This window comes from Pantherophis guttatus, chromosome 14 (genome assembly GCF_059756535.1).
Source record: "Pantherophis guttatus breed Tessera chromosome 14, ASM5975653v1, whole genome shotgun sequence".
Classification (NCBI taxonomy): domain Eukaryota; kingdom Metazoa; phylum Chordata; class Lepidosauria; order Squamata; family Colubridae; genus Pantherophis; species Pantherophis guttatus.
In genome coordinates, this window is record NC_142076.1 from 11,709,651 (window position 1) to 11,780,923 (window position 71,273).

General features: G+C 44.2%; 2 protein-coding genes across 4 annotated transcripts in view; both read right to left on the reverse strand.

Moving 5' to 3' along the window:
* Nucleotides 1–12,878, reverse strand: part of VRK3 (VRK serine/threonine kinase 3) — a 25,106-nt gene extending 12,228 nt beyond the window's left edge. For 2 of the 3 annotated variants that reach the window (XR_015729829.1, XM_034430308.3), the window contains exons 1-9: nt 12,534–12,878; nt 9,854–9,984; nt 7,506–7,652; nt 6,603–6,749; nt 6,258–6,307; nt 4,358–4,424; nt 4,045–4,129; nt 2,155–2,257; nt 246–338 (exon numbers count right to left, since the gene is read on the reverse strand). Coding sequence is in view for 2 of the 3 variants with exons in the window: in XM_034430308.3 (XP_034286199.2) it covers nt 246–338; nt 2,155–2,257; nt 4,045–4,129; nt 4,358–4,424; nt 6,258–6,307; nt 6,603–6,749; nt 7,506–7,652; nt 9,854–9,984; nt 12,534–12,622 (912 nt within the window). In the remaining variant the exon portion in view is untranslated. The remainder of the gene's footprint in view (nt 1–245; nt 339–2,154; nt 2,258–4,044; nt 4,130–4,357; nt 4,425–6,257; nt 6,308–6,602; nt 6,750–7,505; nt 7,653–9,853; nt 9,985–12,533) is intronic. The other variant, XM_087878365.1, reaches the window with a different exon arrangement.
* Nucleotides 12,879–14,382: 1,504 nt separating this feature from the next.
* On the reverse strand, nt 14,383–43,571 carry CCNF (cyclin F). The gene is made up of 17 exons (XM_034430307.3): nt 43,414–43,571; nt 38,579–38,733; nt 36,702–36,808; nt 35,710–35,777; nt 34,525–34,718; nt 33,144–33,197; nt 31,473–31,577; nt 31,279–31,356; nt 28,478–28,629; nt 25,899–26,063; nt 25,051–25,174; nt 23,130–23,310; nt 22,363–22,450; nt 19,973–20,072; nt 19,197–19,321; nt 17,817–17,986; nt 14,383–16,873 (listed from the first exon to the last, which is right to left on the reverse strand). Exons 1-17 carry the CDS (start codon nt 43,424–43,426, stop codon nt 16,425–16,427), a joined length of 2,328 nt encoding a protein of 775 aa, XP_034286198.2. The 5' UTR covers nt 43,427–43,571; the 3' UTR covers nt 14,383–16,424.
* Nucleotides 43,572–71,273: the final 27,702 nt, after the last annotated feature.

Below are 71,273 nucleotides of genomic sequence, written 5' to 3' on the forward strand. Positions count from 1 at the left end.
TTCCGAGGTGGGTAAAATGAGGACCCAGATTATTGTGGGCAAGACGCTGACTCTGTAAAACGCTTACAGATGGCTGTAAAGCACTGTGAAGCGATATATAAGTCTAAGTGCTATTGCTCTTTCGTCCCTTCTTTTAAAGTCCTTTACTTATTCTATTTCACCGTTTCTTCGATATTATGTAACTTTTGTCCCGCGGCAAGTTGGCCATGACGAGTTGTCCTAGAGACCCCTGCTCCCTGCCTTACCACAGTAAGATCAGCCGGATTCACATAGATGTTTTCAGCAGCCAGATCCCCGTGAGTATATTCGTTTTCATGAAGGTACTCCAGGACATCAAGCTAGAGGCAAAGAGAAAGGCAGACGGGAAGTGTCAGCAATGCAAATTCCCATTTTCCAGGACTGCTGCTGGTGCGAACAGTCTTCATCGGTGGGAAGTAACGGGGTGGCGGAAGGAGGTAGCTTTGCCTTATTAATTAATGAAGTTTATATGCCGCCCATCTCACTAGCCACAGTGACTCTGGGTGGGTTAAGGTGCCATTAAAAACATAAATATAAAATCAAAATTAAGAATTAAATAAAGGCTAAAAGCCAAGATGACAAGAGGTGTGGGAGTAGGCTTTTATCTTTCATATAACCAACCATCTCCAGCACGTCAGCAGCCATTCTCAATCCTCCAGGTCGTGGTTGTCCCAAAGAGCCTTGGTGGCGCAGCAGACTAAAGCACTGTTAAGTAACACCAGCTGCCTGCAATTACTGCAAGTTCAAATCTCACCAGGCTCAAGGTTGACTCAGCCTTCCATCCTTTCGAAGGTAGGTAAAATGAGGACCCGGTTTGTGGGGGCAATAAGCTGACTTCGTATAAAAAAGAACACCTCGGGGGGTGGGGGGCGAAAGCCCTACTAAGCAGGTATATACAAAAGTATGAAGGCTATTGCTTAACGCATTGTTAAAAGGCGGCATATAAATCGAACAAATAAATAAATAAATAAATAAATAAATAAATAAATAAATAAATAAATAAATAAACAAACAAACAAACAAACAAACAAATAAATAAATGTGCTTTTTCAAGAGGCAACTGGACTTCCTTTATTTTTTTCTTGAGGACATTACTCTTCTCAGCCAAGAAACTTCTTATCCAAGAATTGAAGAAGCTTCTTGGATGAGAAGCGAAATGTCTTCAAGGAAAAAACAAAGGAAGTCCAATTCATCTTCTAACGACCACATAATCCAGGAGTGGGCTGCTGGGGGTTCGCAAGGGTTCGGGAGAACCTCCAGCTAAGATTCTGTGCAGTTTGGAGAACCCCCAAATCCCACTCCTGGCTGGCCATGCCCACCCCTGGAGTCCCCACACAGCCTGTTTTGGATGCGGGTAAGTACAGGGCTTGCATGGAGGCTCAGGGAGGGCGAAAAATGGGCCTACCGGAAATTCAGGAAGGCTGGAAACGGGCCCATTTCCAGCCTCTGGAGGGTCTCCAGAGCCTGGGGAGGCTGTTTTTGCCTTCCTGGAGGCTCGGGGAAAGCCTCTGGAGCCCGGGGAAGGCAAAAACACTCCCCCCCCCCGTGGTTCAGGAGGCCAACTAGGCCACGCCCACCATGGCCACGCCCACTCAGCAACCAGGCAGAGAACCCCTTGCTAAAATTTTTCAAGCCCACCCCTGCCATAATCCCTTGTCGGGTGGAGTCTGGGCAACTGAATGGAGCTGACTGTTTACTGGCCGGATGCCCTTCCTGTCACCAATGCGGAGTTTTGTTCAGCAGATATATTCTCATCGTGCCCAGAAAGAGAAATATCTGCCTCTACTTAGGATCGAACCACAGCCTCCTGATTGTGAGGCAAGAGCCCCACTTCTAGGCCATGGCACCATTCAAAGGAAGTCCAATTGCCTCTTGAAAAAGCACCTTTGGGACAGTAGAGTCAGTTTTTAACAGTATCTTGGGAATCTCAATTCGCCTCCCCACCGCTTTATACTTATTGGAATTAGGTAGGATCCTGTTTTGAGATGCTTTCTCAGATTACCATTCTGCCCTGGACTCGGGTTTCTTTTATCTGATCGTTGCCTTAGTAAAAGCTCTTCCACTCCTTTAAGGCCATCCCTTCTGCCCATCAAGAGAAATCCCTTCCCCACCCTGTGCCTTCCTGGCATCCCATACCAGCCTGACTGCAAGCTGCAAAACAGCTTTCTCCGTCATCTTGTTTTTATTGTCGTCCAGGATTGACTGAAGAGATCGACCCAATTCGGGAAAGACCAGGAACCTGCCAATCAAAGGAGATGGCGTTGAATGTGTGAATCGGGCTGCCCATCACAGTGTGCATCTATCCTTGGCCATCTGCTGGTTAAAAACCACCAGGAATTAGGGAGGCTAGTGTGGTGGAATGTAGCCTGGATTCCCAGGTGGGAGGGGCTGCCTTTCTGAGGTCAAAGAGCATGAAGCTAAGATAATTTGGTGGGAGAAAGATAGTTAAGAAGGCTCCTCCCTAGCGATTCTCAGAAAATGTGCTTTTTAATATTATTATTATTGTTGTTGTTGTTGTTGTTGTTGTTGTTGTTGTTGTTGTTTTATTACACACAACATTGGACACGGTGTAACCGTCCTGGTATTCTTTTTGCCATACATACTAAAATGAAAGATAAGTATCCGATATACCTTACTACTTATATATAATTAGTCTGTTCAGTATTTACATATCTAAAGACATCCTTCTTCTGTCTATATTACTTATACATTTGTTTTATCCATTATCATTCTATTGTAGTTACATACGTAACTTTAATTCTCCATTTTATGAATTCTAGCCAGTTCTTGTTTTTTGACCCTCTTTTCTGTTCCAACCATTGATACAATTTGTTCCATATCTCGCCTTTATTTTTCAGTTCCAAGGTTAATCTATCCATTTCTGCACATGTCAAAAAATTTTTGATCACTTCATCTTCTAGAGGAGTTTCCTTATTTTTCCAATTTTGGGCAAAACTCATTCTTGCTGCTGTTCTAATATATATTATTAAGTAAGTTACCCCTTTACTGTATTTTCCATTTATTATTCCCAATAGGAATAGTTCTGGTTTATATTCTATTTCTTCTCCAATTATTTCCACTAACCTAAATCAGCGGAACATAAATCTTCCGCCAATACTCCTGTGCTTTTTTACGTAACCACCACATATGTATGTGCCTAATTCATGGTTGCATTTCCAACACTTTGGTGATAAATTTCTAAACATTTTTGCCAATCTCGCTGGCGGAAGGTGCCACCTGTAGAACATCTTATATAAATTTTCTTTGAATTAAAAGAACAGGGTACAGACATTGATTGGTGGCCTTACATGCAAATACAATCTAGATATAAGACAGATTTAATACAATATGGATTTCAAAAAGAAATACACGAATTAGATAAAATTCTTCAAGGCACAGAAGATAAATTGATAAAAAAAATTATAATTATTTATTAAGATATAAAATGGAAGAGGAGGTAGTTAAAGAAAACATGGATGATTTGGGCAAAAAAATTTGGACATAACATTGAATTGGATAAATGGGAGAAATTATGGAACAAAAGTTACAAACTGACAATGTCTGTAACCTATAAAGAAAATATGTACAAAATGTTCTATAGGTAGCCATCAGCCACCAGCAAGGCTGGCTAAGATGTTTCCCAATATCCCATCAATGTGCTGGAAATGCAAACAGACTGGCTCAAGGTTGACTCAGCCTTCCATCCTTCTGAGGTGGGTAAAATGAGGAGCCAGATTGTTGGGGGGCAAATATGCTGACTCTGTGAACCGCTTAGCGAGGGCTGTAAAAGCTCTATGAAACGCTATATAAGTGCTATTGCTATTGCTAAAAAGCAAAATACAAACTTTTGCTAAATACAAAATGAGAATGGTTGAAGAACCACCTGGATCTATTCAAATCACAGGCCGCGCAAGGGATGGCAACAGAAGAATGGCTTCAGTCGTGCGTCACAAAGTGGAAGATGCCCAGGATTGGTGTGAAACGGGAGGAGGACAGAGATCAAACTCTCTTATCGCTGGGACTCACCTGTAGCTATTCCCATGGACGCCAAAACCAACACATTCAGGTATCCCCAGGAACGGCATTAAATATTGCTTCTTCCATTTCTCCACTGCAGGGAGAGATCAAACGGGACAGTGGAACCAAAGAGAGAGGTAGCACAGCTTGTGCTGACAAGACACCCCTCCCCCCTCCCAAACTGCCCCACATTGGAAGCAGAACAAGAAGAGATTAGAGATTTCACAGTGGGCCAGGAGAAGTTTGAGGATGGTGTCCTGTGTTTGTGTCCCCAAGGCCCACTTATAAAGGGGTGCGGGACTCCTCCAACGTTTGCTTTTACCTGTGACTTTCTTGGCGGCTCGCTGTAGAAAGTTCTGTTCGTTAAACAGCTTTCCCTCTTTGGCAGCCTGAGAAAAGAAAGATAACAGGTAGCACTGAAGTTCTTGGATGAAGACAGACAGACAAATAGATAGACAGGCAGACAGACAGATCAGATAGAGATAGATAGAGATAGATAGATTAGATAGAGATAGACTGTAGATATAGATATATAGATAGATAGATCTATCTATCTAATCTCTTATCTACCTATATATCTATTAGATATAGATAAGATACACACACACATAATGTACATATATATACACACACACACATATACATACATATACATATACATACATGTATGTATGTATGTAAGTATCCCAACTTTATTATTTTTACAAATAACTCAAGGAGGCAAACATACCTAACATACTTTTCTCTTCCTATTTTCCCCACAATAACGACCCTGTGGGGTGTGTTGGGATAAGACAGGAGGACTGGGCCAAAGTCACCCAGCTAGCTTTCATGCCTAAAACAGGACTAGAACTCCCAATCTCCCCATGAGTGGCCTCAAGTTACCCAGCTAGTTTTCATGCCTAAAACAGGACTAGAACTCCCAGTCTCCCTGTGATTGGCCTAAAGTTACCCAGCTAGCTTTCATGCCTAAAACAGAACTAGAACTCCCAATCTCCCCATGAGTGGCCTAAAGTTACCCAGCTGGCTTTCATGCCTAAGACAGGACTAGAACTCCCAGTCTCCCTGTGATTGGCCTAAAGTTACCCAGCTAACTTTCATGCCTAAGACAGGACTAGAACTCCCAGTCTCCCTGTGATTGGCCTAAAGTTACCCAGCTAGCTTTCATACCTAAGACAGGACTAGAACTCTACTGCTTTCTAGCCTGGTGCCTTAACCACCGGACAATACAGCTTCTCAAACGTCTTAGAGGCAAATGAAGATGCTAATCATTGGAAGGTAGGAAAGGGATATTTGTTTATAGACTCCCAAAGCAGATCCAGAAGACATTAGATCAACTGCATTAGATCACTCAACCAGCCATAAGGAAGACTCAGCATATCAGGTCTAGAATTCCTCCCTACAGCAAGAAGGGCAACGTTCTATAAAGTAAAGGTTCCCCTCGCGCATACGTGCTAGTCGTTCCCGACTCTAGGGGGCGGTGCTCATCTCCGTTTCAAAGCTGAAGAGCCAGCACTATCCCTAGTTTTAACGTGTAACGGGGTGAGCTCCCGTTACTTGTCCCAGCTTCTGCCAACCTAGCAGTTCGAAAGCACGTCAAAAATGCAAGTAGAAAAATAGGGGCCACCTTTGGTGGGAAGGTAACAGCGTTCCGTGCACCTTTGGCATTGAGTCATGCCGGCCACATGACCACAGAGACGTCTTCGGACAGCGCTGGCTCTTCGGCTTTGAAACGGAGATGAACACCGCCCCCTAGAGTCGGGAACGACTAGCACATATGTGCGAGGGGAACCTTTACCTTTACCTACTGAAATAGCACCATGCCAGGGGCAAGATTATTGAATGGGGTGGCATCCCTGGCATAATTCCTATCAGAGTCAGGACCAATAATTTGAGATTGGCAGAATTCCTTGCAATTATTTTGTACCTTTCTCTTGGATAAGTCTGGCTAACTCTCCTGGGCTATATACAGTTCAACTCCTCATATCTGGAATTTAACAAATTAAATTACAGGGCCATCTCTCCTGTTTTAATACATTTTGTGTGTCTCCGTCTTATCCTTTCCTGTGGTACTCAATTTTCTTGTCTCGTTTTAAATTTTAGATGTGTATAAAAGATTGGTCGATGACAGTAATAAAACACAAATGCGAGCAACCCTATCTTTTGTAAGCTGAAAATCCAGTTACGGTACCTTATATCTAACCCCAGAGATTTGAACTCACCAGTTTGAGGGTGTATTTGTGCTTTGGTGAGCGTTCAGATGTTAATCTTGCTGTGAAAAAAATAAAATGACAAATTGGTAGGGAATGCAAGAGAAGTACATTTATAGGCCCTTAAATGTGCGGGATCTGACAGAGCTTAACAGTTTGAGAAAAATGGAAATATTGACAATATTTCAGCCTACTACTCCTTCAATTTATTTTAAGGTTTTTCTTGATTAAATAAGACTCCAAACTCAGGGAGGGAAATCCTATCATTTTCACAACAGGTTCACCTTCAGAAAAATATAGAGCACCAAGCTGCAGGTTTTCTCCCCCGCCCCACAAATGGGTGATCCTCCTGAATACCTTCATAGATCAGCCCACGATCCGACTGGCTCAGAAGCTTCATTAGCATCCACTGTTTATTGTTCAGGTCTGTCAAGATTTCACCATCTGGCAGAGGTTTTACGCAAGGACATCTTTCCTTCTTTGGTGATCGGAAAGCCGTCTTTCCTTCACAAGGAGAGATGATGATTTTGACTGGGCATCAAGAGCAGAAGTGCTTCTATTCACCAAAACCCACCTGAAAGGTCTTGAGGAGATCCAGGATTTCCCCACCCGTCATGTTCTCCAGCGGAAGGGAGGAGGACAGGTAGCCCTCCAGTTATGACCACAATTTTGTCTTTTAATGACCCCGTAATCCCTTACTGGGGTGGAGTGCGGGCAACTGAATGGAGCTGAGTATTTACTGGCCGGATGCCCTTCCTGTTGCCAATACAGAGTTCGCAGCAGATATATTCTCATCGTGCCCAGAGAGAGAAATATCTGCCGCTACCTAGGATCGAACTCACAGCCTCCTGATTGTGACACGAGAGCTCCAGCTCTAGGCCGCTGCATCACTCGAGTTATGACCACAATGGAGCCCAACATTTATGTTGCTACGTGAAACATTGGTTAAGTGAGTTCCCCCTCACTTGGGAACCCCTGTAATAAGTGCAGGCTACAAAAGTCAAGGGATAAGATTAGTGTCCCTCCATTTTAGAAGCTTGAAGAGGTGTGAACTTCAACTCCCAGAATTCCCCAGCCATGCTGGCTGGGGAATTCTGGGAGTTGAAGTCCACACCTCTTCAAGTTACCAAGATTGAGCAGCACTGCATAACATCAATAAATAAGCTTAACATTGGCATTTGTGATCCAGCCGTCGCTATTAGCTTGAACACAGATGTCTAATTAGCATCGCTAATCCTGACCACATCCATAAATCCTTACCTTTTGCCTTTGGAGAAAAAAATGCCGTTGAGCTCTGGGGAGAAGCTTTAACAGAGGTTGAAGACATTTCCTTTTTCGGAAAAACTATCTGCACCTTTTTCTTGTCAGGCAGTGGCGGCAGCTCAACCTGGATGTCCTGGTTTAATTCTGAGCAAGAATAGGAGAAGACACTGTTGGAGCAGCCAAAATGTTCACCGCTAAGTTCACCCAAACCAGAAAAATGCAGTATGCTTGAGCAACTATGGGTACAGAATGGGACCGATTAACAGAGTTGGAAGGGACCTTGTAGGTCATCTAGTCCAACCCCCCACCCAAGCAAGAGACCCTACACCAGTTCTGACAGATGGCAGTCCAGTCTCTTCTTGAAAGCCTCCAGTGATGAAGCTCCCACAACTTCTGAAGGCAACTTCTGTTCCATGGGTTGATTGCTCTCACTGTCAGAAAATTTCTCATTTCCAGGTTGAATCTCTCCTTGATCAGTTTCCATCCATTATTCCTTGTCTGGCCTTTGGGTGCTTTGAAAAATAGGTTGACCCCTCTCCTCTCTGTGGCAGCCCCTCAAATAAAAGAGCAACAAAGATGATTAGAGGGCTGGAGGCTAAAATACATGAAGAACGGTTGCAGGAATTGGGTATGTCTAGTCTAGTGAAAAGAAGAACTGAGGTGACATGATAGCAGTGTTTCAATATCTCAGGGGCTGCCACAAAGAAGAGGGAGTCAAGCTATTCTCCAAAGCACCTGAGGGTAGGACAAGAAGCAATGGGTGGAAACTAATCAAGGAGAGAAGAAAGCTGGAACTAAGGAGAAATGTTCTGACAGTGAGAACAATTAATCAGTGGAGCGGCTTGCCTTCAGAAGTTGTGGGTGCTCCAATACTGGAGGTTTTTAAGAAGAGACTGGACAACCATTTGTCAGACATGGTATATGGTCCGCTGCTTGACCAGGGGTTGTACTAGAAGAATAGAATAGAATAGAATAGAATAGAATAGAATAGAATAGAATAGAATAGAATAGAATAGAATAGAATAGAACAGAACAGAATAGAACAGAACAGAATTTTTTTATTGGCCAAATGTGATTGGACACACAAGGAATTTGTCTTTGGTGCATACGCTCTCAGGGTACATAAAAGAGAAGATACATTCGTCAAGAATCATAAGGTACAACACTTAATGATAGTCATAGGGAAACAGTCATTATAAATCTTAAGGATACAAGCAACAAGAAGGGTCCCTTCCAACTCTGTTATTCTGATAAGAAAAGCAGACCCTACAGAGAAACTATGATTAGATGCACAGCGGTTAAAACAGTACCTAGAAGAATGCTGCAGCTTGGGTTAATGGGCAAGCAGGGGCCTAGGTGCTATAGATCATGCTAAGGACACCTGAACACCATTACTTGTACACTTGCTATTTTAACGATCCATCCATCCATCCATCCAGTATTGCAGGCTGACTCTACCCACTGCCAACAGTTCAATCCTGACCGGCTCAAGGTTGACTCAGCCTTCCATCCTTCCGAGGTTGGTAAAATGAGGACCCAGATTGTTGGGGGGCCAGAGGCTGACTCTGTAAACCACTTAGAGAAGGCTGTAAAGCACTGTGAAACGGTATATAAGTCTAAGTGCTATTGCTACTGCTTTGCTCAAGCAATAGTTATTGATTGGCCCTTCGCCGAGTAAACGAACCACAGATGGGCTCTTTGGCCATCAATTGAACCAGCATTCCTTACAAGCCACAAGGACACTGCTTATATCATGATTTTATCCCGCAAAGAAAGGTACAGGTAATCCTCAGCTTACAAGCATTCATTTAGTGACCGTCTGAAGTTACAATTCGATTTACAACCATTCGTTGAGTGACCGTTACTAGTCACAATTACAAGAAAAGAGTGACTTATGATCGGTTTTCACACAACAGTTGCTGTATCCTCAGAGTTACATGATCATAATTTGCAGGCATGGCAACTGGCATGTATTTATGACAGTTGCACTGTCCCAGGGTCATGTGATCACAATTTGTGACTTTTCCAACAAGCAAAGTCAATGTCAGATTTGCTTAACAACTGCCATGATTCCCTTAACTACAATGGTTCACTTAACAAGTGTGGCAAAAAACGTCATAAAATGGGGCATGACTGATTTAACAACTGCCTTGTTTAGCAATGGAAATTCTGGGCTCAATGGTGGTTGTAAATTGAGGACTACTTGTATTAAGTAATTTGCGCCACGATGTCCACGATGAGCATCTCCAGAGGAAGGGGGAATGACCTCCTCTTAGCCGATTTCTAGGCCAGCAAGATTTCTCAGCCTTCAACGAACCATATGTTTGTTGATGAATTTCACACACCTTTCAGAGAAGGAGACGGGGTGATCTGCATTGGCTCGTCTTCTTGAACCGGAAGCCGTCCTCCGCAAGCCGGACAGAAGTGAAACATTTCCTCGACTTTCTGTCCACACTGTGGACAAAAATTGACCATCCTGGAAAAAGTCATCGAGAAAGAAAAAGGAAGGTCAAATCACGATGCATACCAAAAAGCTGTACGTGCCCAGAAAAAAAGTAAATTTTAATATATATACAGGCTGAGTACCTCAGTGAACTCCCTAGTAGTCTTTAACTACCAAACTTTATTAGGGTGGAGAAAAGAGAAGTCCATATAACAGAAAAAAAAGGGGAAGGGTATAATGACACCCACTTTTTAAAAAAATGTCCCAAGGTTCTTTACAAATTTGAAATAACCACAAATTACATGTTTGGCTCTCGGTGTTCTCTAAGTCTATTTCTCTTTGGGGGATGAAGGTTCATTATCTGAGCTTGTGAGTTGATTTCCGAATGTTTCATTACCAGGCTAGGTAACATCTTCAGTGGAGTTTAGGGCAGTGGTGAATTCCACATTTTTTTTACTAAGGTTCTGTGGGCGTGGCTTGGTGGGCATGGTGTGGCTTGGTGGGCGTGGCTTGGTGGGCATGGTGTGGCTTGGTGGGTGTGGCTTGGTGGGCATGGCAGGGGAAGGATACTGCAAAATCTCCATTCCCTCCCCACTCCTGGGGGAAGGATATTGCAAAATCTCCATTCCCACCCCACTCTGAGGACAGCCAAAGGTGGCATTTGCCAGTTCTCCGAACTACTCAAAATTTCTGCTCCGGTTCTCTGAACTACTCAAAATTTCCACTACCGGTTCTCCAGAACCTGCTGGATTTCACCCCTGGTTTAGGGGATGTCATTGTATATTCTTCTGTTTATAAACTCCCCTAAACTCCGCTGAAGATATTACTGAGCCTGGTAATGAAATGTTCGGAAACCAACCCACAAGCTCGGAAAACGAACCGTCACCCTCATCCCACGCCGGAGCTACAAATATTTGCCACCATGGCTACTTCTCTTTCTCATGATCAGGCCTGAAACCCCTGCAGAAGACAAGCAAACTTTGGCACACCAAGGAAACAACCCTACCTTGACCTACAAATATTTTCCACCTTGGCAAATTGTATTTGCTACTTTACGCACAATCCATAGTGGTCAAAAATATCCTTTCGGGGGAAACCTTCATGTTCATGAGGCAATTGGAGTTTCTGGTTTTTCTTTGAAGACGTTTTTCGCTCCTCATCCAAGAAGTTTCTTCAGCTCTGGCTGGATGGTGGGGAATGGAAGGATTTATATTATTTGCAGAAAGCTGGTCATTTGCATCCTTTCAGAGGTTCTTTTGAAGACAACAAAGTCCATATTTTGGACAAAGAGGATCACTGGTTTGAAAGAGGGGTCTAAGAGGCCATCTATGTCAAAATTGAACAGCCCTCTCTCAACAAAGGGATGGGGGATACAACATCATCTATCTCCTATCTACATCTTTCAACAGTTCCAAGAAGGCTCCACACCCATTTGCAACACTCAGGTGACCCTGACGACACAGGTAAACCTCCAGGTGACCCGCTAAAAGAATGCCAATGACCAGCTGTCTGCAAGGAGCATAAATCCTTCTATTCCCCACCACCCAGTCAGAGCTTAAGAAGCTTCTTGGATGAGAAGCGAAACATCTTCAAAGAAAAACCAGAAAGTCCAGTTGCCTCTTGAAAAAGCACCTTTGGACAACCCATGACCTGGATGATGGAGAATCTCCATAGTCCTTCATGTTCATGGGCTTTCTATGAAAAGGTAAGACCAAACAGGGTTTTTGTAGGCCTTAACACCTAGAAAAGTACCTATTGTTTACAAAATAACATTCGAGCTCGCTTAATTTTTGCTTAATATCTTTTGCACAGTCAAACAATTGCACTTCCTTTAAGAATAGAATAGAATAGAATAGGGAACAGAATAGAATAGAATAGGGAATAGAATAGAGAAGAGAAGAGAAGAGAAGAGAAGAGAAGAGAAGAGAAGAGAAGAGAAGAGAAGAATAGAATAGAATTCTTTATTGGCCAAGTGTGATTGGACACACAAGGAATTTGTCTTTGGTATGCATGCTCTCATACATTCATCAAGAATCATAAGATACAACACTTAGTAATAGTCATAGGTTACTAATAAGCAATCAAATCATACTAGGAAACAAACAGAACAATATTTATACATATTTATAATTTTAAATAAATATATTATATTTATAATATAAATTGTAAACATGCAACATGGTTATAGTCATAAGTGGGAGGAGATAGGTAATAGGAAGGATGAGAAGAATAATAGTAATAGAGTTCTTAATAAATGGTTTGAAAGTGTTGTAGGAATTAGTTATAATCTATGATTATATTACAATCTATGATTATTAATCATAATCTATGATTATGCAAAGTAAGGGGGTTGATTAGATCTGGAGATCTGCAGGTTGTCATTGTCCAGCTACTCTGAAGTTTCTTTCTTCTACTTAATATTTCCAACCCTGGCAACGTGAAGATGCGTGGACTTCAACTCCCAGAATTCCCCAGTCAGCTCCCTGTATCCCCTAGCAACGCCAAGACACGCGGGCAAGGGTACTGGGTCGGAGGCTCAGGCCTATCCAGAGACCTAAGAACCGGGCAAAGGGGCTACCCACCCAACGCCGGGCCCGGAGATCCTCTTGACGGCCGCGTCGCCCTCTTCGGCCCGCGACCGCCGTTTCCGAGCCGCCCCGCCGGATTTCATAGCGGCGTCGGGGAGGCTAAGGAAGCTTTCACTTTCGTTTTCGCTGCGTCAGCCCGTCCGGGCTTCCGGTGCATGGCCACGCCCCCGGCAGTTTAAAAACCTACTTAGAACTCGGGGAGGGGCGGGGAGGAAGTCTTGGATCATAGAGAGCAGCTGGTCCTCCAAGATAGATGGGCGGACCAAGCAGTACCTAATGATGCTGTATGGATGTCATGACTTTGCCCTATAGGCCTCGTTGGGCCTCTGCAGTACCTCTGTCAGCCACCAGGGGCAGAACGTACCAAATGCATTTTTTCTCCCCTATTTTCCTCACTAAAAAAAACCAAACTGGGCACCGAGCTCTGAGGCGGCCAATGACTTTTGATTTTTATCTCAATTTTTCCCAATAAATAACTCAAGTCGATGAACGTCCATATTCTTTCATCCTATTTTGCCCACAAATAATAGATTCCCCATTGAACCTGCAGTTACACCCAGGAGCCACTAGGGGGTGGATGTGTCATAAACACAATCTTTCATTTTTGTAAGATAAAACACAATATATGGGGCCTATATTTTCCTCTTTGGAGCCTGGAATGTGTGAATGAAACCATCAGGGGGTCAAGTGTATTCTGTACTTTTAACTTATTGCCCTATTTTCCCCATCTAGGATCTGGAATACGCAAAGGAGACACCTCATGTCTGGCATCCTTCATTGGCCTCGGCACCAGACTCAGACCTGAATTGGGGACAACATAAGTGCAAATCCATTCATTTCAATGGGTGATTTGCTGATAACTGGCAAAATCAGTCATGTGATTGCAGAGCGCTGCAGTCTCAATGACCAATTACCAAGCACCCAACATGCAGTAATGTGATCATGGGAATGTGTTTGTGTGTGACCATTTACAGTGGCTGAAGGTTGTGTGTCTGCTTTATAGGGAGGTAAAGCATCCATTCTGTGGCTGCCATAAATGCAGGTGGCCATGTTGTGGTCCACCAACAGCCTGCGGAGCTGGCAGTGGAGTCAGACAGTGAGGAAGCTGGAGAGGAACATGGGCCAGTCCTGGAGTCTGGGGAAGGCCCAGACAAGGGCTCTGCGTCGGAGGCAAAGATGGGGCCAGGGCCATCTGGGAGTGATGCGCGGACTCCGGAACCCCAAGTCGGAAAGTAGGGAGGCAGAGGAACAGGAAGAGCCTATTCCTAGTGCATGCATGTGCAGAGCTGCCAGAAGGCAAGAGCAGCTAAAGCAAAAGGGACAACTTGGGAGTAAGGCCAGGAGATGATTGGCCCCACCCATAAGGCTTAAAAGAGAAACAAAGGCACTTGGGCCTTTTTGCAGGAAAGCAACGTTGCTAACTCTATTTCCAGTCGGCATCTCGTTTGTTTCTGAACTTCATGGGGCTTTGCCAAGTAAGGCCTGTGTCAAAGAAGGTAAAGGCTGGTGATTATCCCGAAGGACTTCTTTGGAAGGACTTGTTTTGTAACTAATTGGGACTCAGCTGGGAATGAATGTAATTCTCAGCTGTTACAATAAAATAGGTTTATTTGGGACCAATTGTGTCTTATAATGACTCAGTAAGCCTAGGTCACAACAGGCCATAAGTGGAGCACTGTACAAAGCAAACCCATTGAACCACCGAGCATGGTTAAGCATGCCAGTTTAACCTGACTTTTCAGGCTCGTTGTGTCAAGGCTAAAACAACTTTTGTGATTATAATTCACCCACCCCATTAAGATATTGAAACACTTCAAAGTGATGCATCATAAAGACTCAGGAGTTTGTATACAAAGTTCATTTTTATATATAAAAAAATCACTAGCCAACATGAACGTTCATTAACATTAATCTCTTTTTTTAAAAAAAGAAAACATTGACCAGGTCCAATATTCCTCAAATTCACGCAGTCTTCAAACACAAGCCTTTTTTAAAATCTTGGTAGACAGTTTATGGAGGCATAATTCATTGAAAAAAATACATTTTTTTTTCTCCAGGCCCCAATTGGACAATACAACAAATAACTAAAAAACAAAAAACATTATTTCAGGGTCTCCTGGTCACGTAAAGATGGAAAGGTGGTTGTTTTACAGTGATCATTCAACTCGAAAAGAAAGTGGTTTGTTTCTTCAAGTTCATTCAAGCCCATTTAAAATGCCATATTACATATTCGACAACTTGTGGGCTCTGCTTATTGACCTCAACCTATTCTTTTTTTTAGGGTTTTTCAAAATTTCTACCCTATTAAATTGATCAACGCGGGCGTCATTTCCATCAACGGGCTCACAATCGCAAAGATTGTGCTCTTTGCGATTGTGGTGACATGCAGAAAAACACTACATATTGTATACCTGTCCTTTGTGCCCCGAACAGTGTATACTTTAGGACCTCATGGCAACATGATAGAACACAATTAATGTTGCTAATTCCAAGACAAGAACTGTTTAATTTGTACGTTTTAATCTTGGTTTTTTTTATATTTTAAATTTCATGTCATATGCCTTGTTTTAACTGTGATGTTTCCAACACAAACAAACAAACTAAGGTCACAAAACCTGGGTCCCCCTTGCTCCACAGAACACTGTTGTCGTCACAGTTGTGTGGCCATGGGCGTGCATTTTTAGGAGGAAAGGAACAAGTAAAATCAAAGAAAGTAAGGAGCAAGCAAAGAAGGACATAACACAATAGTAAGGAGCAAGCAAAGAAGGAAATAACACAATGGCAAAGGAACACTTGGGAAAGAACGTTGTTAAGAAACAGTAAAGGATAGGATGCATTTGCTAAATAACTTTATGACACTCGTCCACAAGTCACGTTGATCATTTTGAACAGAAAGGCAGGAAACATCAACTATACGGGGAAAAAAATTGGTAAACAATCACGGCCTATTCTTCATTGAATGGCAGAATCTGGTTACAGGGCAGTATTTCTCAACCTCATCCATTTTAAAACGTGCGGACTTCAACTGGCTGGGGAATTCTGGGAGTTGGAAGTCCGTGCGTTTTAAAATGGATGAGGTTGAGAAATGTTGCTCCAGACCATCCTTCTCCTAACCTGGTGCCCTCGAGTAGCTTCACCGACTTGGAAAAAAAGGGGTCACATTAGAAAAAACAATTTGAGATAACCAAGAGTTTGAACGAGGTAGTATCCCCCCTTCATCAAAATAAGACTGGACAGTTCCAAGCTGCCAAGAAAACAGTGCTCCACACCCTCTCAAGATGAGGTCCAGACTACAATATCCAGCCCACCTTTTATCAAGATCTACAGAGAAGATCCATCAATGAGATATTTCTATTTCAGAAGATGGCCAAGGGTCTATTTGTATGTGCATACTAATCTGGTCTTCTTCATTTCATGGAGAAGTTGCTCTAATAGCAAGGGAAAGAGATAAATTTATAGAGAATTTCTTCCGAATTTGTAAGAAGATCGGGGTGAAGCGCTGAGCTGTACGATGTGGAACGTGAACCAAGATTGACTTGGTTAACCTTATCTGGCACACAAGCAAGCCCAACATCTCCTGGGAAAGACTATGATTTGGTCTTGGAGGAGAGGTATGTCTTCCATGTCTTGGGTTGCATGTCTTAGCACCTTCACTTTTGATTTGGCTATCGTGGTGGGATGTAGCGAGGGCAACAACCTCAAGAAAAGTTGACCGTTGTGTTAGGGGAGTCAGGAACTACCATGGGAAGTGGCGTAGAGAGTGATGCCCCACAACATCCAAGATACTTGGTACAACAACTTCTCATGCTTTGAAGGATTCTGACGTTCTGAGAAACAGCCTCTAAAGGTTCAAGCTTCAACGAACTTCCGGCTTTCACACCGCCTTCAAAGGCTTAAGAAACCTAAGTGGCTCTTCTCTTCTTCACTGTATGGCGTCACGTTCTTCCGCTTGGCTTGTCTCCTGCTCGGCCGGCCGTTGGCAGAATGTAAACATGATTCTGAGCGCGAAGGCAGCGGTAGGATTTTATCCTTCGCCAGCCTCAGTGGTTGCCCCAAACCATTGGCTTTGAGAAATGTGCTGAAGTTGCCGTTGGTAGCAGAAGGAGGGCTGGTACTATTGACCGAGGCGTAGCCCGAACTGGCTTCCCCGGGAGAGGCTTGCACGATGGCGAACTTGCTCTCCTCCTTGTTGGGATGATGGTCATAATCCTTGAAGATGTACTGACATCCTTCTTGGGGAAGGCTCTCATCATCGCTGGATTCTTGGCAACAGCAAGGCTTCCTGAGGTCCTGAGGCGGTAGAGTTCCATCTAGAATTCCAGTAGGAGCTGTAACTATACCGCGGGGGAAACAGAAGAAGAAAAACTCTTAAAATAAGATGGTCAGTGTTCTGACACAGTCTGTGCATACCATACACACATCTGGGACAGGCCCCAGCTGTTCCTCCCCCTCCCTCAGCTCAGGCCCTGAAAACAGTTCTCTCTCTCTCTCTCTCCGCAGGCCCCCATCTCCATCTCCTCTGACTCATCTGATTCGACTGCCAGTGAACCACAACAGTCCAAATCAGACCCAGAAGACCAGGTCTACATGTGAAGGTCCAATTAAACTGATTTATTATTCTTCATTCCTATGCAAAGGAATCTTCTCAATGAACGGTTAGCATCTAACTGTAGTTAAGATGGCACTCAAGGAGATTTGTGGCTACATAGAGATTCTAGGCTGAACCCTCTTTTGACTCCACCCCCAGGTTCTGCCACTTCTGCTCCAGTCAAACACACGTGAGGAATTCAAAATTAGGCCAGGGCAATTTGCTTTTGTGTTTTAGAGCCAGCCAAGTGGATTTCCCTAAAATAAATCAACAACAAAATTCAGCAAAAGGTTTACTTCCCTTTTATGTTACAGGTAGTCCTTGACTTACAAGCATTCGTTTAGTGACCGTTCGAAGTTACAACAGCACTGGTCTGCAATGATTGTTAAGTGCACGGACTAGTTGTCACTTTTTAAAAATGCTGTTATAATTACGAATGATGGCTAGACCAATGATTAAGTCAAAAATATTCTGCAATAGGCAGCCTGCAAGTGCGAGTTCTGACTTAAGCACAAATTTGAATTAAAGATGGAGTTAGAAACAGAACTGTTAACTCAAGAGACCACCTGTATCCAAAGCTGCATTAATGAAATTATGATCCAGGCACAAAAGAACAAGAACAAAGGACATCCTGAAACTTGCATTTTTACAATGGAGATAACATTAGAGGAGAGAAACGGGCTCCTTACCTTCTCCCTCCTTCTCGCCTTCGCTTTCTTGATCTCCTTCATAGCCTGAACAAGCATCCAAGCTCCAATCCAGAAAATTATCCAGAAGACTTTCTTCCTGAGTGGACAATTCCGCCGTGGGGGTAGTAACAAAGCTACCCCGGTCCTCCTGGATGCTGTCTTCCCTCCTCCTGTGAAGGGAACACACCATGAATGACCCTCTTGGTCAGAAGACCTGAGGGAAGGATGAGATTCTACATCTGGAGATGTAGAAAGGCGGTCCAAATCCAAGGCCTGGTGCTTGTAGGCACATGTGAGAAGATTCAAGATGGCCACTGCAACCAGATCATGCAAATGCATGTAAAAAGGAGGTGGGGCTTTGCAATAGCATGACTGTAGATTCATCTGCAGATCCATCTGGGCGGGATAGACATTTTTCTTTATGTCCATCCCACCCCATGAACTGGAATATAACCTGGTTTTTTTTGTTTTGTTTTTTTACAATCTAGGTGGCTGTGGGATCTAAATTGAGACCTCAACCTGCTGCTCCCCCAAAGCCGATCGTAGTGCAGGGTGAGACTCATTACGAGGTGAAGAAGATTTTGGACTCTAGATTGCAGAGGGGACGTTTGCAATATTTGGTTCATTGGAAGGGATACCCCTTATCTGAAGCCACGTGCGTGAAGAGTTGGGATGTTCAGGCAGACACCTTAGTTAGGCAATTTCATAAATTCCCTGATAAGCTTAAGGGTCCTCCTGGGTGGGATTTGGGGGAGAGGTGGTTAAAGCCTTGGTAGTACAGTGGTCTAAGGCACCCTGTTATTAAGCTGGTTATTAAGACCAGCTGCCTGCAATTAGTGCAGGTTCGAATCTCGCCAAGGCTCAAGGTCGACTCAGCCTTCCATCCTTTCTAAGGTAGGTAAATTGAGGACCCAGTTGTGGGGGCAATAAGATGACTTTGTATAAATCTACAAAAGGATGAAGGCTATTGCTGAGCACATTGTAAGCCGCCCTGAGTCTCCGGAGAAGGGCGGCATATAAATCAAATTAAAATTTAAAAAAAAAAAAGTGCTAATTGTGTCTGAGGCCCTCAGAGGCTGGAAATACCCTGTTTGCTGACTTCCGGTGGGCCCAGAAGGCCCGAAAATCAGCTGACCGGCACATATATGCGTGCCAGAGTTGAACTAGGGCAACGCTCGTGTGCCCAACAATATGGCTCCGCGTGCCATCTGTGGCACGTGTGCCATAGATTCGCCATCACGGACCTAGAACCTAGAACCACCAGCTCGGCCCAAAGCAACTCCTGTTCCTGTTTGGAGTTTGGAGACCGAATTCCAGCTGCCCCTGCAGTGTCCACCCTCCTGCCAATTCAACTGGAAGTAAGCGAAGTCCCGAACTTGCCTTTTAGAACGTTTTCCAGATGGGGAAGTCAGGAAGGTCTCCACCGCGTTCACGTACGAAGATCCAGGCTCCGGGTCTTCCTGTTTCACTCCTAGCAGGGAGCAGAGCTGGCTGTAGCTCATCACCTAGAACAGGGGTGTCAAACTCGATTTCATTGAGGGCTGCATCAGGGTTGTTTGGTTTTTTGGGGGGTGGGCATGGCTAGGGGGTGTGTGGCCAGCTCAGCATCACTCGTGTCGGGGGTACCTGTGGTGGCCAAGTGCTGAGGCAGGACTTCCCCTCAGACCCCCCCTCCTCACTCTCATTATAATCTCCTTCCTTCCTCCTTCCCTCTTCATTCTCCTTTCTTCTTCCTTCCCTCTTTTCTCATCTTCCCTTCCTTGCTCTCTTCCCGTCTTCCCTTTTTCTTTGTCTTTCCTCTTTCCTGTCCCTTTTGTTCTCAAACATTTCTCCTTTTGTTTTGAGTTTGTTTTGATAGCCTTCTGCCAACGAAAACGGAGCTCGAGGGGGCCAAGCGCGCCCCTCGAGCCCTGTTTTTGGCTGCAATGGCCTCCTGCAGCCCCAGGGGCCCATTTTTGCTGGCAGAGGGCCGTCGCGGCTGAAAAAGGAGCCCGGAAGGGCTGTGCACGGCCCTCCCGAGCTGTTTTCACTGGCAGAGGCACCATGGGCCAGTCTTTTACTGTTTCCAGGGTGACCCCGTGGGCCAGATCTAAGCACCCCATGGACTGGATGCGGCCCAAAATCCCTCCCTCCCACGATTTCTCCACCTAGCCTACCTCTTCTTTTCCAATTTCTTCGTAGCGCTTATCCTCAAATCTTTGCTTCACAGCAGTCAGGGATACCTGCCTGTAATCTTTGGGAGCATCTTCATGGAAGCTGGGAAGAGAAAAACCATCTCCATGAATGTCCAAAATAGCCACGGGTATCAGAATTCCTTCACTTTCCCTGGCCTGGGATCTCCAGGTAAGTTTGGCTGCAGCCTCCCGTTCCCAGGTAACCTGGTTATCATTTCTACCTGATAACAATCCCCCCAGTAGGAGGAACTCACACCGAGATCAGCCCTTAGGTGGGTGGGTGGGGTGTCCTTGGTGGTCTCTGAGCTTGGCTGTTTTCTTATGGACGTTTCATGACCCACACTTTTTTTTGGTATTTTTTTAAACTTTATTTATTGTTATTGTTATTGTTTTTACTTTACGTGATGGTTGTGAGCCGCCCCGAGTCGTCCGGAAGAAGGGCGGCATATAAATTTTAATAAATAAATAAATAAACAAACAAACTGGGTGTCAGCGTCCCAGCACTGACATATATAAGGAGAGGAGAAACTTGAACTTTTGCCTACTTAATTCCTTTGAAGATTCTGTCTCCTCGGAGATGGGAGGAGGGGGACATTCCTGTGACCTGACGGAGAAGGGATGAGGAAAGTGGCTTGGAAGATAGCCAATGAGATGCAGAGAATTAGAGATCGGAAAGGGAGGGATTGGGGGGCAAAGGTCAGTACTGACCGCGCAAGAGCCAGGGACAGATCACTATGCTCAATAAAGAGAAAATTTCCTTAAAGGTCAGCAGTTTGGAAATTCCTTTATTTTGAGATAGCATCGAAACCTGACACTGGGTAACATCATCAGTGCTAGAAGGGAGTGGGGTCGGCTCATTTTATATATTAGTGGCTTGCTCTGGGTCTCCCACCCATACGGACAGATCAAGCCACTACCGTAATATATAAACCCAACTCCCTTCTAGCACTGATGGCGTTACTTAGTTGGGTCACGAAACATCTGTATAAATACAACCAAGCTCAGAGAGCACCAAGGACCCACAGTCCTCCTCCCCCAAACACTGATGATGTTACCAAGTTGGATAATGAAACATCTACGAGAAAACCACCAAGCTCAGAGAGCACCAAGGACCTCTCATTTCAACCCTGAGCTACAAATATTCTCCTTTATTGGGATCAGCTCTTGCCTGATTTAGAGAACAGCTTTTATCTGTGGGCTGTCAGACTCCTCAATGCAACATAACATCATAAGCATGTAGTAATGATAGTTACTATAGTTATGGTGCAACATGTCCATATTGGTGCAATATATTAATAATGCAATGTTACGCACATATATGTATAGGGCAGGGGTCTGCAACCTTAAACACTCAAAGAGCCATTTGGACCTGTTTCCCACAGAAAAGAAAGTACCGGGAGCCACAAAACCAGGGGTGAAATCCAGCAGGTTCTAACAGGTTCCGGAGACATTTTGAGTAGTTCGGAGAACCAGCAAATACCACCTCTGATTGGTCCCAGACTAGGGTGGGAATGGAGATTTTGCAATACCCTTCCCCTGCCACACCCACCATGCCACGTCCACAGAACCGGTAGGGAAAAATTTTGAATTTCACCCCTGCACAAAACCCTCCCCGTGCCTGACTATTTCTCGAGCGGCCACAAAACTAGCATATGTAGCTGAATTAAATGTTCAGTTTTCTTCTGAAACTTTTCTTTTCTTGGATTTATCCGCGGTTGGGCTATCGGGGGTTGAAAAGCTCAATAAATTGCGTGCCGGTGGGGTGTCGCACATTGGTGGTTGTGCCTTCCGCCGTGCCCTTAAAACCTTCTTTTTCCAGCAAGCCGGGCTGGCCTAACACTTTTTAAAATGTTTTTAATTGTTTGTTATTGTTTTTAATCATGGGGCCAAATTTATATATATCTTCTTAATTGTATTTTAATGTTTGTAGTTTATGTTTTTACTTGGCTGTTCACCGCCCTGAGTCCTCAGGGAGAAGGGCGGTATAAAAATTTAAAAATAAATAAATAAATAAAATATTTTGAGTGACAGGGGGGCCGCAGTAGAGGAGTGAAAGAGCCACATGAAGCTCCAGAGCCGCAGGTTGCTGACCCCCGCTATAGAGGATTGTGTGTTGTTAGTATGATTTATTGGGTTAGGGATTTTCTTTCTTCCACTGTGAGTTATTGATATGTATTTATGTTGGGGGGTGTGTGTGTATGCATGAAGGGAGGCTCAGCCAATCTCATTGTACTGGTGTTGTGCATTGATAATAAAGGTTGAATTGAATTGAGAGCACGTCTTGTTATTTTTCTCAATGGAAAGAGAAACCCAACCCATCACTCAATGAAGTTCCAGTTTTGTGAAATCCTTTCCCTGCCCAAAAGGTTTACCATTTCTTGTGGAGACTCAGCACACAGGGAATCAGCTCTTCGAGGGAAAATCCTGTATTTTCCGTTAACTGGCTAGTCCAAGGACGAGCTGGAGACAGGACAAACGGAAAAAAAAAACCCAAAAAAACACATATCAATATTGCTATTTTTTTTTTAACCTTCTGCACAATTTAAGCTTAACTTTATCTCCACTCGGGAATACAAGCAGACCACACAATTGAGCCCGGCATTTCTGCCGCTAAGCAAGACAGTCGTAAAGCGAACCGTGCTCCCATTTTATGACCTCTCGTCACAGTCATTAAGCAAATCAACACAGTTAAGTGGCTCGTGTGGTCGTTAAATGAATCTGGCTTCCCCTATTGATTTTGCTTGTCAGAAGATCTCCAAAAGTGATCCTACAACTCCAGGACAATGCAACCGTCAGAAACGTGAGTCAGTTGCCAAGCATAAAAAAAAAATTGTTTTACATTATTTTATTTATATATTTTAGCTCAGTGGCTAAAACGCTGAGCTTGTTGATCGAAAGGTCGGCAGTTCAGCAGTTCGAATCCCTAGTGCCGCGTAATGGGGTGAGCTCCCGTCACTTGTCCCAGCTTCTGCCAACCTAGCAGTTCGAAAGCACGTAAAAAAACTTTACCTTTTATACATTTTCTCTTTGTATACAATAAGTGCTTAGTGAACTTATTGGATCAGTTTGTTCACATAATATTAAACTCACAGCAAAGTAACAAACCAACTGTGGGGTCTTTGTTCGGATCGGAACTCACCTTGTCTGTGCAACACTTTTGCTAGCAACAAAGCCGCTGCAGACAAACGGGCCGGGGAGTAGCCGCAAAGGCCTGTGTTTAGGAGGGAAAGTTCACAGATGAAGCTGTACAGGGAGGCCGTCCTGCTCTCCAGCGAGACCACGTTCAGCAGCACTTCCTTATAGTCAACAATCGTAGGAATCTTTTTTAAAAAAACAAATATATATATATAAAAAAAGGAAAACAGGAAGTCAAAACAGGTTCCTAACCTGGGCAAGATCTTAAGAAGAACCGTTAGTCTCCAGATGACATCTTCTGAGTTGTTATATTTATTTTAAATGTTTAAATAGATTTGGTGTTTTATTTTTTTTAAGACTTCGGGACAGTTTCGACTTCTTCAATTTCTAAATTGCCCACGGCTGGTGCAATATGTTTTAAAGTCCAAAATGCATGAACACCAGTTTCTGGTTCCCTTCTGGGTTATTTGTCCCAAAGAATTTCCCCCCCCCCCCCCAAGAGGCAACTTGGGACTTTCTTGCTTTTACTTGGAAGATGTCTCATCCGATGAGAAGCGAAACGCCTTCCAAGAGAAACCAACAAGCCCAGTTGTCTCTTGAAAATAAAAGCTTTTTTGAGATAACCATGACCTGGATGACTGAGAATCTCCACAGACTCCTGGGTTATTCGGTTTTATAAATTAAACACCTGCAGGCAGGTAGGCAGGCAATGGATAGAAGGAAAGAGATGAATAGAGGAAGGAAGGGAGGGAGGGAGGCAGGGCATGGATAGAAAGAAGATGAATAGAGGAATGAAGGATATGAATAGAAGGAAGATGAATAAAGGGAGGGAGGGAGGACATGGACAGAAGGGAGATGAATAGAGGAAGGGAGGGAGGGAGGGAGAACATGGAAAGAAGGAAGGAGATGAATAAAGGAAGGGAGGGAGGGAGGAAGGACATAGAAAGAAGTGAGATGAATAGAAGGAGGGAGGGAGGACATGGAAAGAAGGAAGGAGATGAATAGAGGAAGGAAGGGAGGGAGGAAGGGAGGACAGGGAAAGAAGGAAGGAAATGGAAAGGAAGGACATGAATAGAGGAAGGAAGGACATGGATAGAAGGAAGGAGATGAAGGAGATGAAGGAGATGAAGGAAGGAAGGAAGGAAGGAAGGAAGGAAGGAAGGAAGGAAGGAAGGAAGGAAGGAAGGAAGGAAGGAAACAAGGTTTAAATTTTGAATCTGAGCTGAGAAAATCACAGCAGAATCAAACAGCATTGGGAAAATTCAAAGGAGTGGGATTTCTTCAATATTTTTTTCATGCGGCGATAAAGAGATCACATATGACATTCATGTCCAAAATATCCTCCAAGTACCTCACTTCTTCTAACATTGCTAGGAGGAACGACTGAACAGGTAAGTCCTCAACTTTATAATCACAATGCTTTTATTTTATTTATTTATTTATTTATTTGAATTTATATACCGCCCTTCTCCTGAAGGACTCAGAGCGGTGTACAGCCAGAATAAGAACACACAAATAGAAAATTTAATAACAATTTAAAATATATATTAAACAATATGGCCCGTAACTAATTAAAAACCCATTTTTAAACCTCAAGTGTTAAAAATTAAAAATATTAAAAGTTGAAAAAAATTGGAATTAGGCCAGCCCGGCTTGTTGGAATAAAAGAGTCTTGAGGGCGCGGCGGAAGGTGCATAGGTCCGGGATCCTCCGAATCTCCAGGGGCAATTCGTTCCAGAGGGCAGGTGCCCCCACAGAGAAGACTCTCCCCCTGGGGGTCGCCAGTCGACATTGCCTGATCGACGGCACCCGGAGGAGACCCTCTCTGTGGGAGCGTACTGGCCGATGGGAGGTTATTGGTAGCAGAAGGCGGTCTCATAGGTATCCATTTTAAAGCCAAGTCCATCCTCTCTGTACAAGTTTACCTTTATCCTGCCTTCCAGGGCAGAGATGATCTCCCCCATCATCCTCACAAGGTCTTCGTACTTGTACGTGTTGTCTGTTAACCAAACCGCTTCGCGAATCGTCAGAATCTCTTTGCTCACGAAGCTGCAACGCAAGAGCGGTTTGCCTGAAAGGCCAACATCACGGAAGAAATAGCGGGGGTGGGGGGCCCTTTCCTTACTAACCTGCCCCTTTCCAGAAAGCAGCTAAATCACCAAGGCTTAGTGTGATTTTTTTTTTTTTTTTAAGGGCAGAAGCGGAGAGGAACTAAAACGCATCAAAATCTTAGCAAAGCTTAACTTCAAGGCATGTGCTCGAGCAGTATTTGAAAGGGCCTGAATTCACAGCAAAATATACCGGTTATCTTTCAGATAGCTCCTGTCAGCCTCGCAGGCTATTCTTTATTCTATTCTATTCTATTCATTCTCTATTCTATTCTATTCTATTCTATTCTATTCTATTCTATTCTATTCATTCTTTATTCTATTCTATTCATTCTTTATTCTATTCTATTCATTCTCTATTCTATTCATTCTTTATTCTATTCTATTCATTCTCTATTCATTCTTTATGCTATTCTATTCATTCTTTATTCTATTCTATTCATTCTCTATTCTATTCTATTCATTCTCTATTCTATTCTATTCTATTCTATTCTATTCATTCTTTATTCTATTCTGTTCCTGAGTCCTCATGTTTTCCACTTATGCAGCAAAATGCATAGGCTCTACTGCCATAGTGGTTAGACTCTGTTGCAAACCCCAATAAACAAGAATTGGCAAAACCAGACCAAGCCACCCCCAGCATCCCCAAGAGCTACAGGGCTTACCGCGTGCAAATAACCATGCATGCAATCCCTAAAAGCTGCAGCCGAGCCCGGGGCACAGATCTTAATTTCAAGTACCGATCCACACAGCCAATGGTCATGTGAAGGCAGAGGCTGGAGAAATCCTTCATGGTGGCAACTTCTACCAGCCAATCAACCAAAATGTATCTAAAAGAACAAATAAAATAAAATAATGAAATAAAGCAGTTAGACATTCATGTTCTGTTCCCCTTCCTCACACAGGCAAACGTAATACCAAGCACGCCTGCCAATATTTTATTAGGTAAACAGATTAGAATTCTTGGCAGACCAAGGTTTTGGCAGCAAACTGCCGAATGCCTGCCAAGGCAGGTTTCACTCCCATAAAGCAGAAGAGGACTTATCTTCAGTCTGTTCCAGGAGCAACAAATTATCCACGAGACAAGAGTTTAGTCAATGTTCAGTCCAAAATATATCCAAGCCGAATTTCAGAGATAACGTTGTGACTTTCAGGGTTTAACTTTGTCCGTCACAAAGCCTGAAGAGCAATCCCACCCACTTTTATTCCTGGTGGGGCGTGACTCCATGACTCAGCTCAATCTCTGGCCCTCCCACGCCTCTTCCGTTGCTGCGCATGCTTCTCCCTCCGACGCTGCCTGGGATCAAGCCAGGATTCATCCTCCTCGCTCCCTATCTGTTGTTGTTCCGATATGCTTTCCTTCTGGCATATCCCAGGCTGTTCCTCTTGGCCTTCGGATGGAACCTGAGGCATTGCCAGAGAGGAGGGTCCTGGAGAGGGAGGCCTTGTCAGTTCCTCCCCATCACCTTCTGAGTCCTCTTCCTCTGTTAGGATAGGCTCGGGAGTCGGGGTCACAACAATTCATCTTTGCTGTCGGATGGGAATCCATTATCCCATGGTGCTTCTTTCATCAGTCATTTTTCTTTTTTAAAAAATATTCTTTTAAAGATTTCTTCATAAGTAAATAAACAGAATTTTAAAAAATGAAAGAGGGATGACTGAACAAACTAAAATTAACTACTTATCACCTCCTTTTCAATAGATGCTAACAGGGGTCAGCAACCTGTGGCTCTGGAGCCGCATATGGCTCTTTCACCTCTCTGCTGCGGCTCCCTGTCACTCAAAATAGGCGTCACAACCGTCAATGTGACACCCGCCAGAACGCGATTTATTGAGCTTTTCAACCCCCGGTAGGCCAACCATGGATAAATCCAAGAAATGAAAAGTTTCAGAAGAAAACAGAACGTTTAATTCAACTACATATGCTAGTTTTGTGGCCGCTCAAGAAATAGTCAGGCACAGGAAGGGTTTTGTGGCTCCGGTGTTTTCTTTTCTGTGGGAAACGGCTCCAAATGGCTCTCTGAGTGTTTAAGGTGGCAGACCCCTGTGCTAAGAAATTGATCGCCAGTTGCTAAACAAATGGTTGTAACTGAGGATTACCTATATGGCACCTCGCACATGATTTTTTAAAAAATCTGCACTAACTTTGTGACATAAAACTCTAAATCATTTCCCTAAAAAAAAATAATCACATTTTAGCATATTGAGACTGATACTTATTTTCACCATTTAGCAATGGAGACCATTTCTTGCACGTTTTTAGCACAACGAGTGGCCACGTGGTGTTTTAGGATGCTCAGGAATCCGGTTTCAATCCCAAATAGAAACCCCAAAACCATGTTCAGCCTAATGTTTTTTTTTTTTAAAGACTGGCAGAAACCGGGTGAGGTTCTAAATTTTGTGAGATCTCAACCTTTTAAAACCTACTTTGAGCTCCAGACTGTTTCAGAAGCAACCGGTAACCAAGCAGCAATTAATAAAATGATGTTTTCCTGCCCCCACCCCCAACGAGAGATTAAAATTCCAAGTTAATAAAAAAAAACCCAACAACTTAAGTTTTCTAAAGGGGGTTTGATAAAACCTGCTGGTCCAGCTAATTAAGCTGCCCAGTGTTTTGATCTAGGCTTCCCTAGCAACACGAAACCGAATCCTCGTCCCGATAAACACCTTTTATTTGATTTACAGTGAATTTCCCTCCAGCAAAGTCTTTTCTCTCTCACAGTCTTTCAAGCCTTTATCAGGCTTGGAGAGTGGCCAGGCCAATATCTTTCAGAGGCCACAATACTTGGCAAGGATGTCGGAATGAACTAATTGTCTCCTGCAAACTCCCCTCCCCTTTCACTCCTCTTTTATTCCCTCTGGGAGGGGCCCTTCCTCGTCCACCTGTGGCCTTACTCCCAAGTCGACCCTTGTTCTTTAGCTGTTCCCTTCGTCTGGCAACTCTGCGCATGCGCACACTGGGAACAGGCTCCAGCTGTTCATCTGCCTGACTGATGTCTAATTCCGAAGGCAGCTGATAAATGTCAGACGGCCCTGGCTCCCTCTCTGCCTCAGACGCAGAGCCCTCATCAGAGCCTTCCCCAGACTCCAGGACTGGCCCATGTTCCTCCCCAACCTCCTCACTGTCCGAATCTGCTGCCAGTTTTGCTGGCCACTGGCAGGCCACAAACACCCAGGGTCACTCAATGGATGGCATATAAATTGAATAAATAAATGACAAAAACAGCAGGATGGACGTCTTTACCTCATCGTCTCATTCATGCCCTTCTGGACAGTGAAAATGCTTTGCTTGCTCAGAGGGACGGAGGCCTGGAAAAACTGGGAGATCATCTCGATGGACGTCTTGCTTTCCAATCCCAGTTGATTTCCGTTCCGGCAAGCTTTGGCAAGGGTGATCTGCGCAAGGTAGAAAAGCAACTCGAGGTAAGACAACGGAGCTTCAGCTTGAAGGAAATCAACCCTGAGGGACAGATCCTGAAGCTCAAATACTCTGGCTACCTAATGAGAAGAGAGGACTCCTTGACAAAGACCCTAATGTTGGGAAAGGAGAAGAGGGCGAAAGGAGAAGGAGATGGCAGAGGATGAGATATTTAGATGGTGTCCTTGACACAATGAACGTTGGGCAAACTCTGGGAGACTGTGGGGCCTGCTTTGCTATGGTTCATGCAGTGGTGAAATCCAAATTTTTTTACTACCGGTTCGGGTGGGCGTGGTGTGGCTTGGTGGGTGTGGCAGGGGAAGGATACTGCAAACTCTCCATTCCTTCCCCACTCTTGGGGGAAGGATATTGCAAAATCCCCATTCCCTCCCCACTCTGAGCCCATCCAGAGGTGGTATTTGCCAGCTCTCCGAACTACTCAAAATTTCCACTACCGGTTCCCCAGAACCTGTCAGAACCTGCTGGATTTCACCCCTGCTTGCAACATTAATCAACACAAAAACCAAAACACAGGTTAAAAACAAAAGAGTCAAGAACAAATGAAAACTTCCAACTAAAAATAAAAATTTGTTAAAATGCAGAAGATTAAAAGGTTAACAAGCCACCCTCCATTCCAAGGCTGCGTCACACAGACCCCACCCCCCTTTCTGGTTTCTGGCACACATGTGCGCATGAAGACTAGCTGGTTGGTGGGCATGCTGGACACCGGAAGAGCAGCTGCCCGGCGCATGCAGACGCACTGGGCAGCTGCTCTTTTGGTTTCAGGCGCTCCCACATGCGTGAAGACCAGCTGGCCAGCACGTCGGACCCTGGAAGAGCAACAGCTCGCGTGCCTGGAGAAATGGCTCTGCATGCCACTTCCGGCACGCGTGCCATAGGTTCACCATCACGGGTGTATGAGAATGGCCTTGATAGAAAAGAGCTGCTGCCTAGGGAACAATTCAGAGAAGAGAGGGGGAGCCTCCATGACTTAACGGTCAGAGAAAGAAGCTTAAGAAGCACCCATTCGAATGGATCAGGCTGTTAAAAGTGACGGTGGGAGATTGGTACCTTCAGACATGCAAGATTGATATCAGCTTGTTGTGGTCCGCCAGCAGCCTGTGGAGGTGGCAGCAGAGTCGGACAGTGAGGAGGCTGGGGAGGAACATGGGCCAGTCCTGGAGTCTGGGGCAGGCTCTGATGAGGGCTCTGCATTGGAGGCAGCAAAAGGGCCATCTGGGAGGTACGTGCTGCCTCCGGAGCCTCCAGAGTAGGATCTTAGCGAGGCAGAGGGGGAGCATGTTCCCAGTGTGCGCATGCGCAGAGCTGCCAGAAGGTAAGAACACTTAAAACAAAAGGGACGAATCAGGAGTAGAGCTTGGAGATGATTGGCCCCTCCCATAAGACTTAGAGGAGCAAAGGTAAATGGGCCTTTGCAGGAAGCAACGTTGTTAATTCTGTGCAGTTTAAAGTCTGAAGCTCTGTTTGATTCTGGACTCCGTATGGCTTTGCCAATGAGGTCTTTAGCAGCGTGTCAAAGAAGATAAAAGGTGGGTGATTATCAGCCTTATCCCGAAGGACTCTTTATAACTATGTGGGACTCATCTGTGAATGAACAGAATTCACAGCTGTTAAAAATAAAACAGGTTTTTGGGACTACTCGTGGTTTACTGACTCAGGAAGCCTAGGTCAGAACAGAGCCTTGCCGGCTAAACCAGACAGGAAAAACAACCAAATGAGCTAATTCTACTTAACTGTAAAGCTACATTAACAGAATCTTGCAAGTGTGAAAGTACAAAATTCCGCCGTCACTTTTAACGGCTTGATCCATTTAGACGGCTCCCTCCCTCCATTAGCTGACTGAAGGCTCCTGCCTCTGTTATCTGATTGTTCCCTTAGGCCCGTGATGGCGAACCTATGGCACGCGTGCCCAAAGTGGCACACACAAAGCCATGTCGCCCAGCACGCGCGGCCTTGCCTGTTTGTTTTCTGGGTTTCTAGCGTGCATGCACGCGTGACGATCAGCTGTCCTTCGTGCGTGCGGCAGTGCTGAAAACCGAGGTGCACATGCGTGTCAGCCAGCTGTTTTGTCGGGTGCGCATGCGTGCTACAACACAGAAGCTTGGCTTTTCCAACGCAGTCCCGACGAGCACACACATGCAACATTTCCGTGTGACCTTTTTGGCACCAGGTGCCAAAAAGGTTCACCATCACTGTCTTGGGCAACATCTTTTTCCCTCAGCCCTCAAAACCACCAATTTTAGGGACTTCTGGTTGGCACCGCAGGCTTCGTGGACGGTCTCCTTAGACCGCCAGCCCTGTGTCTTCGTACAAGCCCCTTTGACAGCGCAAATCAGCTGTCTGGCGGCTGAAAAACCTCCCCTTCGGGAAAAGAAGGAGAGGAGAGCCGGTGGGTGAGAGTAGAGCTCCCCGAAGTCCTCTGGAATAATTCCAGAGGCTTGGAGGGTGAGAGTTCCCCAGTCAGCCCGCCAAGAAGCTCCGAAGCCAGGACGACTCTGTAAAGCAGAGCTAGAAGCCGCGATCTCTTCTCTTCATCCATTGAAGTCACAGGTCACATCTCTTTACAAAGTGAAAATAACTTTGTTCCTGGAACCAGTGGGCCGTACCTGAGCTTCCCAAGAACCTTTGGCTGCGTAGTCCCTCAGTTGTCTGAGGCTCTGGAGGTATCGGCCAGGATCTGACATCTGTAAGAAAGGAAGTCGTCACACCTTCTCCCTTATCCTCACAGGCGTTCACAGGTGAACTCCTCCCGGAAGCCCCTTCGCGTTGCAGTCTCTTACACCAAACGTTTTGAACTCACCGCAGCTCTTTGGTTATTTTGCCACAAGAGGTAAGAGCTGTGCAAGCAGCCATGTTTTGAGGAGTCTTCAAACATCTCCAGGGCTTCCTTCCTCTTCCCTTCATCCTAATAAAAGGAAGGGGGAATATGGCTTTGTTCTGGGAATCACATCACTTTTAACAGTTCTGGATGCAAGACTGGATTTTATTTTGTTTTAAATTTCAAGGTATCGTATTTTTCAGAGTATAAGCTGCACTTTTTCTCTCCCCCCACCCCAAAAGCGGGTGAAAATTTTGGTGGGTCTTATACAGTTTTTGGGCTCCCAAACCCTCTGGGCATTGTATTTTTGCACTCCCCGGCCCCCAGAAGCTTTCTGAAGGCCAAAAAATGGACGCATTTTTTGCGAAAATTGGACGAGCGGAGGGTTCAGGAGCAGAGGTGGGTTTCAGCAGGTTCTGAGCAGTTCTGGAGAACCGGTAGCGGAAATTTTGAGTAGTTCAGAGAACCGGTAAATACCACCTCTGACTGGCCCCGCCCCCATCTATTCTCTGCCTCCCGAGTCCCAGCAGATCGGGAGGAAATGGGGATTTTGCAGTATCCTTCCCCTGGAGTGGGGAGGGAATGGGGATTTTACAGTATCCTTCCCCTGGAGAGGGAAGGGAATGGAGATTTTGCAGTAACCTTCCCCTGGATTGGGGAGGGAATGGAGATTTTACAGTATCCTTCTCCTGCCACACCCACCAAACAATGCCACGCCACAGAACCGGTAGTAAAAAAATGTGAATCCCACCACTGTTCAGGAGGCCAAAAACGGGACTGTTTTTGGCCTGCAAAGTGGTTCTGGGGGCCGGGGAGGGCGGAAACGGGACGCGTGGAGGCAAAAAAAAATTTTTTTTTCTTCCTCTAAATTTAGGTGCGTCTTAGTCTGAAAAATACGGTGCATATAGCTGCCAAGTTCACATATGTGACCATTAAACACAAAAAAATTAAAAACACACAACAGCTCAGCATCATGAAACAGCCGTAATCTGCCTGGTTGATCTGATCCTTTCTTGGTTGACACACTCTGGGCCCCTTTGATTCAACAATGTCATTTATAGGAATTTTGGGAACAGGAATATGGGATAGGATGGAGCTGAAAAAGATAACCTCCTGAGTTATGGTGAACTCCCTCACCATGAGTTCACCATTACAGACAATATGTATTGTCCCTATGTCTGAGCTATTGTTTTTCTCACCCAGCCCACCCAACAGTGTAGAGTTTGGAGAGGAAGGGATTGCAAGAGAGTAAGCAGCCACACAAAGGGAAATACACTGAGATGTTTTGCATAGCGTGTTCGCAGCTGCTGGTGCCAGCACATTCCTTTGGATGTGTCTTCCTCGGTAAGTGCCTACTTACTTTCTTGTAATACCTTCCTCTCCAATAAATGTAAATACAGAGATTAACTCTCTTGTTAATTATCCCCGGTGCTGGAGTAAGCATTTGAAAGGTCAGGGGAATAAGAAAAACGAAAGCTGTCACATTCACGCGATTTTCCACTTAGCGACTGCTTCACACAACGACCAAGTCGCAGCCCAATCATGGTTGCTTTCAAAGATACAACCTGTTCGATGCTCTGTCATTCAGAGCATCAAAACTCAAAAGATACTTCCAACACCTGATTGCAGAGTGGACAATGAAATGGTCCTTACCTCAAAGAGACTCAAAACTTTTGCCAAACAGTAGAGAATCGATCCTCGTTGAGTCTACAGAAAGATCAAAGTGGGATGGATGGATGAAGGACACATTTAATATAAAGAGAAACTAGTAATCAACATTTTCAGAACTGTCTTATGATTTTTTTTTCTTCTGAGCTTGCTAAGATAGGTTCTTTTTCATTACTACTGCAAATTAATCTGAGAACAGTCACGTAAATGAACCAGGTCATTATAATTTTAAAATAATGTTGCCACTGTTCAGGGGTCTGAAAAATTTAAAAACCCTGATTGTTGCAGAGAGATTGGTTGCGTCAAGGGCAGGAGTCAAATGGGGACTTAGTCTGGAATCCCTATGTGGGCACAAAAGTGTGAAATCTGACTCCTCTTGAATGCTGCAGAACCGTATCTAGTCTTAAAGGTAAAGATTCCCCTCGCACATATGTGCTAGTCGTTCCCGACTCTAGGGGGCGGTGCTCACTCCGTTTCAAAGTTGAAGAGTCAGCGCTGTCCGAAGATGTCTCCGTGGTCATGTGGCCGGCATGACTAAACACCAAAGGCGCACGGAACGCTGTTCCCTTCCCATCAAAGGTGGTCCCTATTTTTCTACTTGCATTTTTTATTACCTGCTTTCGAACTGCTAGGTTGGCAGAAGCTGGGACAAGTGATGGGAACTCACCCCATTACGCGGCACTCAGGATTCGAACCGCTGAACTGCCGACCTTTCGATCGACAAGCTCAGCATCTTAGCCACTGAGCCACCGCATCCCTATCTAGTCTTACTTAGGTGCAAACTGTCAGTCAGAAGATTCCTGTTTATATACTCGAGCTATAAAACAGCTAATTGAACTCTTCATGGTTGTTTGCGCCTAACAGTGGTTTAGATTATGGTTTTATCAGCTTTAGGATATAGACTCGTAGCTCCTTTGGCATAGCAAAACCCTATCAATCTATGGTCTGAAATAAGGACTAGAAATTTAAAACACGTCAAAGATTTTTCAGCATTTGCAATGTGTGGCTGGAACATTCATACAGATGTTAATTTCCCTGAGTGCAAATTACTGCGCCCATTCTGGGCAACCCTAATGAGTGGTGTGGTAGCCTAGAGGTGGAGCTCTCGCCTCACAATCAGGAGGCTGTGAGTTCAAGTCTAGGTAGAGGCACATATTTCTCTCTCCGGACACATCGAGAATATATCTGCTGAACAAAACTCTGCACTGGCGACAGGAAGGGCATCCGGCCAGTAAACGCTCAGCTCCATTCAGTTGCCCAGACTCCGCCCCGCAAGGGATTATGGGGTTATTAAAAGACGATGACTCTGGGCAACCATAAGTTCTGCAAATCAAAGACTGAGAGACACCGAAAAAAGCCGGCTCACTTTTCGCTGCTGACACTCTCTTCGGAGGCTCTCGTAGACCACAGCTTTGCAACAGCTCCCGCCCAGTGACCACGGGGGGCGTATGAATAGCCAGACAAAAGGCACTGCGGAGACGTTCAAGCACTCGGCCAGGCTGAAAAAATGGGAGGCCTTGAGCCCGTTCACTTCTGCACGGCCTTCATCGGAAACGGATGCTAAAAACAACAACAACAACAAAAGAGAGGGGAAATGATGAATCTGGATGCAGGATGAAATTTCAACTACCAGCTTGAGGAGGAGGAGGGCTACGTTCCATAATTGTGGCTCTGGTGCAGCGTAAGGCGCTAGAGATCCCTGAAGCGGGGCCCATCTGTTCCTGTTGTTTTCTGCCCACCCCAGTAAATCTGGCAAGACGGGCTTTCTCCAGGTTTCCTTGGCAAAACAGGATCAGCTGGTGGGGGCTTGGAAGCATGCCTTCTGCCAGAAATGTGAATGGCCCTGACTTTGTTGGCCTTCAGGAAAGTGGGAAGGAAAGAGAAAGAAAGAAAGAAAGAAAGAAAGAAAGAAAGAAAGAAAGAAAGAAAGAAAGAAAGAGAGAGAGAGAGAGAGAGAGAGAGAGAGAGAGAAAAGCAAGATAGATAGATTTAGTGAGAATTAGGAAGGGAAGGGAAGGGAGGAAGGAAAAAAGAAATATTTGGTGAGAACCAGGAAGGAAGGGAGGGAGGAAGGAAAGAGAGAGAAAGAAAGAAAGAAAGAAAGAGAGAGAGAGAGAGAGAGAGAGAGAGAGAGAGAGAGAAAGAAAGAAAGAAAGAAAGATTGATTTGGTGAGAATCAGGAAGGGAAGGGAGGAAGGAAGGAAAAAAGAAAGATTTGGTGAGAACCAGGAAGGAAGGAAGTAAAGAAAAAGAAAGAAAGATATAAAGAGGAAACAAAAAGGAGGGAGGGAAGAAGGAAAGGAGGGAAGAGGAAGGAAAGGAGAAAAGGGAGGACAGGAAGGAGAAAGAAGCAGAAAGGAGGGAAAGCAAAGAAGAAGGAAAGGGTGGTGATTTAACAGAGGGCTTTTCTTTCAGGCGTGTACATCAAACTCAGCTACATGTCAACTTACTTGTCACAACCCAAGGCCCCTTTGGTGCCAAAGAAAGTTCGGTCCAGCTCAACCTGGCAGTCTAGAACAACTGTCTCAAAAAGTGGGGTGCAGATACTTACGGCCTTCATTGTAGAGGTAGGCGATTCCAAGTTTAACAGCAGCTTCAAAGTTACCCTTTTCTGCAGCCCTGAATGAATACAGAGGGGAAACAAAAGCAGACTCATTATTTGGAGGAATTCAGAGCTCAGCAGAATGCAGGAATGCCGTAGAAACAAATCTATAAACAAATCCTTCTCCCCTTAACTATATCTTAACTAACGCATTTGGTAGGTCAGCCAACATCCCCTCTCAAAGAGACCATCATTACCCCGAGAGATGGTGAAAATCGGAAAGAGCGAAGACTTTTTGCACTAAAACTCATCGTTCTGCCCACTGTGATAGCGTCTAGGTATAAATTATAAATTTCCTGACAGTTAGAACAATTAACCAGTGGAACAACTTGCCTCCAGAAATTGTGAATTCTCCAACACTTTTCAGTTTTTAAGACAAGATTGGATAACCATTTGTCTGAAGTGGCGTAGGATTTCCTGCCTAAGCAGGGGGTTGGACTAGAAGACCTCCAAGGTCCCTTCCAACTATTCTATTCTATTCCATATTCATATTCTATTTCTTTTCTATCCATTCCTTATATCCAAATTTTTTTACTACTGGTTCTGTGGGCGTGGCTTGGTGGGTGTGGCAGGGGAAGGATACTGCAAAATCCCCATTCCCTCCCCACTCCTGGGGGAAGGATATTGCAAAATCTCCCATTCCCTCCCCACTCTGGGGCCAGCCAGAGTTGATATTTGCCAGTTCTCCGAACTACTCAAAATTTCCACTACCGGTTCTCCAGAACCAGCTGGATTTCACCCCTGATTCTATTCCTAATTCATATTCATATTCATATTCATATTCATATTCTATTCTATTCCATTCCATATTCATATTCTATTTCTATCCTATCCTATCCTATTCTATTACACAGGTAATCTTCGCTTAACAATCCATCACTTAGGACCTCTTCTTGCGTAGTGCAAGATAGCTGATGATTTCCCAAGTCCTAAAAAGTTACCTTTCAAAGATTTGCAAGTTTCTCGGGGAAGGCCACTCTTCTTGAAAGCTTGCACAGGCCCAAATGCAGGTGTGGTTATCTATAAGATACTTAAGATGAGAATGCACCTGGAAGAGAGCGAAGCAGACGGTAATAGCCAAGGAATCCTCAAATGAGGGCAATTAAAACGTTCAGCTAGGTGGAATACCCTGGAAAGCAATTGTGGAATACTGGAAGGGCAGGTTATATTCTGTTTGCATCACGGATTGTTCTTTTTTTAAAAAAATGTTTTATTTGTTTTATTTATATAACATTCGATTTTCAGCAAACAGTATGTATTCTGGGTATAATTATGTTTAGATAGTCATATTTATAGTCATCTTCACTATATTTAGTCATCACCATCATATTAATAATATAATAACATAATAAACTTAATATTTAACATCATCTTCTTTAACGACTCTCCTCTATACCATTTCCCCCCTTTATATCTTTTCTATATTCTATTCTATATTCTATCTATATTCCTCCTTTCTAACTTCTGTTTCTGTTAGCTAACCATTGATAAAATCAAATGTCCCGTATCAAAAAACATTCAGTTTCTTCTTTACCCTTAACAGCAAGTGTTAATCTATCCATTTCTGCACAATCTAATATTTTATAAATTACATTCTCCTCAGACGGGATCTCATCACTTTTCCGTTGTTGCGCAAATACAATTCTAGTTGCCGTTAACCTATGCAGGATCGAATATGCAGTCTTTTCATCGTATTTTTCTGGTAGAATGCCCAAGAAAACTCTGGTTTCAGGTCTATATGTAGTTTTATCATCTTTTTCCAGCCATGTGTCTCTTTTTGTTCAACAAATCACGGATTGGTGCAGGCAACAGTTTTGGCCTCGGTTGTGGGTCCTAATGTAGGACTACCCTGTTTCCCTGAAAATAAGCCCTATCCTGAAAATAAGCCCTAGCATGGTTTTTATGTATGTGCCTAATATAAGTCCTACCCCCCAAATAAGCCCTACTTAAGAGCCTGCACAGCTAGCCTCCTGCCCTACTGTGAGCAAGCAGAAGAACTGGGCCTCCTGTACATAGGGGGAAATAAGATGCCCCCTGAAAATAAACCCTAGTGCCATGATGGTGAACCTATGGCATGCATGCTAGACGTGGCATGCAGAGCCCTCTCTGTGGGGATGTGTGTCGCCGCCAGCTGCTCTTCTGGTTTCTGGAAAACAGCCTGAAAACGGCTGAAAATCAGCCCGGAAAACGGCCTAAAAAAAACCGCCTGAAAAAGGCCTGAAAAACCGCCTGAAAAAGGCCCCCAAAATTGCCTGAAAACAGCCTGAAAAATGGCTGAAAACGGTCCAAAAAACAGCCCGAAAAAGGCCTGGAAAACCGCCTGAAAAATGGCTGAAAACGGTCCAAAAAACCGCCTGAAAAACCGCCTGAAAAAGCCCCCCAAAACAGCCTGAAAACGGTCCAAAAAAACAGCCCGGAAAACAGCCTGGAAAACGCCCCAAAACCCGCCTGAAAAATGGCTGAAAACGGTCCAAAAACAGCCTGAAAACAGCCTGAAAACCGGTCCAAAAAACAGCCCGAATAACGGCCTGAAAACAGCCCAAAAAACAGCTGAAAATGGATCGAAAAACGGCCTGAAAACAGGCATGCATGCGCCAGCCAGCTGGTCTTCAGGTTTCCAGTTCTGCGGCACGCACACACGTTCCAGTTTGGGCACTCAGTGCCGAAAAGGTTCGCCATCCCTGCCCTAGTGCCTATTTTTGGGACCCAAAAGAAAATAAGACCCAGTCTTATTTTCGGGGGAACATGGTACCTAATACAGCAAGAACACCGTCCTATGTGGAAAGTGCAAAATAAAAATAAAAAGTTTTGGACTTACAGCTCGGAGAGAAAGGATGTCTTTTATAGGAAGACCTTTGAGAACATGGAAAAGGATATCTTCTGGGAGGGACAGCAGGGTCAGGACACGAGGCCTCTTCTTCAGCCTCCTCTTGGAAGGGACCGAGAAGCACCGGGAACATCGGCAGTGGGTGACTGCAACGAAACCAGTGCCAGAAAATGAGAGGAACGATCAGGTGCAAAGAATCAGGGCCATCTACTAAGGTGCACTTCAGAAGATTTATTGCTCAAGGCCAAAAGCAAGAATCTAATGAACTGATGTTTAATATTAAATTGGCGGAATTCAAATTTTTTTACTACCGGTTCTGTGGGCGTGGCAGGGGAAGGATACTGCAAAATCCCCATTCCCACCCCACTCCTGGGGGAAGGATACTGCAAAATCCCCATTCCCTCCCCACTCTGGGGCCAGCCAGAGGTGGTATTTGCCAGTTCTCCGAACTACTGAAAATTTCCACTACCGGTTCTCCAGAACCTGTCAGAACCTGCTGAATAGCACCCCTGAATTGGTGCCCAGATGAGAGTCAATAGAATTCAGGAGTTGGAGTTGGAATGTTTGTGGCTACGTAACAGGGTGGATTTGATTTAAATCAACTCGACTTAAATCATAATTTTGAAAGAGCAAATGTCATCTCTATCCCGCAGCGGCTCCTCCTCTGACCCGCTATTGACTCACCGACGGTCCCATTCACTTTAATGGGACGGCTGGTGATGCGGCAGTGACATAACAAGGTGAGGGACGTGACGGACAGCAGGTGAGTGGCTGCCCGCTAACAGGCGCTGCCTCAATGGATCTGAAACGGCAGATCCATCGTGGTGCTCTTTAAATGTAAGGACTCATCCTTGGTTGGTAGTTAGAATCTTTAATATTGTTATTTGCAAACAAAATGACGGTTTCCTATTTTAGCTTGCGGAGCTTGGATTCATTAAATGAATTTAGCAAAAATGTAAATACTGCAGAATAAACAGCCTCGTGCTACCTAACTAAGCTCCATTTCATGCTGAATAAACTAAATTATTAATGTATCTTAAATAGAAAACGATCTTTAGATAGACTTTTACTCCAAAAGCATTTTACTAAAATAAATTTGATTTTAAAAAATTCGATTTAAATTTTTTTAAAAATCTGATTTTTAAATTTTTTAATAAATCATTGATTTTTATCCACCCTGCTACGTAATGACTCTTGGCTAATGACTTGCTTAACTCCGCCCGCAGTGCCTGCTCTTCTCCAATAGGAACCGATGTGGAAGCACTAGAACTCCCAAGCCAGATGACATCGCCAGGTCCTGAGTTTCTTCTAGAAACTATGTCAATCCTCACAATGGACCTACTATCATAAAAACCCCGTGCCTGTTTATTTCGGAGAAAGCTCTACAAAATTCAGCGTGACTTTTCTTTTGAGTGAAGGTGCCGAAGGTGCCCATTTCTTTGATCGACAGAAACAAAGCAGGAACAGATGTCAGGATTTATAAACAAGGAATCCACTCTATCCTTTTGGATTCTTTACCTGCCCGTGTCGGTAATCAGACTGTTCAACTGGATCTCTTATGCTAGAAGTTATCCAGCACCACCTGACCCACCCTTTGTAAAATTATGTGTCTTGGAATTTTAGCAAGACTCCAGGAAAACTTTAAAACCCAAAACTTTAACCTTAGACCGTCTACTCCATTCCTAAGAGGTCTGTAAGGGGCGTGCATAAGAGCATCAGCGTGCCTTCCATCCCTGTCCTAATGTTCCCTTTAATTGTATTCATTTTATGTATTCAATTCATGCTTATACTTATATATATTATCTAACATGTACTCGACAAAATAAATGAATAAGTAGAAGTTGCAGGAGACAGGATGATTTCACAAGACTCCTTAAACCACGGTTGAAAAGTTCCTCTTTTTTTTTTTTGCTAATTATGGGATCGCCCCAGATTGTGCAATAGCAAACCAATGCTAAAGAAGATTGCCAAATTTCAGCACATTTTAAAATGGGTAAAAAATGACAATTTTATTCATTTGTATTCCTGCCTTTGCTATTTTTTTTTTTTTTTTTACAAATAACTCAAGTCAGCAAACATACATAACATCCCTTCCTCTTCAGAACAACACTGTAATGTCAGTTGGGCTGAGAGAGACCTACAGTCAGCTGGCCAGTTTTCATGCTTAAAGCAGGACTTGAACTCATGATCTCCTGCTTTCCAGCCTGGTGCCTTTTGGATGCATTTTTAATAAGAATTACAAAAGTAGTCCTTGACTTAGAATAGCAATAGCACTTAGACTTATATACTGCTTTACAGTGCTTAATATCCCTCTCCAAGCCGTTTACAGAGTCAGCCTATTTCCCCCAACAATTTGGGTCCTCGTTTTACCAACCTTGGAAGGAAAGCTGAGTCAACCTTGAACCTGTTGAGATTCGAACTGCTGACACTCGGCAGAATTAGCCACCACGGCTCAATCATTCACTTAGTGACTCACTTCACTGTCTCACTTACCCAGCAGAAATTTTGGGCTCAGTTGTGGTCATAAGTCAAGGACTACCTATATTTAGTCATTGGTATTAACTAAATTAATATTTTAAAGCAGTAAAGGATTTTTAATTAAGGCCTGTGCAGTTTTTTTTCCCCACGTGCCATTTCACACTATAATAAACTATACTGTGAACATAATTTTTATATGCACAGGGAAACAAAAAAGCTCACGTGATACTATTGAGATATTCCTATTTCGGCAAGCCGGGCTGGCTTAAAATTTTTTATTGGTGAATTTTATGGGTAAGGAGTTTTAAATTGGGGATAGCCATTATAGATTTAATTTTGTTTTAAATGTATTTTAATGTTTATATTGTATGTTTTTTAATCTTGGCTGTTCACCGCCCCGAGTCCTTCGGGAGAGAGAGCGGTATAAAAATTTTAAAAATAAATAAATAAAATAAATAAATAAATATTCTCTTTATTAGGGTAGTCTGGAATTGAACCCACAATATCTCTGAGGTGTGCCTCTATCTATTCAGATAGCATTAGAGTAACTTGTCTTGAGGGAAAAAAAGCAAGAAAACTTTAATTTATTCTTTCTTCCAGAAATCCATTTCTCTTGACAAGAGAGGAAAAACAGCAAAATTCGGTCGAGCGAAGCCTCATGGCGCAGCTTTGAAGCTGGCAGTTTAAACTCTTATAAAAGCTGGAAGCTGCTTTAAAATATACACAATTATATTTCTTTCTTTTGAAGCCCCTAATCAAAGCGAGTTCTGGTTTTTACCATGCATGAAAAAAAAAAACCCTTTAACTCTGCTTAAAAAGCAGATTTCTTCCTTTCAAAGACTTTGAATCTTTTCCCCCTCATGCCAAACTTTTCAAAGACTTTGAATCTTTTTTTTCCCCCATGCCAAACTTTTGCTCTAAATCCATGAAAAATCTGGATTTATGAGCTACCTGTCCTTTTGGTGCAGGATGGGGGGGGGGAGAAAAAAATATACCCCAAAGACAATTCCCATTGTAAAAAAAAAAGGAGAAAATTTGTATAATATGGTCTTATGGAGCCCATGGAGAGAAGTCTTAAGCCAATCCCCTCGGCAGACAAGCCCGCTCTGATCTTCTAATAGGCTCGGCTCACTTTTTAAATCGACCCGCCCAAAAACTAGGGACGTCCTCTCCCCGTTGAGGTTTTTAAAAAATTAGATTTTTTTTTTTGGTAAAAAAAATAAATTAAAAAAATAGGAATCAATAAACCACTTCGACTCCAGCAAGGATTCCCCCCAAAAAGAAAAAGAAAAAAAAGTGGATTTCAAAAACAAACTAGCCAAACTTGGAAAAGTTTCCTTTACACGAGCAAGGAAACTTTAAGGAAACTTTCCTTGAAGTTTCCTTTAAGCCACGAGCAACTCAACTTTAAAACCAAGTTTTGCAAAGCCATCCGGCGGTGCTTTGGGGTCTGCATCGAAATCGGGAAAAAGGGGAAAGCCCTTTCCTAGCAGACTCCATTTCTCCCAGCCTTGCGATCTAAGCTTTGGGCTCCGTTCACACGTTACCTTCCCCTCGCCCGGATGAGGCTTTCCGACGATTGCACGGAGAGGAAAGAAAGAAAGAAAGACAAAGAGAGAGAAAAGACCGGTGCACCCATTTGGGGAAGGGTATATAAATGATGGATTAACAGATGAGTGGGAAGGGACCTTGGAGGTCATCTAGTCCAACCCCCCCTTGCCTTTGCATCCTGCGCACCCAGGCGGGGTCTTTGCACTTATAATAGCAACACTAACAAGAGTTGGAAGGGACTTTGGAGGTCATCTAGTCCAACCCCCTTGCCTTCCTGCCCACCCAGGCGGGGCTTTGCACTTCTAATAACAACAACAGTAACAGAGTTGGAAGGGACCTCCGAGGTCATCTAGCCCAACCCCCTGCTCACGCAGGAGACCTGTACTAGGGATTCAACCCCCTCCCCCGACTTTTCTGATCGACAAGCTCTGAGTCTTAGCCACCTAGTCAGGCTAAACTCGTGTCCAGCCAGCCTCCTTTCGGACGTGGGAGTTCCAGCACCCCGGGTTGCAAGCATCGCTTTAAGCTGGAAAGGCAATTCCCTTGCGGGAACCCCCCCCCCAAAAAAGGGTGGAAAGGGGCTAAACCACCTATCCCCGGGGATGAACGGTCGTGGGGATGAGTCACTCCCGTGTAGGACATTCCCAGCAAAGTTTGAAACACCCCTCCCCTCTCCGGCCCCGCCCTCTACTGAAGACCCCCCCCCAATAGAGGTTTAATATGGGGTACATCCCCCTTCCCAAGTCCTAAGAGCAACTCCCAGGTTTTGCAAACAGGGACCCGCGGAGACCACTCACCGCCCGCTTTCATCCTGCAGCGCTCGCAGAACGGCCGCCGGGGCGCCAAGCAGCTAGTTCGTAGTGAGCGCCCAGCCTGCCGGGTGGGCGGAGCCCGGAGAAGGCTCCTCCCCTTTTACTCCGGCTGCCTACCGCTCTAAAAAAAAACCCTTAGCCCCGCCCTTTGGAGGAGAGCGAACGAATAGCCAATCGCCTGGTCCGAGTTAGAGCCACGCCTCTTTCCTTTTTTTTTTTTTTTTTTTTCTTACAGCCGGCCACCTCGCGCTCTCTCTTTTTTAAACCTAGCAAGAGCCGGGGATTGGACGGAGGGCGGGGCGAGGGGCGGGGCGAGCGGGAAAAGAGGAGGGAGGGCGGGGAAAAGCCGTCAAAGCCGCGGGGGAAGGATTCGAATCCCGCGCGCGCGCGCGAGCTCGCGGCGTTGGGGCGCAGGCGCAGAAGCCGCCCGGCCAGTGAGTGATGGTTCATGATGGGTCCCATTTAAGGAAACGGAGGATGGGTTTCCCGATCCCGTGCAATGCCCCTAAAATAGAGGAAAGGACGATAGTACCAGTTTGGATTCGCACCAGGTACTTTAGCACCAGGTACTTTAACCAGGTTTCTGGGCAGCATGTAAATTTAAAATAAAATTAAAATTAAAATAAATAAAATAAAATAAAATAAAATAAAATAAAATAATAAAGAAAATACAAAATAAAATAAAGAAAAAAATAAAAAAAATAAAAATTAAGTATAAAGTACGAAGTATAAAATCTAAAGATAAAATAAAATAAAATATAAAATATAAAAAAAGAAAATAATAAAATACAAAAGAAAATAAAGAAAAAAATAAAAATAAAAATAAAGTATAAAGTACAAAGTATAAAATATAAAATATAAAGATAAAATAAAATAAAATAAAATATAAAAAAAGAAAATAATAAAGAAAATATAAAAGAAAATAAAGAAAATAATAAAATATAAAAGAAAATAAAGAAAATAAAAATAAAAAATAAAATTGGATGTTTTGCAATCTTTCGCCACTTTAGGATGTCTGTATTTCAAATTCCCAGAATTCTCTAGCCTAGCTGGAAAGGGGTGGAGGGAATTCCCCTTCTGGCTGGGGGGAATTCTGGGAGTTAAAGTCCATTCATCCGAAAGCTGCCAGGGTTGAGAAACAAATTATGTAAATTTATTATGTAAATATATTGTATACTGTATATTGAAGGTGGCGACCCTTTGAGACCTGTATGCAACGAAATTTCACTTTGATGTATGCTGATTAGTGTACATTCAAAATGACAATAAAGTTATTCTGTTCTATTCTAAATTGCTTTATGTAATTTCTACAGCTGCAAATCACCAAACCCTTCACTGTCGTCAGGTGTCCACCAGGGAGCGTCCCATCCAAACTGTCTTGTATACCTTTTTCCCTTCTTCCATAGTCTTAATGCAAACCAGCTAAAAGACTGAACTGTTTTAGTCTCTTGACTTACGTTGCAGAAACCTCCCAAGAAGTAAAGGAAGCTTTCTGGAGTAAACATACCACGTAAGTAAGCCTGATGACACCAAGAGGACCATCAAGTTACGACCGTTTGAGCAGGATGGTGTAAGGTCTCTTGCCTTGATCAGGGGGTTGGACTAGATGACCTTTGAGGTCCCCATCCAGCCCTATGATTCTATGTCCTACATTGCTAAGTGGTGCAGAAAATGTACACGATGCCCCATGATGGTACTGACTTATCAGCTGCAGTGATTCACTTAACAAATGCGGTCGTAAAATGGGGGAAAACTCACTTAACAAATGTCTCACTTAACAACAGAAATTCTGGGCTCAATTGCCGTCTTTAGTTCAAGACTGCCTGTGCTTCAATTGTTCACATGCTAAAATATAAAATAATGATAAAATACGATCCAAACATAATGTAGGAAGTTAGCACCCACTCCTCTCCTAGAAGGGTGAAACATTTTAGAGGAAATATTTTATCCTGCCTCTTTTTAATATTTCCTAAAATATTTCATTCTTCTAGGAGAGGAGTGGGTGCTAACTTCCTACAATAATAATTTGTTCCTTGGTTTTCCTCCTTTTGAGAGAAATAACTTGCAAACACGCAAACACACACACTTTCAATGCATTCCCAGCTCTGAAATGGAAAATATACTCCCTGCAAGGAACAGAGTGAAATGGGGGAAAAAAATATAACACAGTATATGAATCTTCCTCTGCAAGAATCATTTCTGTACTCATAAATTGACTTCAGGCAACCCACCAAGCCCTTGTTTGCTTCTCTCCGGTTAATTGCCTAAAATCCCAGGTTTACGGCTAAACCCGCTTGTGAGAATCCACCCCGTTGGGGTGTGCACTCAAGCGTTGCATAAGCAAGCGATAACTTATCGCAGTGTGGGTGAATCATGGGGATGAGGTATAGAACTTCCCTGGACACCAGTTGATTGCTAGCGAAAGATCGTTCAGTGCTGTAAGATTCTGTCTGATTTCCCTGGGCGTAATAAGCCATTGATTTAAAAACACACGCACTCTTTGATAATTTGGCAGAGCTTGTTTCTTTTCAAGAGTAATTTAGGAATTCAACGCTGGAAGGAAAACGCCATTTGAGTGACAAGGATGGGTAAACATTTCAATGTGCTTTCTTGCTGTGAGGTTTAATTTGAATGCCTGCTTTTAATAAGCCCAGAATAAGATGATTTGAAAACGGCTTACGAATGGCGAGGTAGCCCTCGGCGTACGACCGTTTGGGAGGCCAGAATTTATACCCTAAGGCACAACAGTTGTAAGTCAAAAATCAATTTTACAACCTTTTTTTTTTTTTTTGCAATGGTCGATTAAGCAAACGCAGTAGTGGTAAAGCAAATGCTGCAGTTTTAAGTGCAGTTCTGGATTTTTGCTGGGAACCTGCAAAGGAAAAAAACGTTGTAAATTGCGAGTCGATTGCCAAACGCCCAAAATGCAGTCATATGACTGCAGTGTGTTTGGGCAGTTCTGTGTTTGTCAACAAATGTTTCACCTTTTTCTCAACCCTAATGTTGTGGCCCGCCGGCAGCCAGCGGAGCTGGCAGCAGAGTCGGACAGTGAGGAGGTTGGGGAGGAACTTGGGCCAGTCCTGGCGGCCGGGGAAAGCTCGGACGAGGGCTCTGTGTCGGAGGCAGAGCGGGAGATAGACAGCAGCAAGGCAAAGGAACAGCTGGAGCCCGTTCCCAGTGTGCGCATGCGCAGAGCTGCCAGAAGACAAGAACAATTAAGAAAGCAGGGTCAACTCGGGAATAAGGCCACACTTTGGAGATAATTGGCCTCTTCCACAGGACATAAAAGAGGAGCGAACGGGACATGGGCTTTTGCAGGAACCAATTAGTTCATTTGGTCGATTCAAGATTGGAAAGTTCTGTTCGTGACTCTAATAGAATCTGTGCCAAGTTTGGCCTTGCCCTGCGCTTAGAAATTGGTTCTCTGGCAGCGTTCCAAGTGAGATACTGTGGGTGTTGATCAACAATCCTCTGAAAGACTGTTTGCCAAAGCCTTGTCGACTGTGAATGACCGTAATTCCCAGTCGTTTAAATAAAAGAGATTTGGCTGGAATTAAGACTCTGCTTCATGCTTTCCAAGGAAGCCTAGGTCAGAGCACCTAGCATCCAAATTCAATGAGTTCCAAAGCAGTTGAGCACCAAAGGTATAGATACGGCTGAGGTCTTAAACACTCAACTAGACCTCCCTATACATCTGGATGATTTGGAAGGCCATGATTTTGAAGTTCGAATTGAGGTCACCTCATCCTCAGGTTGTTTATTCAAAGTCCAGCCATCTCACGGCCATCTAGGTCTCCCTGTTCTTTGGGCAGAGAAGATGGTATATCATCACCAGCCTTCTCCTCGAAGACAAAGAGGATGGAGATGTTGGGCTTGCTGATTAGGAACGAAGCGACGGCTTCGACACCATTGATGGTTTTGCCTGCTTGCTGAAGTGTCACAAAGCAGCCAAATTCTATTGTCGAGTAATGACAGAAGACAGTTTTGCCAGTCGGTATCCATTTGGGTGAAGTTGTGTTGCATCATCTGGAGAGCTTTTACATAATGCTGAATGGCCTCCGCGGCATTTCTCCCTCGGTCCCTCACAAAGCATTTTCATCTGAGGCACAACGGCTTCCATTTCTGCAGTTCTTGAAATGCAGAGGACATGCAGGGAACATTGTATGCTGACCGGTCCTCACCACACCATCCAGCTAACCAACAACAGAGCACAAAGTACTTCATATAATTGGTGTCCTGTCCTCTTTTCAAACTGTGGAACCTCTTAGTTATTAAAAAAAAAAAACCAAAACCATTTCCAGGGAAGAGAAAGATGACAGAAAATAGACTGCATTCAAATAGAGCCTTGGTAGTACAGTGGTCTAAGGCACCCTGTTATTAAGCTGGTTATTAAGACCAGCTGCCTGCAATTACTGCAGGTTCAAATCTCGCCAAGGCTCAAGGTTGACTCAGCCTTCCATCCTTTCTAAGGTAGGTAAATTGAGGACCCAGTTTGTGGGGGCAATAAGATGACTTTGTATAAATATACAAAAAGGATGAAGGCTATTGCTGAGCACATTGTAAGCCGCCCTGAGTCTCCGGAGAAGGGCGGCATATAAATCAAATTAAAAAAAATAAAAAATGAACAATATATATATATATATTGCCCTTCATTTCTTACAGCACCCTATCAAATTCTGGTAGATCCATAGAAGGTAAAGGTTCCCCTCGCACATATGCACTAGTTGTTCCCAACTCTAGGGGGCACTGCTCATGTCCGTTTCGAAGCCGAAGAGCCAGCACTGTCCGAAGATGTCTCCGTGGTCATGTGGTCGGCATGATGTAACGCCAAAGGCGCATGGAACTCTGTTCCCTTCCCACCAAAGGTGGTCCCTATTTTTCTTTCTACGTTTTTTACGTGCTTTTGAACCGCTAGGTTGGCAGAAGCTGGGACAAGTCACGGGAGCTCACCCCATTACGTGGCACTAGGGATTCGAACCGCTGAACTGCCGACCTTTCGATCGACAAGCTCAGTGTCTTAGCCACTGAGCCACTGTGTCCCATAGTACCTTGAAGGTACCACCAGTTTTTTTAAAAAAAAAATCACTCACCTTCATTCTATAGAAAAACAAGAAAATATTTTTTTTTACCTTGTCATGTTCTCCAGGAAACGTAGTTCTTGTTTTTCTCAGTTCTAGGCTTTATCTCAAATTCATAGCCTCACATTGGTGGAATCCAGCAGGTTCTGACAGGTTCTGGAGAACCACTAGCAGAAATTTTGAGCAGTTTGGAGAACCGGTAGCGGAAATTTTGAGTAGTTCCAAGAACCAGCAAATACCACCTCTGGCTGGTCCCAGAGTGGGCTGGGAATGGAGATTTTGCAATATCCTTTCCCCTGAAGTGGGGTGGGAATGGGGATTTTGCAATATCCTTCCCCCAGGAGTGGGGAGGGAATGGGGATTTTGCAGTATCCTTCCCCTGCCACACCCACCAAGCCACACCCACACCAAGCCATGCCCACAGAACCGATAGTAAAAAAAATTGGATTTCACCACTGGTCCAGATAATCACTGCTAAAAGTACTGCGTACTACGTACTTGGTAATAGTACGTAGTACTATTTGTACTACGCGTTTAATCTGCTCGGATTTGAATCAGCCACTATAACGAAAGAGAACAAAATGAAAAATTGGCTTCAGAACAGAGCTTTGTTGCAGCGAGACGTCCCCAAAGCAAGAAAGTAAAAAAGCGATATGGCGGCAGATGTCTTACAAAGACAATCGTTCACAAAAGCACAGATTTAACCGTTTCATCTGGCCTCTGTGCATTTTCCCAAAAAGCTACTGAAAACAGGCAAAGCGTAATTTCTGTTCTACAGGAAAATCAATTTCATTGAAGTCGGGAAGGTAATTTGTTTTTCAAAGAGGCGTTTTCTTTTCTACCTGAAAAGTACCCTTATTTTTCTTTGGGCAAATCTACTTCGTCTGATGTCTGAGCGGACGGAGATAGAGAGACACAAACACAGAGACATTTTACACATATCTAATTGGTGAGCGTGAGACGTAGTAGCTCAGTGGCTAAGACGCTGAGTTTGTAAATGTAAATGCTCCAACACTGGAAGCTTTTAAGAACAGACTGGACAGCCATTTGTCTGGAATCATATAAGGTCTCCCGTTTGAGCAGGGGGTCGGACTAGAAGACCTCCAAGATCCCTTCCAACTCTGTTATTATGTTATTGTTATCATTTGATTTAGGCATTTCTTTAGAATAGTTTTAAGGAACGCGGTAGCTCAGTAGCTGAGCTTGTCGATCGAAAGGTCGGCAGTTCAGCGGTTCGAATCCCTAGCGCCGCCTAACGGCGTGAGCTCCCGTGACTTGTCCCAGCTTCTGCCAACCTAGCAGTTCGAAAGCAGGTAAAAAATGCAAGTAGAAAAACAGGGACCACCTTTGGTGGGAAGGTAACAGCATTCCATGCGCCTTTGGCATTGAGTCATGCTGGCCACATGACCACGGAGACGTCATTCGGCCAGAGCTGGCTCTTTGGCTTTGAAACGGAGATGAGCACCACCCCCCTAGAGTGGGGAACAACTAGCAAATATGTGCAAGGGGAACCTTTACTTTTTAAATTAGTGAACAGTGGGAAAGTAATAAAGTCAGGAATAGAGTAACAGATTTGGAAGGGACCTTAGAGGTCTTCTAGTCCAACCCCCTGCTTAGGGGGAAATGCAGCACCAAGACCAGCAGATAAGGGAGTTGTTTTATGACCTTTTTGCCATGGTGGTGGTTAAGTGAATTACACGGCCCCTTAAGCAAATCTGGATTCCTTCATTGTCTTTTTTTTTTTTTGTCAGAAGCCAGCTGGGAAGAATACAATGGTGATAAAATGACCCCAGGACTCCGCAACCGTCATAAATACGAATCAGTTGCCAAGCGTTCAAATTTGGATCAAATGACCACGGGGATGCTGCAACGGTCATAAGTGTGAAAAATGTTCATAAGTCACTTTTTCCAGTGCTGTTGCAACTTTGAACAGTTGCTAAACCAATGGTCGTAGGTCAAAGTTTACCTGTACAGGTCCTCCTTGACTTACAAGAGTTCATTTAGCAGCCCTTCGAAGTTGCAACGGCACTGAAAAAGTGACTTATAATCATTTTTCACACTTAAGACCATTGCAGCATCCTCACAGTCATGGGATTTACATTCAGATGCCTGACAACTGTTTCATATTTATGACAGCCTCAGTGTCCTGGGTGTACTCACCTCCGGCACCATCGATCGTTAACGAACAGGCTATTGCTTGATATTCAGCCCCGTTTCAAAGAAATGAGGCCAATTTTATGGGTCTTTTCAATTTTTCCTCTGCTGAAACTTGATGGCTGGAACCGGAAAATCTGACAAGACGAAAAAGCAATTTATGCAGAAGGCTTGGCAATAGCCCGATGGGCGAATATATTTTTTGTTTTTTTTTTAAATCCCATGATTCGGTCGATTTCCTCCCCCCCCCCCATGTCCAAAAACTGAACATTATCTGAGAGATAACAGAACTGGCAAACCACTGGGGCATGTCCATAAATAGGATGGGATTCTGTGTCCATCCAAATCATACCAAACTTATCAAATTATATTGTAACTCACAGGGTTTATTGCTGCAGGATCTAAGGAGCTCACCTGTTCACACCTCACCGCCCTTTGTTATGACATCCTTAGACGCTGAGCCTTTCTTCCCACAGTCGTTTATCTCCAAAGAAAACACTCTGTAGGGATAAATGTCAACTTTGAAGAGACGGGATGTTCATTAAACTGTGAGAAATAACCTAAGGCTGCCTTTACAGAGAAGAGGCTGTTTGCCTTCCCAGCTAGAGTAGACAGGAAACATGAAATTATGAGCTAATTTAACTTTGTTGTAAGGTTACATTAACACCACACTATAAAAAAAGATGTTGAGACTTTAGAAAAAGTGCAGAAAAGAGCAACCAGGATGATTAGGGAAGTGGAGACTGAAACATGAAGAACAGTTGCAGGAACTGGGGAAGAGAAGGACCAGGGGAGACAGGATAGCAGCCTTCCAATATTTGAGGGGCTGCCACAGAGAGGAGGAGGTCAAGCTATTTTCCAAAGCACCTGAAGGCCAGACAAGGAATAATGGATGGAAACTGAACAAGGAGAGATTCAACCTGGAAATAAGGAGGAATTTTCTGACAGAGCAATCAACCCATGGAACAGAAGTTGCCTTCAGAAGTTATGGGAGCTTCATCATTGGAAGCTTTCAGGAAGAGACTGGACTGCCGTTTGTCAGAAATGGTGTAGGGTCTCCTGCTTAGGCAGGGGGTTGGACTAGATGACCTATAAGATCCCTTCCAACTCTGCTAATCTTGCAAGTCTGAAAGTACAACTCTCCCACTGTCTCCTTTATAGCCTGAGAAGTTAAGGAGAGTCCATTCTGAGCCTCTTTCTGTCCTCGTTTTACAACTGGGCCAAAGAAGAGGAGAAGGGAATACTTCAAGAGTAAGACTAGGAACCAGAAGGACAAAGCATACGGCAGAAAGGTGCATTTTCTCTTAAGGATAATTCACTCACTTGAAAGCATAGACAAAATCAGTTTGCAGACATGTGTTGGCCTAGAAATCAGGCGACGGTTAGTCCCGCCTTAGCATGAAAGCCGACTGGTTGACTTTGGGCCGATCACCAGGAGATGGTGAGTTCTAGTTCCATCTTAAACATGAAATCCATCTGGGTGACTTTGGGCTGATCATCAGGAGACGGTAAGTTCTAGTCCCATCTTAAACATGAAATCCATCTGGGTGACTTTGGGTCGATCATCAGGAGACAGTGAGTTCTAGTCCCATCTTAAACACAAAATCCATCTGGGTGACTTTGGGCCGATCACCAGGAGACGGTGAGTTCTAGTCCCATCTTAAACATGAAATCCATCTGGGTGACTTTGGGCCGATCATCAGGAGATGGTGAGTTCTAGTTCCATCTTAAACACAAAATCCATCTGGGTGACTTTTTTTTTTTAATTTGATTTATATGCCACCCTTCTCCAGAGACTCAGAGCGGCTTACAGTGCGTTAAGCAATAGCCTTCATACTTTTGTATATTTTATACAGTCAGCTTATTGCCCCCACAAATTGGGTCCTCAATTTACCTACCTTAGAAAGGATGGCGAGATTCGAACTTACTTTTAATTGCAGACAGGTGGTGTTAAATTACAGTGCTTTTAGTCTGCAGAGCTATCCAGGCTCCTTTGACTTTGGGCCAGTCCTTCTCTCTCACACACCCCACCCTACCCCACCGGGTTGTCGTTATGGAGGGAAAACTGGAGGAGGAAGGTATGTTTGGCACCTGGAATTAGTCATAAAGTAATAAAGGTGGGATGAAAAAAATCCAATAAACAAACAAACAAACGTGCCCGCAGGTACATGGCTCATTTTAAGCCATGGTTTGTTCCCTGAACCATGGTGATTGAATTCTCACATCACTCTGAACTACGGCTTGCGATCCACACGATTGATCTGTCCAGGGGTGGGCTTCAAAAATTTTAGCAAGGGGTTCTCTGCCCGGTTGCTGTCCGAGTGTGGCCATGGTGGGCATGGGGGTTGTTTTTGCCTTCCCTGGGCTCTGGAAGCTTTCCTCAAGCCTCTGGAAGGGTGAAAATGGCCTCCCCAGGCTCCGGGGGCCCTCTGGAGGCCGGAAATGGCCCATTCTTTGCCTTTCCTGAGCCTCTGCACGTGCTCTGCACTTACCTGCATCCAAAACGGGCTGCGTGGGGACTCCCGGGGGGGAGGGGCAGGATGGGGTGGGTGGGGTCAGCCAGGAGTGGGATTTGGGGGTTCTCCAAACTGCACAGAATCTTAGCTAGAGATTCTCCCGAACCCCCAGCAGCTCGCCCTTGGATCTGTCGCTGAGTTCAGCCAACAGCCCAATCCAAAGAAATTAACATTTTTAAAAAAAAAAACAGGTCTGTATTTTCAAATTATAGCCCAACATTCCCCATAGATGCAGAGGTTCCAGTGCTTAAAATATCCAACCGTTAAAGAGTCCAAGATATTGGAAGCCGTTTGTTTGGGAAAGATTTAGCAAACCACAGGCCTTGCCTCTCTCTTCAGTGCCTTAAAAAAGGGCCACGACAATAAGGATTGTTTCTAATAATCTAGACCACGGCAAGCTGCAAAAAAAATTCAGGCTGGACATGACTGGGGGAGATGGAAAAGTACAGCTTGAACAAGGAGATGCTTTTGACAGTCCAAAAGAGGTCAAAGACTCTTTAAAAGACCTGTTACTATAGCAGCCCAGATAGTAATTTAGTGTGAGAATAGCTCCCATCATTATTATTTTTTTCCCCAGCCTCTCCAGCTGCATCGCCACCTAGCTAGCTCATCTTTCCAAATTATCCTCCAGTATTTCTGTGGCAGCCTGTGTTTATGAGTCTCGGGGAGGGAGGGGGACCGGCCCACCACAACATTAGAACAAGCCTCCGGCACTAGGAAGGGAGACAAACCATCTTGCTCAGCAGGAGGGGAATGGAAGAGGAGAAGAAGGATGTTATTCTCTTAAACCCGAGAACCGGTTTTATTAGATAGAATCATAGGGCTGGAAGGGGGAACCTCAGAGGTCTTGTAGTCCAACCCTCTGCTCAAGGCAAGAGTCTTTATTCCAGGGGTGGGCTGCTGGGGGTTGGCAGGGGTTCGGGAGAACCTCTAGCTAAGATTCTGTGCAGTTCGGAGAACCCCCCCCCCCAAATTCCACTCCTGGCTGGCCCCACCCAGCCAGCGCCACACCTCCCAGGAGTCCCCACGTGGCCCGTTTTGGAAGCAGGTAAGTGCAGGGTGCGCATGGAGGCTCAGGGAAGGCGAAAAATGGGCCTACCGGAAGTTTGGGAAGGCCGTTTCTGGCCTCTAGAGAGCCTGTGGAGCCTGTGGAGGCCATTTTTTTCCCTCCCAGAGGCTTCAGGAAAGCCTCCGGAGTCTGGGGAGGGCAAAAACACCGCCCCCCCTCCGCCATGGTGCAGGAGGCCAACTAGGCCACGCCCACCATGGCCACGCCCACCCAGCAACCGAGCAGGGAACCCCTAGCTAAAATTTTTGAAGCCCACCCCTGCAAAGGTCTTGTAGTTCAACCCCCTGTTCAAGGCAGGCAGGAGTCCTTATTCCATCCCAGTCAAAAGGTTGTCCAATCTGGTTTTTTTTGAGAACCTCCAGTGATGGAGAATCCACAACTCCTGGAGGAAAGCGATTCCATTTTATTAATTATTCTCACTGTCAGAAAAGTTCTCCTTAATTCTAGGTTGGATCTCTCTTTAACGGTCTTCCACCCTTTACTTCTTGTTCTGCCCACGGGTGCTTTGGAGAATACGTCTTCTTCTCAATCAACCCATGGAACAGAAGTTGCCTTCGGAAGTTGTGGGAGCTTCATCCCTGGAGGCTTTCAAGAAGAGATTGGACTGCCATCTGTCAGAAATGGTGTAGGGTCTCCTGCTTGGGTGGAGGATTGGACTAGATGACCTACAAGGTTCCTTCCAACTCTATTTATCTGTGATAACCACTGGTGGGATTCAGCCGGTTCGGGCCAGTTTGAGCGAACCAGTAATTAAATTTCTGGCTGGCCCTGCCCCTTCCTGCCCTGCCCCTTCCAGGACTCCCCACATGCCCCGTTTTGGCTCCCAGGTAAGTGTAGGGAGGCCTCCTAGGCCCAAAATGGGGCGGGGTATGTGTGCAGTGCGTCCCCTTCCCCACAGCCCATTTTTGCTCCCAGGGGGGTGCAGGAGGCCGAGCGCTGCCTGTCACACCCCTAGCCACGCCCACCATGGCCACGCCCACCCAGCAGATCATTAGGGCAGAGAACCGGTTGTTAAATTATTTGAATCCCGCCACTGGTGATCTCCCCTCAAATATTGGAAGACTGCTATGAACTCCCCGCCCCCTCAATCCTTCTCTTCCTACCTAGTTGTCAATTCTTCGGAAAGGAAGTTTTAATTCAGAATGTAGTTTGGGGAAAGAGATGGAATTGGAAGAACATGTTCTTATGAAACCATTGGCTGGCATATCACATACAACTTACAACTATTTGTAAATTTACGTTTCAAGTTACAACAGTGCTAAAAAAAAAAAAGACATATAACCTCGCCTTATGTACTGTGTCTCCCTGGTCACGTTATCAAAACTCAAGTGCTTGCCAACCGGTTTACAATCGTTGCGGTGTCCCAGGGCAATAGGATCACCATTTGTGACCTTCCCAGTAACCTTCCGATACGGATTAATAGAGTTGGAAGGGACCTGGTAGGTCATCTAGTCCAACCCCCCCTGCCCAAGCAGACCCTACACCAGTGATGACTAACCTTTTTGTGCGTGAGTGTGCCCACACCCAAAAGAGCCTTGGTAGTACAGTGGTCTAAGGCACCCTGTTATTAAGCTGGTTATTAAGACCAGCTGCCTGCAATTACTGCAGGTTCGAATCTCTCCAAGGCTCAAGGTTGACTCAGCCTTCCATCCTTTCTAAGGTAGGTAAATTGAGGACCCAGTTGTGGGGGCAATAAGCTGACTTTGTATAAATATACAAAAGGATGAAGGCTATTGCTTAACGCATTGTAAGCCGCCCTGAGTCTCCGGAGAAGGGCAGCATATAAATCAAAGCAAAATAATAATAATAATTCAATGCTGCCCTGCCCCCCGCGTGCCATAGGTTAGCCATCATGGCCCTATACCATTTTTGACAGATGGCAGTCCAGTCTCTTTTTGAAAGCTAATGGGGAATTAGCTTAACAATTAGCTTAACTACCATGTGACTCACTTAATGACCGTATGATTCATTTAACAACCATGGCCAAAAAAAAAAGAGAGAAGGTCACAAAATCAGATGCACCTCACTGTTACTCTTTAACCTCTCCTCAAAAATAATTCTCAGCTGTTTTTGAGGCTCGGGAATAAAAAATCAATAAATAAGAAATAAGACAAGAGAGATCTCCTGGGAACCTAACCGCTTTCTTTTTCTTTATGGAGCTCTTCCTTCTCCCTTCATCATTCTGCAATTATCTCAGGGAACTCGGCTCTAATCATCTGTAGCAATTACACGGAAGCAAATGGAAGTAGAGTCATTTATTTCAGAGAACAGGCAGCCCGTGAGAAATTTCACAGACTGGCAGAAAATGCCGTACTTGACTCTGAAAAAAAGACTGAAAAAAAGAAAAAAGAAGAACCCAAAGAGGCTATTTTCCTACACTTATCTCCTCGGGCTTTGTGATTCAGATCACATCAGGATTCAACTGGTGGTGGTGGTGGAGACAATTATGTGTGTGTGTGTTTTTTTTTTAATGCACTTTTGTTTTGTTTAGCTTTGCTTTGTTTTGTGCTTTTGTTTCTGTTTTCGGAGTTTGCATTTTAACATTGAGAATAAAATTTTAAAACATATTGTAAAAGATTATACTTATAGCAATAGCACTTAGACTTTTATACCGCTTCACAGTGCTTTTACAGCCCCTCTCTAAACGGTTTACAAAGTCAGCCTCTTGCCCCCAACAATCTGGGTCCTCATTTTACCCACCTCGGAAGGATGGAAGGCTGAGTCAACCTTGAGCCTGGTGAGATTCGAACTGCCAAATTGCAGGCAACCGGCAGTCAGCAGAAGCAGCCTGCAGTACTGCACTCTTAACCACTGCACCACCAAGGCTCACTATGAACCTGTGATCCCTTAATTTGGGGTAGATTTAATGTGGCTGGATAGAGCTGGGCGTTTGCTGGCCAGATGCCTTCCCTCTCTGACACCACATGGAGAAAAAATATACTTACTAATTATATGAAAATAAAACTTTGAGATTGTAACTGGGGCTTTGTAATTTGCTGCACCGAAAATTTTTTTGAAACTCATTGCTTCTTTTTCATTTCTCTATTTCCCCAGCATCTCTTTCCCCCTTCTTTTTCCCTCCCCATTTCCCTATTGTCTTTATTTTCATTTGCATTTATGTGAAGATCAACTTTAACAATATCTGTATCAAAATAGCCTTGATGTCAGAGGGACCACCTGAAAGCCAACTACTTGGAGATGAACATAGAACATGGACTAATGGAGTTGGGAGGGATCTTGGAGGTCTTCTAGTCCAACCCCCTGTTCAGGCAGGAAATCCTACACCACTTCAGACAAATGCCTATCCATTCTCTTCTTAAAAACTTCCAGTGTTGGAGCATTCACAACTTCTGGAGGCAAGTCGTTCCACTGATGAATTGTTCTAACTGTCAGGAAATTTCTCCTTAGTTCTAGGTTGCTTCTCTCCTTGATGAGTTTCCATCCATTGCTTCTTGTCCTGCCCTCAGGTGCTTTGGAGAATAGCTTGACTCCCTCTTCTTTGGGGCAGCCCCTGAGATATTGGAAGACTGCTATCATGTCCCACATTAGTCCTTTTCTTTGTTAACCTAGATATACCAGCCCCTTCAATTGTTTATTGTATGGTTTAGTCTCCAGAATAAATAACAGAATACCAGAGCTAGAAGCGACCTTGGAGGTCTTCAAGTCAACCCCTGCTCAAGCATGAGAGCCTACACCAGGGGTCTCCATCCTTAAACACTCAAAGAGCCATTTGGACCCGTTTTCCATAGAAAAGAAATCACCGGGAACCGAACCGGCTGAATCCCACCACTGCACAGGGACCACAACTGTCATAAATATGAGTCAGTTGCCAAGCATCTGAATTTTGACCATGGGGATGCTGAAATGGTCATAAGTGTGAAAAGCGGTCATAAATGTGAAAAATGGGCATAAGACAGATTTTTTTCAGCACCGTTGCGACTTTGAATGGTCGCTAAATGAACTGTTGTAAGTCGAGGACTTCCGGTATAAGACCCGAAGTCCAAGCATTCATGATCTATTTTCAAAGATGTTGGGAGTTAGACAGTCTCTAAATGCTCCTCCATACAGTAGGTATAAATGGATCAATAAATAAAGACCCCATAAATTGCAACACAGATCCATTTCTTCTGACAGCCAGCAAGCCCGTAAGGTTGTTTCTCTGACTCATGCTGCAACAGGACCTTTCTTATTCTCTCCCACTCACCCCCTCCTCCTCCTCCTCCTCCTCCTCTTCTGACTTGGCTGTGGAGAGAGACAGATTGATGTAGACAGGCAGTTAATCTGCAGGAAATGTTTCTCCTTTCCTCTCCACCATCAAATACGTTTCCCAGATGACAGATTTTTCTCCAGCAACTGGACTTGGCTAAGGATTATGTCAATCATAATACGGTCTCTTTGTTTTGGAGTGTTTCCTAAACCCAGTCAACCGTCGCTCACTCAAGCAACCACGGTTAAGCAAAGCAAGGCTGAATGTCTTAGCTCAGGAGTCTCCACATGTGGTGACTTTAAGATTTGTGGACTTTAACTCCCAGAATTCCCCAGCCAGGATCTCCAGACTTGGCAACTTTAAAATTTGTGGACTTTAACTCCCAGAATTCTCTAGCCAGGGTCTCCAAACTTTACAACTTTAAAATTTGTGGATTTTAACTCCCAGAATTCCCCAGCCAGGGTCTCCAGACTTGGCAACTTTAAAATTTGTGGACTTTAACTCCCAAAATTCTCTAGCCAGGGTCTCCAAACTTTACAACTTTAAGACTTGTGGACTTCAGTTCCCAGAATTCCATGGTGACTGGGGAAATCTGGGAGTTGAAGTCTACATGTTTTAAAGTTGCCAAGTTTGGAGACCCCTTCCCTATCTGAATCTCTTCTCTGGATCCATTGCTGTGTATAGCAACATTGAGGATAAAAGGTTTGCAGATTCAAGACATCCCGACCACAGTCAGAACATCTCTGACCCAAACAGATTATGCTGTCTAAAAACCCTGTTAACAGAAGAAAAGAAAATTTCAAAATTATTTATGGGAACTCTGACCGCAAAGTTATTGCAAGGCCTCGCCAGCGATGAGCTGTGATTTTGTGAGGCGTGCGACTGGCAAGGAGTTTTATTTCTCCTTCATCTTCTTTCGTTTTAATAACATTCTCTCTCGAAAGGATCACGAACCCAGCCAATTTCCAGTCATAGGAAAGCAAAAAGCAGTGCGAATTATAAAAATAAATAAAAATAAATGTAGAACGGTTGAAACGGCATCGTAAAAGCCATTAAAATAGTCTCGCCAGCAGCAAAATAAAAAAATTCATCTCGGATTTAATGGAATAAAAAATGCAATTCTAGAAAGAACTAGAAGATATATCTTTATCAACCTGTGAAGGATGGGGATAAGCTCCACCGGCCGGATGAGTCTGGGGGCAAAGGAATTTGAGTCTGGCAGCAGACTGCCAATACAGGAAGTCCTTTGACTTACGACCACAACTGAGCCCAGAATTTATGTTGCTAAATGAAAAATTTGTTAAGTGAGTTTTGCCCCATTTTACGACTTTTTTTTTAGCCACATTTGTTAAGTGAATCGCTGCAGTCATTAAATTAGTAACATGATTGTTAAGTAAATCTGTCTATGGAGATTCTCAGTCATCCAGGTCATGGTTGTCCCAAAGGTGCTTTTTCAGTCCAGTCGTCTCTTGAAAAAGCACCTTTGGGATAAGTGAATCTGGCTTCCCCATTGATTTTGCTTGTCAGTAGTATTTAGCCAGTAGATGGCAGTATTTACAAGTTTAGATCTATGGTATGTAGGCTAGCTCTTTTGTTCTAAGTATAGTTTCCTGTTATATAGATGAGCAGTAAAGCACATGGTGACTGTGCTCTTTGTTTGCTCTGTGGTGCTGTATTTAAATAGAATTTTTAACAGAAACATCTCTGAATATCTCCCTGACTTTGAAGCTCTGTCATTGTGGAAGGCGATGGGGAATCTGGTAAAGAAATAATCTCTGAAACGATGACCAGAGGGGTCACGGATTGTCTAATATAACTATATAAATGAGATGCTAAATTGGTTGTTTAAAAGGGTTGTCATGCTCTGCCAAAGGATAAGGCTGGCTCCAGGAGACAAATGACTGAACTTTCGTTCCAGAGATCTGTTGTAACTGAAACAAGATTCTGAGTGAGAAGATATTGTTTCTGAACTTGAGATGTGGTGGGTGATGAAGAAGGAAGCATGGAGCGACTGTCATTCTTAAGTTTTGGATGCGGAATGAATCATCTTTGAGATCCGTGCTGGAAGTCAGCTCATTTAATTTTATGTTTCTTTTAATATAGTTCTGGTTATTCGTCACAAAGTCGTCTTTTTGTTCTTCTTAACAGAATAACAAGTTGGAAGGAACTTTGGAGGGCTTCTAGTCCTACCCTCTGCTCCAGCATGAGACTATACCATTTCAGACAGGTGGTTGTCCAATATCTTCTTAGAAGCCTCCAGAAATGGAGCACCACAAATACTACTCCTTTTCTCTTTCTTTCTTTCTTTCTTTTTCTTTCTTCTTTCTTCCTTCCTTCCTTCCTTCCTTCCTTCCTTCCTTCCTTCCTTCCTTCCTTCCTTCCTTCTTTCTTTCTTTCTTTCTTTCTTTCTTTTTCTTTCTTTCTTTCTTTCCCTTCCTCTTTCTTTCTTCTTCCTCCTCCTCCTCCTCCTCCTCCTCCTCCTCCTCCTCCTCCTCCTCCTCCTCCTCCTCCTCCTCCTTCTTCTTCTTCTTCTTCTTCTTCTTCTTCTTCTTCTTCTTCTTCTTCTTCCTCCTCCTCCACCTCCTCCTCCTCCTCCACCACCACCTCCTCCTCCTCCTCCTCCTTTACACTGCATGATAAAAGATATGATTGTTACAGCTAAGTCCTTCAGTTACTACCATAATTGGGCTGGAATTTCCACCACAAAATAATGGAGTAATTGAATGAGTTGCACCCGATTTTATAACCCTTCCCACCCCCACCCCCATGGTTGTTAAGCAAATCACATGGCTGTTAAGTGAATTGTGGTCATTCAGAGAATCCAGCTTTCCCCATTGACTTTGCTTGTAAGAAGCCGGCTATGATAGTTGCCAGTGGGGATCACACACAGTGACATGTCAGTCACCAACAGCCTGAATTGCAATGCCTGTGACTGCGGGAGCGTGACCGTCGTAAATCTGAGGATTTGATCGTCAAGTCATTTTTTTCAGTGTCATCGTAACTTTAAAAGGTCACTAATAGAAATTGTGGATTTCAAATGCCCAGGCAGTATTAAAATCTTATTTGTTGCTAGCCGAGTTGAAGGAAGGCAAAAGGTTGTGGTTCTAAGCACAAGAGGCATCTGAAGCCAAAGTCAAATCCAGCATCTCCTACACAGGTTTTCATAGAGATTTGCCTCCTGCTCGAAAAACAGCAAAAGAACAGGTGGATGCATAATGCAGCTTTGTTAAACCAGTAATTATCCCTGGTCTTTTTCTTTAACATTTAATGAGATTGGCTTTCCATATAGCCATTTAATTCTTTTCCTTTCCTTTTTTTTTTTTTTTGTATTTGGCTCCAAAAGCACAGCCTGACCTATTCCTGCTGAGCTCTTAAGTCCAGGGATGGTTGTTAAACAAGGCTGGAAAATGCCAATTTAGTTCTACCTTCTAAGTAAAGACAGCTTCTCTCTCTTCCTTTCCCTCTTTCTCTCCCTCTCCCTATCTCTCTCTTTCTCTCTCCCTCTCGCCCTCGTCCTCTCTTTTTCTCCCTCTCTCCCTCCCTCTCCCCTCTCTTTCTCTCCCTCTCCCCTCTCTCTCTCCCTTTACCTCTATCTCTCCTTCTCCCCCCTCTTTTTCTTCCTCTCTCCCTCCCTTTCCTTCTCCCTCTTTTTCTCTCCCCCCTCTCTCTCCTTCTCCCCCTCTCTCTTTGTCTCCCTCTCCCTTGCTCTCTCTCCCCCTCCCCTTCTCTCCCTCTCTCTCCCTCCCTCCCCCACTCTTTCTCTCCCTCCCCCTCCCTCTCTCTTTCTCTCCCTCTCCCCCTCCTCCTCTCTCTCCCATTCCTTCTCTCCCTCCCTCTCTCTTTCTCTCCCTCACCCCCCTCTCTCCCTCCCTCTCTCTCTCCCTTCCTCTCCCTCTCTCCCTCTCTTTTTCTCCCTCCCTCCCTCCCTCTCCCATTCCCTCTCTCTCTTTCCCTCCCTCCCTGTCTCTCTCTCTCTCTCTCCTCAATATCTTTTTTTACATTCTCCTTCAACCCACTGGTCAGTCTTGTTTTTTCTTGGTTTTTTCCATTTTTGCCTCCTGTCTTCTTCCTATTTTTCTGGGCCAATTTTGTACCGGGCTTTAAAAAGCATACTCCAAAATGTATCCACCTCATTTCTCTTGAAATTTGAATTTTTCTACAATATTTTGACTAATATTTTAAAGCCGATCCTGCCAAAACGATGCAGTTTTGAACCCATTCCCCAAAGCCCAACAGGTGCTTTTTCAAAAGGCAACAGGACTTTGTTTGTTTTTTCCTTGAAGACATTTCGCTTCTCAACCAAGAAGCTTCTCCAGTTCTGACTGAATGGTGGAGCATGGAAGGATTTATATTCCTTGCAGTCATCTGGTTGTTAGTACTCTCTCTGAGAGTCAACTATAACCTGGATGACTGACAATCTCCATAGTCATTCGCAAAAGCATATTAATTTATGTTTTCATAGTTATGGTTTATAATTTTGTTTCACTGATGAGCTTAACTTTCACCCAACTTTTCTACCTATACGATACTCAGGATAGTCATTAAGCATCAACATTTTTCCCCCCTGCTCACTGCTAAGGTTTTTTTTTTCCTGCTCAGATTGTAGCATTTACAGAAAAGTGCACCATCAAAGGCCAATTGCATTTTCATGTATGATTTGGATTAAGGAGTGTAAAGCAGGCAATTTACACCTTGAAAAATAGCTTTCAGCATTTCCTAACAAATACTTAATGAGGTCTGCTTAGGTTTTTAGTAGTGACAAAGCAGGAGGCACAAAGGAAAATGTTGTCCTGTCTCCAGACAAAGGGTGGGTTCTATTTACCTTTACTACTGGTTTGCAACGGGGCCGCGTGGATGCGCAGAAGCGTTTTGATGATGTCAGGGTCAGTGGGCGGAGCCTCCCGCCAGTTTTACTACCGGTTCTATAGAACCGGTGCGAACCGGGGGCAACCCCCCCACTGCTCCAGACCATAAATAGCCAGACTGAATTTTGCAGTGCCCACATCCCACCTTTTGGTAAACAGCAATGACATAATACAGGTTGTCCTTGATGTACAACGACAATTGAACCCAAAATTTCTATTTTTCGGCAAGAGAGTTGTTAAGTGAATTTTGCCCCGTCTTATGCTTTCCTTGCCACTGTTGTTAAGGGAATCGCTCCCTTTGTTAAGTTAATAGACCATATACATATAACAAAGATGTTGAGACTCTAGAAAGAGTGCAGAGAAGAGCAACAAAGATGATTAGGGGACTGGAGCAGTAGTAGGTTCCACTTATCTTTGCTACCAGTTCGGAATCGGGAGCGCTCGCACATACTGCATATATGCGCATGCGCATCCATGATGATGTCTGGGCTGGTGGGTGGAGCCTCCCTCCCGCTACTACTGGTTTGCTGGAACCAGGGCGAACCGGTAGCAACCCACCGCTGGATTGGACGCTAAAACATATAAAGAACAGTTACAGGAACTGGGCACGGCTAGTCTGGTGAAGAGAAGGACCAGGGGAGACATGATAGCAGTCTTCCAATATTTGAGGGGCTGCCACAGAGAGAAGGGGGGGTCAAGCGATTTTCCAAAGCCCCCGAAGGCCAGACAAGGGATCATGGATGGAAACTGACCAAGGAGAGATTCAACCTAGAAATAAGGAGGAACTTTCTGACAGGGAGAACAATCAACCCATGGAACAGAAGTTGCCTTCGGAAGTTGTGGGAGCTTCATCACTGGAGGCTTTCAAGAGGAGACTGGACTGCCATCTGTCAGAAATGGTGTAGGGTCTCCTGCTTAGGCGGAGGGTTGGACTAGATGACCTACAAGGTCCCTTCCAACTCTGTTTATCTATCTATCTAATCTATCTATCTATCTATCTATCTATCTATCTATCTATCTATCTATCTATCCATCCATCCATCCATCCATCTATCTATCTGCTTTTATTCTATCCTATCTATCTATCATCTATCTATCTATCTATCTATCTATCTATCTATCTATCTATCTCTATCATCCATCTATCTCTATCTATCTATCTATCATCTGCTTTTATCCTCTATCTATCTATCCATCTATCTATCATCTGCTTTTATCCTATCATCTATCTATCTATCTATCTATCTATCTATCTATCTATCTATCTATCTATCTATCTCTATCATCCATCTATATCTATCTATCTATCATCTGCTTTTATCCTATCTATCTATCTATCTATCTATCTATCTATCTATCTATCTATCTATCTCTATCATCCATCTCTATCTATCTATCATCTGCTTTTATCCTCTATCTATCTATCTATCTATCTATCATCTGCTTTTATCCTATCCTATCTATCTATCTATCTATCTATCTCTATCATCCATCTATCTCTATCTATCTATCTATCATCTGCTTTTATCCTCTATCTATCTATCTATCTATCTATCATCTGCTTTTATCATCTATCTATCTATCTATCTATCTATCTATCATCTATCTATCTATCTATCTATCTATCTATCTATCTATCTATCTATCTATCTATTTGCTTTTATCTTATCCTATCCTATCCTATCTATCTATCTATCTATCTATCTATCTATCTATCTATCTATCTATCTATCTATCTGATTTTATCCTATCTATCTATCTATCTATCTATCTATCTATCTATCTATCTATATCTATCTATCTATCTATCTATCTATCTATCTATCTATCTATCTATCTACCTATCTATCTATCTATCTTCTCCCTCTCTCTTTCTCTCCCTCCCTCTCCCTCCCTCTCTCTCTATCTCTCTCTCTCTCTCTCTCTCTCTCTCTCTCTCTCTCTCACGACTCTAGCATCTCCACTCAATGTATTTTGTGAGACACCCAGCTATTTCGCTTCCCAGAAGGGAGGGTTTCTCAACATTGAGAAATCAACCTTCAAGTTGGAGAGTCAGGCTTAGCTTTCCTTCCATTTGTGACCTACTGTAAAAAGCCCTCTGATTTAAGACTGCACTCATCCTATTTTTATCTCTTGCTTTGGGACCTCTGACACGGATTGCACTTCTCTCCTCCTTTTGTGGGCCTTTTCAACTAGAGATGGCTGACTTTTGCCCAAGAAAGTACATAAACATTTTTTTTCCCTGGATAAACAGAAGATAAAGAAGAGGGGGCAGGAAAGCACATATTAGAATAGAATAGAATTCTTTATTGGCCAAGTGTGATTGGACGCACAAGGAATTTGTCTTGGTGCATAAGCTCTCAGTGTACGTAAAAAGAAAAGATACATTCGTCAAGAATCATGATTCAACACTTAGTGATAGTCATAGGATACTAAATAAGCAATCAACATAAATCATATTAGGAAACTAAATAAAACAATATAAATCATAAAGATACAAGGAAGACGGTTATAGTCATAACTGGGAGGAGATAGGTACCGTAATAGGAAGGATGAGAAGAATAATAGTAATACAGTCTTAGTAAATAGTTTGACAGTGTTGAGGGAATTAGTTGTTTAGCAGAATAATGGCATGGGGGAAAAAACTGTCCTTGTGTCTAGTTGTTCTGGTGTGCAGTGCTCTATAGCCCCGTTTTGAGGGTAGAAGTTGAAACAATTTATGTCCAGGATGCGCGTTGTCTGTAGATATTTTCACAGCCCTCTTTTTGACTCGTGCAGTATGGAATGGAATGGAATGGAATGGAATGGAATGGAATAGAATAGAATAGAATAGAATTCTTTATTGGCCAAGTGTGATTGGACACACAAGGAATTTGTCTTTGGTGCATACGCTCTCGGTGTACATAAAAGAAGAGATACATTCGTCAAGAATCATATGATATAACACTTAATGATAGTCATAGGGTACAAATAAGCAATCGAATCATACTAGGAAACAATCAATATAAATCGTAAGGATACAAGCAACAAAGTTACAGCCATACAGTCATAAGTGGGAGGAGATGGGTGATAGGAACAATGAGAAGACTAATAGTAATAGTAATGCAGATTACTATTACTATTAGATTACTACTGATTAAGACCAGATGCCTGCAATTACTGCAGGTTCGAATCTCTCCAAGGCTCAAGGTTGACTCAGCCTTCCATCCTTTCTAAGGTAGGTAAATTGAGGACCCAGTTGTGGGGGCCATAAGCTGACTTTGTATAAATATACAAAAGAATGAAGGCTATTGCTTAACGCATTGTAAGCCGCCCTGAGTTTCCGGAGAAGGCAGCATATAAATCAAAATTAAAACAAAAAATGCAGACTTAGTAAATAGTTTGACAGTGTTGAAGGAATTATTTGTTTAGCAGAGTGATGGTGTTCAGGAAAAAACTGTCCTTGTGTCTAGTTGTTCTGGTGTGCAGTGTTCTATAGCGTTGTTTTGAGGGTAGGAGTTGAAACCATTTATGTCCAGGATGCGAGGGGCTCTTTAATTTACGTGATTGGAAAATTTGTTTTTTTAAACAAGAAAAGAATACAATTTAACATGGATAGATTTGAGATCTGGGTTCCCCGCGCCCCCCCCATTTATCCCTATAGCAAGGTAGATGAATGGGTAACTGCACACCTTACATCCATACCGCTGAGTTGAGCTGAGCTGATCCTGCAAGACAACTTACAACAAATTAATGGGAAGCAGATTCCCCCATTAATTCTGCCTTCTGCCAAAGCTTTGAATGGGCTGGCGGCTTTTTGAAAAAAAAACTCGCTCAGACGCTTCCATGTTCACTCAGGCTTCTCATTTACGAGAAGGAAGAGTGGGCTTTTGTTTCTGTTCTTAACTGCGCAGCCATTTCAGAGTCTCGAGAAAGAGAGAGAAAATGTCTTGGGAACATCAGAGGAATTAATTGGTCACTGCTATCCTTAGCCAAGTCCTGCAAATTGTCAAAACTGTGCTTTTTTGTTTGTGTGTTTGTTTTTTAGAAGCCTGGAAAAGAAAAATAAATCTCCAATCAACCGAACAAAAGCTTTCAAGTAATTAAGGGAAGCAGAATTATCCTAACAGAATAACAGAGTAATGGAATAATAGAGTTGGAATCTTAGCACTATTATCTTATACTAGGTCAGATTATCTAGCTAGCTAGCGCTGGAGACACATTATGGCTCTATGGCAGGGGTGACAAACTCAAGGCCCCAGGGCCGGATACGGCTTGCGGGGCGCTTAAATCTGGCCCACGGGGCTACCCTGCAAACAGAGAAGGACCGGCCCACAGTGCCTCTGCCAGGAAAAATGGAGCTTGGGAGGGCTGCACACGGCCCTCCCGAGCACTGTTTTTGCTGGCAGAGGATTGCAGGAGGCCATCACAGCCAAAAACGGAGCTCATGAGGGCCACAGGCGATCCTCCCAAGCTCCGTTTTCACCGGCAGAGGATTGCAGGAGGCCATCACAGCCAAAAACGGAGCTCATGAGGGCCGCAGGCGATCCTCCCAAGCTCCGTTTTCACCGGCAGAGGGTTGCAGGAGGCCATCACAGCCAAAAACGGAGCTCATGAGGGCCGCAGGCGATCCTCCCAAGCTCCGTTTTCACCGGCAGAGGGTTGCAGGAGGCCATCACAGCCAAAACCGGAGCTCATGAGGGCCGCAGGCGACCCTCCCAAGCTCCGTTTTCACTGGCAGAGGGTTGCAGGAGGCCATCACAGCCAAAAACGGAGCTCATGAGGGCCGCAGGCGATCCTCCCAAGCTCCGTTTTCACTGGCAGAGGGTTGCAGGAGGCCATCACAGCCAAAAACGGAGCTCATGAGGGCCGCAGGCGATCCTCCCAAGCTCCGTTTTCACCGGCAGAGGGTTGCAGGAGGCCATCACAGCCAAAACCGGAGCTCATGAGGGCCGCAGGCGACCCTCCCAAGCTCCGTTTTCATTGGCAGAGGGTTGCAGGAGGCCATCACAGCCAAAACCGGAGCTCATGAGGGCCGCAGGCGATCCTCCCAAGCTCCGTTTTCACTGGCAGAGGGTTGCAGGAGGCCATCACAGCCAAAAACGGAGCTCATGAGGGCCGCAGGCGACCCTCCCAAGCTCCGTTTTCACCGGCAGAGGGTTGCAGGAGGCCATCACAGCCAAAACCGGAGCTCATGAGGGCGGCAGGCGATCCTCCCAAGCTCCGTTTTCACTGGCAGAGGGTTGCAGGAGGCCATCACAGCCAAAAACGGAGCTCATGAGGGCCGCAGGCGACCCTCCCGAGCTCCGTTTTCACTGGCAGAGGGTTGCAGGAGGCTGTCGCAGCCAAAAATGAAGCTCAGGAGCCTGTTTTAACTAGCAGAGCACTTGGGCCTTCACAGGCACCCCCGACACGAGTGATGCCATGCCCACCCTGACCATTCCCACCCTGGTCCCCGAAGGTCAAACATAACCCTCAATGAAATCGAGTTTGACACCCCTGCTCTATGGGGTAAAAGATAAGTTGGGAGCTTGCAATTCTCAGGTCACAGACGGCCCTTCTATCAACAGCCAACTTCTGCTTAGCTTCAAAGCCATGAAGAGTGGAATAGAGCCTACTGAAACATGAGCAAAGTGAGATGCAGCAGCAATAAGTTTAACCTTCTAAAACAAAAGAAGCTTCTTGGAGGAGAAGTGAAACGTCGTCCAAGAAAAACCAGAAAGTCCAGTTGCCTCTTGAAAAAAAAGCACCTTTAGGACAACCATGACCTGGAGGACTGAGAATCTCCATAGACATAACATGGAAGAATCATCACGTCTCATCCTTGGTTTGGATCTGACATCATGTTGGCTGCGGATTCGAGGAGTTGGAGACCCACGCAACTTGGTCAGCATGGCCACGGGGATGCTACCATGCAACGGTCGTAAGTATAAAAAACAATCATTTTTCCCAGCGTTGTTGTTGAAACTCCAAATGGAATGGTTGTAAGTCAAAGACCTACCTGTAGCTCCTAAGCTTCGAACTGCACAATTAACCTCATTGATTAACATTGATTGCAATGTTTATCAACCATAGCAACATACAACATAGATGCGTGGACTTCAACTCCCAGAATTCTCCAGCCGAGCCCAAACCTTCCACTGTGGCCTTTTCACCCAGCATGAGAATGCCATCTTAGCCAGATCCTTGGGATTTTGTGAATCGTTTGTGTCAGGGGTGGGTTCTATTTTTTATTTTTAATTAGATTTATATGCCGCCCTTCTCCGGAGACTCAGGGCGGCTTACAGTGCGCTAAGCAATAGCCTTCATACTTTTGTATATTTTATACAAAGTCAGCTTATTGCCCCCACAAACTGGGTCCTCAATTTACCTACCTTAGAAAGGATGGAAGGCTGAGTCAACCTTGAGCCTGGGGAGATTCGAACATGCAATAATCGCAGGCAGCTGAATGTTAATAACAGGCTTTTAGTCTGTTGAGCTATCCAGGCTTCTACTTACCTTTACTACCGGTTCGCAACGGGATCGCGCGCGCTCACTTCACTCGCGCGCACACCTTGAAGATCACCGATGATGACACCCGGGGCAGTGGGCGGGGCCTCCTGCCAGTTTTACTACCGGTTCTTGCAAACCGGTCCAAACCGGTGGCAACCCACCACTAGTTTGCATCAGGGGTGAACTCTAAAATTTGTTACTACTGGTTCTGTGGGTGTGGCTTGGTTGGGAGGGGTGGGTAATGTGACTGGGTGGGCATGGCCAATTTTTTAAAAAAACTTTTAAAACCATTTTTTCTACAACCTCTTTGGTGAAGAGATTATTAAAAAAAAATGCTTTCAAAAGGCTCTGACGATCCCAGCTGAGTTGCCTGATCGGCAGAGGCTTTTTTTATTTTAAATGCCTCTGACAATCAGGAAACTCAGCTTGGATCGTCAGAGGCATTTAAAAGAAAAAAAGGGGGTTTTTTCTTTTGAAAACCTCTGACAATCCCAGCTGAGCCACGCAATCATCAGAGGCTTTTTTTTTTTGCTTTTAAAAGCATTTTTTTGGCCAAAGAGGTTGTAGAAAAAATGCTTTTAAAAGTAAAAAAAAAAGTCTCTGATGATTGTGCGGCTCAGCTGGGCATGGTGGGGGATTGCAGGGATTTTTGCTACCAGTTCTCTGAACCACTCGCCTCCATCGCTACTGGATCGGGCAATCTGGTCCAAACCGGGAGCATTTCACCACTGGTCTGCATGCTTACTCCCAAAACCCGCAGAACCAACAGGTTCTGGATTATCTCTGGTTAGCTCCTGACCTTCTACCATCATGCAATGCCCAGGCTCCATTGGGATTTTCCCATGAGTCTGTAATCCAAAACCGGAACAGAGTGTAGGAATCTGCAATCTGCGTATGTGCAGGGATTTTCCTATCTTGGATGGCAAACCTCAGATAAGGAAGGTTACTTGCACCTAAGCACCAGGAAATTACATTAGAAGATAAGACCCTAATTCTGTAAATAAGAGGAACAGCAGGAGAGGAAATGGGATATATGTGTATTAGACTTTAATTAAAGTCTAAACATTATAAGTGCTTAAGCAAAGCAGTAATGGTTAACCAAAGACTCTAGTTACTTGGAAGATTCTGTAGCCAATGAGATTCTGCCAAATACACTGTAACTTGAAAGTAACAAACTATATAATGTCACTATGTAAGACAATAAAGTTACCCCACATACATCCTCAACCTTTGTGTGTTGAGGAGGGCAACAGACGGCACCGCATGGGATACTAGCTATGCGACTGAAGCTGGTGAAATGTCTGTCGTTGGAAGGATCTGTTGTCATCTGGAGGTCACATTCTGAACACCAAGTCCTGAAAATACAGCGCTGACAGTTCTGAGAAGGGGAAGGGGGGAAAAAAAAACCTCGAAGGGAATAGCTTGAGCGATGCCAAGAGAATCCATGTTGAGAGGGTCAGCGGTTCATTGGCAGCAAAGTCTGGC

Coding starts and splice junctions, on each gene's coding strand:
- CCNF (XM_034430307.3), bottom strand. Junction 28,630..31,278: donor AAGGTTCTTGGGAAGCTCAG/GTACGGCCCACT, acceptor TACCTTGCGCAG/ATCACCCTTGCCAAAGCTTG. Junction 23,311..25,050: donor CCCTGGAAGGCAGGATAAAG/GTAAACTTGTAC, acceptor TTTTTAAAAAAG/ATTCCTACGATTGTTGACTA.